This window comes from Dasypus novemcinctus, chromosome 28 (genome assembly GCF_030445035.2).
Source record: "Dasypus novemcinctus isolate mDasNov1 chromosome 28, mDasNov1.1.hap2, whole genome shotgun sequence".
NCBI lineage: Eukaryota > Metazoa > Chordata > Mammalia > Cingulata > Dasypodidae > Dasypus > Dasypus novemcinctus.
The window spans coordinates 25,671,223-25,743,311 of record NC_080700.1 but is presented as its reverse complement, the minus strand read 5'-3'; positions in this window follow the sequence as shown (position 1 = coordinate 25,743,311).

Sequence of the window (72,089 nt, the reverse complement as noted above, 5' to 3'; positions counted from 1 at the left end):
GTAGCTGACCTGTTTTCCAGGGAGTTGAACTGGTACTGGGGTAACAAAATTTATCTTCCCAAGAGAAGTACATTCTACCTTCCAAGTTGTGGCTTCAAGAAAATCCTCTTAACTGATTATGCCACTAAGCAAAGCTAAACCACAAGATTAGCATCATATCAAAGATTTGAAATGAAATGGCACTAGAGCTTAGCAATGAAAAGTACCAAGCAAGAACACCTAGGAACTTTTTTTTTTCAAGAATACACATTTCATCACAGGAGGTCCCATATTTCTCTACTATGAAGAGACCGATTGTATGATTTCTATTATTTTGACAAACCTCTAAAATTACCTTGGAAAATGAGATGGCATGTGCCTTTAAAAGTGGATGAAGAAAGTCCCTAAAAATAGTTTACCAAGCAACAGAGTCAAATTGTTGGGGAATTGCTCTTTAATGCATTAGAGAGTCTATTCCTATGGCACTTAAACTAGCCAAAGTAATAAATATAAAATGGTAATTTTTCTCCATGAGCTGTTCTGCTGCTCCCACATGATTTCATTCCCACCCAGGAGTAATACAACACTGTTGAGAGCAGGCTCCTGAATTCATGGAATAAGGCAATGTGCCTCTGCTACTTTGTTAAATGTCCTCAAAAGAAGTTAGCAATTACAATTAATCCCTCTGTTGCCTCGCCACTGCCTGTCTCTATTTCTAGAGTGTGAGTGTCAATGGGGTGTTTCAAGTGCAAGGAAATTTTAGACTCTGACAATAGAGCAGTTGAATACCCTTTTATAATCTCCCTTTTCTTCCCCCACAGTCCAATTGTGGCAGGGAAAATGCTGACCAAATAAGAATTTCTGCGTCAGGCCTGCTAATTTAAATGACAAAATCACTGGTAAGAAAAATAAATTTCCGAAATTGAGTCAAACATGGGAAAGAGCTTAACTAAGATAAGATGAATTCAAATGAAGGAAACTATTAGAGGAGGTTTAAAAATTTTTTTTTAAAGATATGTGGGACATTACAAATTGATGCAATTGCTACATCTTTGCTGTTTGGTCATTTCCTAAAAACTCTCAGAAGCTGTTATTTAATGAAAACATGTACTTTTGACTGCTGTGTTTTTATAATATTGAAATGTGGAAAGAAGGCAAGGACAGTTTTGTATAACTGAAATTACAATAGGTCTAGAGTTTGAAACTAATTTTTTTTCTAGCCATTTTAGGTTGTCCTTCTATGTTCATGTTGCTAAATTAGGTGGTGAGGAAATAGAAATGGATTCTGATAGTCTAGAAACAGTGAAAAGATAATCCAGCTATCTACTAATTTAACTATAACTAATATATAAATAAATGTAAATCTGTTTTTGTCCCCCATTCTTTTTCCTAGGAACTATTTAATTTTTTAAAAAATCTGCTCAGGCTAAGATTAATAAAATTGGAAAGAGTGTTCGTCTAGTAAGAATGCCAGAAAAACTACATAAACATAACTTTTCTTGAACCCAGCAATGAGCTATAGTCACAGGGTTAAAAAGAACATGCAGAAAAAGATCCCTCTGAGATAATGGGAGGGCAGAGCATGGGATTAACTGATGCCAGGCATCACACAAGGGGGTAAGGAGAAATCAGTTAAACATTTTAGAGTTGCTAAAGGCTGAGAGTTCTAGGGTAAGGACTGAGAAATCCTGAGAGCTGCAGACAAAAAGGGAGTGCTCACGTACTCTCAGCATGCCTTCCACAGTCCTGTCTTCCAGCCGCTCACTAGAAGGCTGAGGGGCTTGGTGGCAGGCTGGACAGATTCTCCCTTGGTTATCTATCGCTCTGCGAGAGTGGCTGGGCTGAGCTGCAGGAAAAGCACAACACCCCGCCAAGACACTTCTCTCCTCAGGATCAAAATCTTTAAGTTCTGGACAAAGGACAGCAAATTCTGCCATTCCCAGGCACAGAGTTTGGCTGCTTTGACGAATAGGGGCAAAATCTCTGAGAAAGCTTGATGTCCCCCCTGCTCCCTGCTTTTTTTTAACTAATATTTTTTATTTTTAAAGCAACTTTAGATTACATAAATGTTATATAAAAATATATAAGGGATTCCCACAAGCCCCAATCCTTCCCCTCCAACACTTTCCTATATTAACAACATCCTTCATTAGTGTGATACATTTGTTTGAATTGATGAACACATATTGAAGCATTGCTAGTAACCACGGACTACAGTTTACATTATAGTTTACACTCTGTCCCACACTATTTTGTAGGTTATGACAAAAGAGACAATGGCCTATATCCATCACGGCAATGTCATGCAGGACAAATCCAATGTTCCAAAAATGTCCATATGTTACACCTATTCTTCCTCCGCCCATCCCTCAGAACCTCTGGTGGCCACGGCCTTTGCATCAATGATAAGAGTTCTTTCATTGCCAGAATAATAATAAGACTATAGTAGAATAATAAGTCTACTTTAGTCCATTGTTCATTCTCCAGTCTTGAGTGTTTGAGGATGGTGATGTCCATTCTGCTTCTAGTTGAGAGGGGGGCTTAGATCCCATGAGGCAGATTGTTGGTGCTATCTTGCTTTTCTTAACATCTAAGGAGAGTTTTTTTTTTTTAAGTTAGATTATTAGAGTAAACTTTAAATACAGTAAACTATATCCTTTGAAGTATTGGCAAACATATATAGTCAGGTAACCACCGACAGAGTCAAGATAAAGATCATTTTCCCTCACTTGAAAAGTTCCATTGAGCCACTTTGCCACTTTGGTTTTTTTTTCTCCAAATTCTACTCAATTTATTCATTTTTTAAAAAGATATTACATTAAAATAATATGAGGTCCCCATTCGCCCCCACCGCCCCCACCCCACCACTCCCCCCACAATAACACTCTCCCCCATCATCATGTCACATCCATTGCGTCTGGTGAGTACATCTCCGGGCATTGCTGCACCCCATGTCCCGTGTTCCACACCATAGCCCACACTTTCCCACGTTCCATCCAGTGGGCCATGGGAGGACATACAACATCCGGCAATTGTCCCTGGGGCACCACCCAGGACAATTCCAAGTCCCGAGAACGCCTCCACATCTCTTCTCTTCCTCCCCTTCCCCGCACCCAGCAGCCACCATGGCCACTTTTTCTACATTTGTAGTCAACAGTTTCCCCCATCCACAGTCTTGGGTAATCATTCAGTTGTTTTCTGATGTCTATACCTAAAATTTTGCCTTTTGCAGATTTTCCTGTAAATAGAATCACACAGTTTGCAACATTTCAAGTCTGGCTTCTTTCACATTTGATATTCAGCTGTGTTGTATTTATCAGTAGTTGGCTGTTGTTGTTGTTAAATGGTGTTCTCTTGTGTAGGTTCAGAGATCAGGGATAGTAGTCCATGCCTAAGGGTTAAAGGAAAGCTGTCTGGTAGCCTTTGAAGTTGCCCTGGCGGGGTACAGAGGATTTGCACAGTTGGCAATGAAAGAGGGGAATTGGGTAGCCAAGCCAAGGAACCAGTCTGCCCAAAGGCACCTAGTCAAGAAGTTGCATAGCAATGTACGGATTGTTATGGACTAATCAATATTTGAAATGTATGGCATATTATGTGAAATCAGAAGACTTGTGCTAAAATCTCAACTCTCCAGTTAACTAGTTGTATAATCTTCAGAAATTCGTTTAGTTTCTGAGTCTGTAATTTCCTCATATAAAATGGGTCTAATAATAGTGCCTTTACAATGCTATTAGAATTCTTGAGATAGTATCTGTAGGGCCTGGAACTGAGTAAATGCTATAAAATGTTATCTAATATTAGAAATGGGATGAGTAAGATGGGGTTAGTTATTGAGAGTGAAGCTTGAGAACATGGAGTTTAGCCAGGTCATGTAAGACTTGACTATATCCCATTGGAATTTACATTGTGTTCAAAGAGCAGGGGAGAGTTGTGGAAGACCCATCAGTTATGAGAGTGATATGGTTAGAGACGTACCTTAGGAAATTAGTTATATTGCTGGGTTATAGGGAAGGGAACCTGGCAGCTGGGAAACAAGTCTGAGGCTCTTCCTGGATTCTCGGTGAGAAACAGCCATAAATTCATCTTGGGAGGAGAAGAGAGGTTATTGAGGGAGAGATGACAAAACTCAGCATTTGAATGTTCATTGCAAAGGAAAAGGAAGAATTGGAAATGGTGGTGAGTTTTCAGGATGGCTTGATGGGGATTTGGATGGAGTATGAGTCAGCCAAAGAGGTGCTGATGTAAAGTACCAGCAATCTATTTGCTTTTATAAAGGGTATTTATTTGGGGGTAAAAGCTTGCAGTGACAAGGCCCTAAAGAGTCCAACTCAAGGCTGCTTTCTCACCAAAGTCAGTTGCTCCATGTTAAAGCAAGATGGGTGCTGATCTCTGTGAGGGTGCAGCCTTCCTCTCTCAGCTACAGGCTGGCATATGGCTCTTTTTCCGCTGGGTCTACTCAGTTCCTCAGCTGCTCTGTTCTCTTCGGCTGCAAACTATCAGGCAAACGGCTCATCTCTCTCTCTTCCTGGAGCTGTTTGAGGGTCTCCTTTCTGTCACATAGCGGGACCAAGATGAGCAAGGTCTCTCCTCTTCCATGTGTCTTCTTGAACGAGTGTCCATTTATAGCAGCCCACCGAGGGGGCAGGGGCTAAGCCAGAGGCATGCCCTTATGACGTGGCTGAATCAAAGCCCTAATCTGAACATAATTTAATCAAAGACTTCTTGGCTGGATCTAATACAATCAAAGGCTATCACACCCAGAGGAATGGATTAGTTTACAAACATAATCGCTATTTTGGGAATTTGCAAATAATCTCAAATTGCCACAGATGGAAATAATGGCCTCTGAAAAAAATGTCATTTCCTGAGAAGGATAAGGCTGGGGTGGTAGGGAAGATGATGTTCTGACAGTGGGATGCAGATTTTTACGTGTTTTTATTAGTCAAATGGAAATAATAACACCTTGCCTGCCTATGCCACAGGTTTATTTTGAGAATCACACTGAATTATGTGTGAAACTTCTTTTTGGAAAGGATTATATAAACATCATTAAGATCACAAATACTGAAATTACTTAAGGAAGAACTTTCATGTTTTAGAAGCCACAGAAGTACTAAAGTGAAAGAGTCATTTCATAATTCTTGGAACCTCTCCATATTACTCTCCTAACAGTAATAAATTAAGTACACCTATAGATGATACATTCGTGGACTCAATGCCCAAAATAGAAACAACATCTCAGTTACCATGACCCGGGCTTTGATGAGGAACACACTTCAGCTACTCTACACTTTCAAATACGTACAACTATTTGTGACAAGCTGAAGGAAGAAGATGCTTCAGCTTTCTTCAGCCTGGACTCCGGGACAGCAAGCGAAGCAGCGACGTGTGTGAAGGAGGCTGGCAACGAGGACACCCACCTCTGTGCTCATCACTGCTTGGCTAATCGGTTTTCCTGTTGGAGGCAGGCAGTGAGGTTGCTCCTTGGCAGGAAGAGGGATGGAGAACTTGGCCGGAGGTACCAGGAGAAGTGGGCGGGCTGCTTCTGCGAAGGGATGAGTCCTCAGTCCTGCTAAAGAGCAGCTGCTCCTCGCAGTCCTGGGAGCCTCTTCTGCAGTCAGCATTTGAGGAGAAGAACAAAATGAGAACGGCAGATGTCACTGTCATTCTGGTAGAAGCGATGTTTTAATGGGCTCCCAGGGCCCAGCTGTCCTTTCCGTCTCCTGGTGATAGGTTTCTGACGTGTTGTTTCTATTCCTGCTGCATCTTGGGCTGGAGTGTCCTCCTGGTGTGCCGAGAATAGTAAAAGGAGCCAACGCTGGGGGCATGGTAGCAGGTGCAGCATGCTGGAGAGTAATCTTAACTTCCTTCTCCCATAGTGCATGGTCATCCTGGAGAAGGAGCGTGGCTACCACGGATGAGGGGAATTCTAGCTGTTGTATCAACCCAGAACATCATTTTCATTACCATCTTATTTATAGGGACTTTTCACAAAATGAAAACTATAATAATTATACTTTTTTCTCTTTTCCCTGGAGGGGTGATGCTATCAGAGGGAGAGACTGGATGCAGGTTCCCAGAAGAAAATCAAGGAGCCTCAACGGATTAAAGGCTCGATAATGAATCAGACCCTTAATGACAGAGAATTGCCTGCTATTTGGTTTCTTTAACATAACCCGGGGCATTTGAATCAGAGTGCACTCTTATCTAAAACATTTGTGTTTCCAGATTGGTTTGGAATGAATTCACCCTCCTTTGGCATGCTGTTAGCTATCTTTCTTGCCTTGGCACAGAAGATAGAGAGAGAGAGAGAGAGAGAGAACACTGCTTCCAATTACTCATTTTTTTAAATCATCCTGCTTTATTATATTCTCTAGGACTGTAGAATTGATTTGACTAATCCATTTTGCCCTGTTTTACATGCGATGGGTTAGGAAAGAGCATCGGGAGTATGGTAAGGCTTGATAATTTAGCATTTTTAAAATACTATTATGTAAAGAAACGGCAATAAAATAAAATCTGCTGACTATTCCCCGTGGGATAAACTGCACTCGTCTCTGCTTCTCTTCCTGCCCTCCATTTCCCTGCTTAGTGAAAAGGGACAGTGTGCCGTACGCTTCCCACTGCCACTATGGGATTTATTCAACAATCTCTCTACACTGGCACTCTCTGTCTTCAATGGTCAAATTTCCACCATTACCAGAGCAGACAGGTTTATGTCCAAGAGACTTAAATCTCTGGGTTTCCATGTGCCAGCCACTACCATTTTAGCCATCATAGGTTCATCCCTAGTCAATTTAAATTTGCGATTCTAATCCTACAAATATTACGGGCTTAAACTTTTTCTTATTCCTCACTTCAGTCTTAAATCTGTTTCAATCAACAGTTTGTCACCTCATCTTAACATGGGGATAAGAGCACCTGCTGAGTATACCTGGAAACTGAGAAGAGATGAACAACTAAATGTGCCTGATATTAAATATTATTACTATTATCATCATTATCACTAAATGTTTTAAATACCTCTAATTCACCCAGCCACTTTGGCCTCAGTAGAAACTTTTACAAGTCTCTTAAACTCCTAAATTTTCATTTAGTGGCACTCATTCATCTCATAGCCCAACATGTGTTACTTTGAAAAATGAGAAAAAATAGATTTTTTATGGGCAACTACCAGTCTCTGTCTCATCAAAAATCTAGGAAGTGGTAGAGCAGCAAATAAAAGGGCTATGTGAGCCCAAAGGTCACGTTCTTTTACACTTCTCCACTGTCTTAAAAGAAACAAAGCAGTCCTCCCCTTCACCAAGATAGGAGAGTGCTATCCCCACATTACTAAAAATGTTTCCTCCGTTGGTTGTCTTTTTTTATTATGCCAGATAAGTGATTAAAATACATGAAGCAATTTAGAGAGGCAGATGTGGGTAATATTTTTGGATAAGACCGTCTCACATTTTTTGAAAAATATGTTTCTTAATTTTTAACTGAAAATATTGATAAAACAAAAAGCCATTTAAAATAACAGATTTTGGAAGAAAATATGTGCAGCCTAACAATATAAATAAATGCAGCTTATGAATAATTAAAATGTGCTTTTCCTTTTTGACTTTCAGAAATCTGAATTTCTGTTCTCTAAAATAGTAATATGATTAACATCATTAACCTTAAAGAGGTTATAAAAAAAAAGTGTCTTTGGATTTCATTTACAATTCAAGTAAGTTTCTATCTTCACTGGTTAGGGAAAAAAATACTAGGAAAAATTACCCCAAATTCCCAAATGTGATTGGTTTGTATATTTTAAGAAATCAAAGTAAAATAACCTTATTCACCAGTGAAAGGATTTTTTTGTTATTTAAATTTACTGTGTATTGTATGCCCACAGTGTCTCTACTAGGGAAGTGTTTGTGGAGTTATCCTAAACTGTATAATTAATATTATATTTATTAAATATTATATTATATTTTCATCAAATCAAAAGAAAATAACATCTACCTTCAATTTCACCAGTTTTTTTTTTTCTCATTTGAAGTCTATTTTACCTATTTACCCGGTATCCTATATATCAACTTGCCCCTAAAGGTAAAGATGGAATTCATATGTATCCATATTTCATGTTCTATAGAAAAATCAATGTTATGTCTACAATACATTCATATTCCTAGTTGCTTCTACTTACCTAGTCACTTCTAGCACCAAGTTCTACTTCCCATAGTACAGTGGTGAATTTTCTCACATCCTATGGTCTTTGACACTGTCCTGTTGAAACAGTTCCAAATTGCTACTTTCCTTAAGTTCTACATAAAATAAACACATACCAACAAAAGTACTCCTGCAAGTGAGCCTAGCGGATTTATTTGAGTATTTGGGCATTGAGGTCAGAGGAATTTACAACACAGTCAAGTCAACTTAAAATGGACTATAAAACTTTTTTGTTCTTACGACTATTCTTTGGCATTTTTTGTTAACTCACTCTGTTAGTCAGGGTTCTTCAGGGAAACAGGGTATATCGGTAAATAGTATGAGATTTTATAAAATTGTCTCACGTGACCATGGGGATGCACAATTTCAAATTTCACAGGGCAGGCTGCAAGCTGGGGACTTGATGAAAGTTCTCATTGATTCCCCAGGAGACGCTGACTATCTGAACTAGAGATGGGTGTTCTCTCCCTGAATGCTGAAATCACTTCTCCTTTTAAGGCCTTCAAATGATACGATGAGATGTTGCTCATTGCTGATGGGAATTTCCTCAGTTGATTATAGATGTAACTCGCCATCTCTTGCAATCAACTCAATGATGATTAAAGCCCTTGAAATGCCCTTGTATTACAATTAACCCAGTGCTTGCTTGGACAGACAACTGGGCATCATCACCAGGCCAACACATTAGCCTAGCCATCATGCACTTTCCAATACTTCATTAAGTTTCTTGGCCTTCATCTCTTCCCCTTGGCCTCACCCCTCTTCTCTTTTCTGCACCCCACCATCAAATCCTTAGTCACTGTTAAGGCAGAAGGTTTTTAATTCATTTTTTAAACTCCCCACCCTCCCTTCTTTCCAAATTTGCAGTTTGTTGGGGAGTGGAGGTAGCTCACATGGTTGAGCACTGGCTTCTCATGTACAAGGTCCCAGGTTCAATCCCTGGTACTTCCTAAAAACAAAACAAGCAAATGAGAAAAACAGTTCTTACAAGGGAGTAGATGTAGCAATGTGACTGAGCACCTGCTTCCCATATACAGGGTCCTGATTTCAATCCCTGGTACTTCCTAAAAAAAAAATTTGCAGATTTCGACTCTTAAAGAGTGAATCCATTAATTAGACAAAAATGACAAATGGTTTCTCCTTTTCCTAAACAACCATCTAAAGTGGAAAATATGGTAAATATGGTAAATCTCTTTCTTTCCCCTAACTGTGTAGGGAGATGTGAGGATGATGCAACACAGTGAATTTAAATATGTACTCACTGTCATTCATTTGTGACAGAACTGAAGAAAGGAATGAGGAAAGTTCATTTGAAAAATACTGAAGGATTGGTCTGCTAGGCCCTTTCCCAGGGTATGGACATCTGGCAGGAGTGGGGGGGTTGGGGAAAGTTTTCAGAAAGACAGAACAGCAAGTGAAAGTCCTAAGGCAGGAGAGTGCAAGATTAAATCCTGAGGCCCACAGATGGGTGGATGGAGTTGAGGGAGGGAAGAAGGAAATGCAGGAATTATATCAGAGTTATAGTGGTGGAATCCTATCTTGCAGGACCTAAAAAGCTATTTACAGTCTCTGACATTTAATCCTAGGGAGATGGGAAGCCATCGGAGGGTCCGGAGCACAGGAGAAACTCCATCTGAAGGTCATCACCCTGGAATAGTCTGTTTTTTTTTAATGTGGAGAATAGTCTGTGTGTGAAACCAAAGGAGTTTTGCCCCAAGGCCTTCAAAGTGGAGGTGTTTAGAACTAATTCATTTCTTGAAATAACTCAAAGATACCGCTGAGATTTGCTGATGGATTGGAAATGGGCTGTGAGAGAGAGCAGTCAAGAAAAGTGCCAAGTTTGGGGCCTGAGCAACTCGGAGATGGAAATATCCATTTACTGATGTGGGTAATCCTACAGGAGCTGCAGGTCTGGAGGGCATAGCAATTCAGTTGTTCACTTTTGCACACACTGAGTTGGTGTTGTCTATAATATATCGAAGAGGAAATGTAGTATCGGTAATTGGTCACACACATCTGGAGTGCAGGGAAGATATCGAGAAAGAAGACTTAGAGTTGGGAGGTATTTCCCTTCGATAAATGCTGCCCAAGCAATATACCAAAAATGTGCTGGCTTTTATTATGGGAATTTATTTGATTAAAAGCTTACAGCTCTGAGGCCCTGAAAGTGACCAAATCAAGAGATGATGCCTCACCAAGTTGCAACCGGGGCCCTCAGGCACATGGTGGTGTCATCTAAGATGCCTGCTCTTGTAGCTAGGGCTGTGGGCAATCTAGCACAGGGCAGGGCACACTGCTGGGCTACCCCCCTCTCACATCTCCCTGGGACCTCCTCTCTTCAACCTCGAGCTGCTCCATGCGCCTGTCCTCTTGGGGGCCTCTTTCCATGCCTATGTGCTCTGCTGATTCCATCTCTGCTCCTTCTTAATTGTGTGCCTCTGTCATCAGCTCTCCATTTCTAATGGACTCCAGCAGGAAGGCCAGGACTCTTCTGGGCACACCTCATCAAAGTCACCCAATCAAAGTCCCCCCACCTGAGTCCAATCCAATCAAAGGAATGGATTAGCGCTGAGAATGCAATCCTTTCTGGGCTCCACAAAAAGCCCTAACCTATCATAGGAGGTACCAGCCTATAGATGATATTTGGAACCATGAGATGAGATGAGATTGCCCAGGGTATGAGGACATTATGCTGAATTCTGAAGCGCTTTGGCCACAAGAGTTCAGTCTGTAAATTCGTGATGCCCATCTCACGGGACATGTTTCAGTGGAGCACTGGCGGGGGGAAAGGTCTGCAGCCCCAAGAAAGCCGTGGCCTCTCTTTGAGCAGGAGCACTGCTGCAGAGGAAAGTGGGAAAATGAGGCAACAGGTGCAAGGGTATATGGGCTCAAGGAAGAGGTTGTTTTTGTTTACTTATTAGGCTGATAAGATGGGCAGTGTTGCAGCAAATTTGATGGTACAGGAAAGAGAACGAGCATTACCAGGCTGGGGGTATACTTAATTTTCCTTCATCTGAAATTAAAATTATTTCTATTATTATCATAAACATAACAATTTTTTTTTTGTAATTCTGTCTTTTATTCTTTATAGCTGCCAGATAACAGCAATCTAGTTTTGATTTAGAACACTTTCTTAAAAGTTGGGTGATATCATGATTTGTATTTAAAGTGAATGCTTATTTAAGTTGACCACTTTTATTTCACTCGGCTTTCTTTGCATACCTTTCCTTACGATCATCTCTTCCTTCAGGATACGATTCCCTTCCTCATGAACTGAGTTCGTTAGTAGTTGAGTCAATGAAGAACCTGAACAGCAAACCCAGTTTTTGTCTGAGGGCACCTTTATTTCTCCTCACTCTTGAATGATAACACATCTCAGTATAATGAGGTTAATAGTTATGTCTTATAGTCCTTTGAATATTTTATTATAGAGTCTGCTGTCCTCTACTTTTGCTGAGGAGATGCCTCCTTTTAAGCTCATCAACTTGCTTAGAAAATATTTTGTATTTCTGCATCTATTGTTCTTAAATCTTCTCATTATGTTTGACAATCTGCATATGATGAACATATGTAAACCCACCACATGATTTAAGAAAAAAATATTTTCAGAAATATTGGCATATTGCCCATCAGAATTCTTCCATCCCAAACTGAAGTTGATTCTATTTTGAACTATGTGATTATCATTCTCGTTTTCCTTCATTGCATTTTGCATATGTGTATATGCTCATAATGTATTTATGCATGCATATAGGTATACATAAATCTTACATGTAATATTTTGAATGTTTCTGGAAACTTTATATAAATAGAATAATACTGTATATTCTGCTGCCACTTGTGTTTTTTCTCTCAAAATATATTTGTGAGATTTATCCATATTGATGCATGCAAATTTATTAGTTTATTTAGTAATCCACTTTATTAATATAATACATTCTACTCCTGGAGGGTCCCTAGTTGATTCTCAGCTTTGCAATGGCAAACTGTGTTGCCGGGAACTTTATTATACTCATCTCCAAATACACATGTGCAAGCAGTGCACTAAGTTGTAATGCTGGGAAACAGGTTATGTGAAATTTTTACTTTACCAGTTAATACCTAATTGTCTTCCAAAGTGTTTATCTCAATGCCCCTTGAAATATATCCTCACCAACATTGTGAATTGCCTTTTAATTTCTGTACATTGTGAGGGTAGCACATGATGAGTAAGCAAATTCATGCATATGAAATTTGCCAGTAATATGAAATTTTGCACACATACACATATATAACATTCCAAACTGGAAGCTTTAAAGTGATAGGGGAATTTATTAATAATCGTGCCAGAAAAAAACATACTTATCCCCATCTGTCCCTGGCAAACCAGGGTATATAATTATCATACATAAATACTGGGTTGGATCTATACTCTCTAGTCTATCCTATTGCTTTATTTGTTTATTCTCAGGTCAATGTCTCACTAAATGCTAGAGCTTCAAGTTGAAATATCTAAATATATTTACAGTAAGACCTCTATTTTTTTTCTTCTTCAGAAGTATTTTGACTATTTTTTCAGAATTTTTTATATGTTTCAATAATGTTTTAAAATGTTCTCCATATTTTAATAATTATCTTGTTAGATTTATTTAACTATGTTTTATTTTTTAATGTTTGCATTATAAAAAGTAAATTAAATATTTCTCCTGTTTATTGTAACTTAATATAGTTATACAAAAACAAATTATTTTTTAAATTGTTATTATATCCAGAAAGTCTTATTTTAGCTTCATTTCACAAGATTTTTAAAATTAGCATTTTATTATAATTCATTTTTAAGTATTTAAAAATTTTTGTTATGAAATGCAATTTTTATAAAACAACAGAAATTTATTGTCTCACAATTGGGTTTTAAAGAAATTTTAAATGATATTGAAAACTGCTCATGATTCAACATCAAATAATAAAAAGAGGTTAAGAAAAAAAATAACCTTTTTAATTCTCACTTTTGTCTCCTTCTAGAAGTCCATCTGACATATGTTGGAATTTCACATTCTATCAATTTTGTTTCTTAAATTCTGAAATTTGAACACTTTATCCTTTTCAGATGCATACTGAGTAAACTGTAAGATGTATTTTCCCAATAACCATTTATTTTAGCTGTGACTAGTCTGATGTTTAAGACGTCCAATGAAAATATTTTTTCCAATGAAATTTTAATTGTAAAAATTTTTCTCTTTTTAAATGTTTTTATTAATGTCTACATGCTGGTCCTTTTTCAAAACTGCATGGTAATTTTTATGGATTCTTAGGCCTAAATCATAGTTAGAATTCCTAATCTTGTATTTTGAGCATACTTTTTAAACTATTAATTTTTTGAATAATTCCAATATATGAAGTTTTTGTGGATATGATCTGGCAAATTTTGTTCTGCTGATTTCTTTGTTTGTTGGTGGTTTGCTTATGCTCACTGGGAATTTAGCTGTGGGAATTCTAAAAGCATTTGGAAAAGAGTTCTTCCCATCAAAGAACATATTTGTTAATTTATGACTAGAGAATAGAACACCACTTACCTGGGACAAGTTTCCAGTAAGTTCCCTCCTCAGATTTTTGGGGCCACATGGTTTTGTGAATTTTAATATTAAAACCTTAAGTGGACCAGTTTGAAATTATTAATTTTCAGGGCTTTGTCTTCCTCCTTACCTGGAAGCTAAGGTTAAGAGAGAAAATTTTCTCATCTAATTTTGTTGTGAAGAGAATCTTTTAAAAATTGGGTCTCTTTTTTACTGGCCATGTAAGTATTTGGGTTCCTGACTTTATATATGAGTTTCTCTTCTAAGGCACTCCTTTTCAACCTTATGCAGATGAAACCCTGAGTCTCCCATCTATTGTCAGATATTTAATACAGAAAGTATTCAATTAATGATATCATTATATATCACAACTGGATATAGCACAACTGGAAAATGTAATTGTTGCTTGTTTTTATGGGTACTTCTACTTACTTGGGGCATATGAGAATTTCCTAGATTCTTTTACAGCTATATACATATATTTCTTACAAATTTTACATATTTTTTCTTGAAAAAATATATATGCACACATATATATGCACATATATGCATATATATACAATTTTTACTGGAATATATATATTATGTCAGTGTATTTTTTAGTATGTGAGCTTTCAAAGTATTTAGTTTACAGTCATCACAGAAATTGAAGCTTTCATTGAATTTTTAAATTCCTATTTGCTTCAAATATATCTATTACTTTTAATTTTTCCATTCCAAACTCTCCTTTTTGTGACATTCTGGACACTCTTCATAGTATCTTATGTCTCCTGGTGTTTCTAATTTATCATTTACTTTATAATCAATGAAGACTTAAGATAATCTGGAAATACTGTCAAATCTAAGTTAAGGACATGCTCCTTTCCCAGTAATATTGCCTTTGATCTCTGGATGATTCCTCAGTTGCACCAGGAACATTTCAAACACTCACTGTTTACCTGTACCTATTGGCTGCCATATTGGACACGTAGGTTATAGAACAATTCCACCACTGCATAAAGTTCTACCAGACAGAACTATTCTAGAATCTCACATTTTTCCAGGTCAAGGATCAGTTACTATGTAGTTCTTTCTTATATTGGTTTTCCAATAAAATTTCATAGGTTAAATTTGGATCCCCCCTTTTGATATGGCATAGTTTAGAGATTTTGATGTTATCAGAATTTTTTTTCCCACGGAATCATTGAAAATGGGAAAATTCCTTACTTCTCTTCTGGGCCACTGACCAATGATAGTATATCTAGGTATCTTTTCAGGCCAGTGGAAGCCTCTCAAGGAACCTAACTTTCAAAAAGATTCTCATTTCATTTCCCTATCTTGTGAACCAATCATTGCCAGGTTGCATTCTGGTTCGAATGCTCTTAATTTTTGACATATAGAGGATTATATTTATGTATAGAGATAGAAAGTTACATAGAGAGAGATAGAAAATCTTTAATTCAGTTCAAATTCACAAACATAACTAGCTAGAGGCTACCATATTAGATAACTCAGATACATGCACACTCACTCACCCCTATAAGATATTTATGTACTATCCCTTGAATTTTTCTGAGTTTGGTGTGGTGGAGGTTGGGGATGTGATTCCACAATCATTAAGTTTACCATGTTGCTGGAAATATCAATAACATGCTTAATAACCGGAAGATAAAAGCACATTCCAAAACTCGATAAACCGTATTTATCTGAACTCAACCACCCTCATCATACATAATAGTAGCTTTACTGTTAAAGTAAGTAAGATAAAAATGATAAATTTTCCTGGTATCACCAATATTAGCATTATCACTGTTCTTTGTCAATTTCCTTTAACTTTTTTAGTGCAATTATTAATTCACTTAGTATGTTTTATTTAAACAAGTCCCTAAAGGTGACAGGCAGAAATCCTCTGTTGGTAAGTGCTCTACTCTTTCCCAAATCCTAGCTGTCAATTTTCTTTAGCTTGTTGAAGCATGTGTGACAAACGACAATAAGAAGTGCATGGGGTCAGGATAGAGTAGCTGTTTTACTCTTATTTTGAAAGAAAAAAAGTGATGATTTAAATATCTGAACCAGATATTTATGTCCAAGTTCCCCGAGCTCGCAGCCTGTGGAAGCATTTCCTCGTGTGTGAGTACAGGGTTAATTTATAAAGATCCTAAAACCTTCTCAGTCAAATAACACATACAGGTATGCAAAAAGTCCAGGTTTCCTCCTCACACAGCCCTGCATGGAGGGAATGTGGCCTGACGTTAGAAGACCTGAGCCTCATTTCTGCCTCTGCCATGCAGAACCAGCAGCGCCTTAGGAAACCTCACCCGGGAAATCCATATCCCACACATCGTTCCTTCTGGTGGATCTGAATTTCCATTTACAGTGATGCCAGGAACTCAAAGAAAGGTCCAAGGGTTAACCTACTAAATTAAGGACATCATAGAGGAAAGAAGAGAAAAGCCTGTGCTCTAGAAATTATAACTGAGCCTTGGTGCAATCCTGAAATGACTGACCTCAGGGCTTCTTATTACAAGGAATAATGAATAACCTTATAAATAATGAAGAACCACTCTTAGTTAGGTATTCTGGCATTTGATACCTGAGGTATTCTGATAAATTCCTCAGTCTATGTCCTGATAATGACCAAATTTACCTCACTGATGTTTGGATTTGTAATTTTTAGTTGCTAGGAGAGCACATCTTTTAAAATATTTTTTGAGCATTTGCCTTCTTTTATAAAATAGAGGGAAGCAGACTTGGCCCAGTGGTTAGGGCATGTGTCTACCACATGGGAGGTCCGCGGTTCAAACCCTGGGCCTCCTTGACCCTGTGTAGCTGGCCCACGCACAGTGCTGATGTGCATAAGGAGTGCCATGCCACGCAGGGGTGTCCCCATGTAGGAGAGCCCCATGCGCAAGGATTGTACCCCGTAAGGAGAGCCACCCAGCATGAAAGAAAGTGCAGCCTGCCCAGGAACGGCACCGCACACATGGAGATTTGACACAGCAAGATGACGCAACAAAAAAAAGAAACACAGATTCCCATGCTGCTGACAACAACAGAAGCGGACAAAGAACACACAGAACAGACAACTGGGGGGGGGGGAAGGGGAGAGAAATTTAAAAAAATATAGACATTTCCCTATTATTTGTTTATGATCCTCATGAGTTTTTTAGTATAGTCAAATATGTCAGTCATTAGCTCTGGAAGATTTAGGAAATCCTGCTCTACCAAAAGATAATTACATAATTAATCAAATGTATTATTTTAAATATATTACCAAATAATAAATATATTTTATACCAAAATTTTCTTATATATTTACTTTTTTTTTTCTTTATTTACAGACTTCTATTTTACATTTACATTATTGGTTCACAAGGAATTCAATTTGGTAACAAAACAACAAAAAGGATAGTTCTAGTGCTATGTCTCCAAATAGCTTGCCAATTGCCTCAAAACCACTTATCAAATATAATCTATTATTTCCACACTCATTTAAAATTTCTTCCTTATCTTTTTGCAAGATTCCTATATATTAATATAGGAAGTACATAGTAGTATATATACTAGTAATATATACTACTAATAATTAGTGTATTAGCATGATAATGTTAAAGAAAAAACAGCATTCACTGGGGCATGGAGACTGACATGATTACAGGCAGGAAATTTATTGGGAAGCTCTCCCAATGGAGGGGGTCTGAAGAATAGACTTCAGCCTACTTCTGGCAGAGGTGCTCATGAATTTATATAGCAGAGCTATAGGCAGGAACATGCTTAGTTAGTGGGTGTGGGCTGGGGCTTGGGTAAGACCCAGTGGCCAACAGGGATGGCTAGGGGGCATTGGGGTAGGGGTAGTGAATTCTAGGGAGGTGGGAGGGGTTGATGGCATCATGTGACTTCTTTTCTATTCTTGTGAGGAAATGAACTGTATCTGGACACATAGGCTCTGAATGGGGGCTATTCTATGTCATGGGAATGCAAGTCACTGTTTGTTAACCATTGTAAACTTTATGATCAGTTAATCATTATCACCTTGTAAGGGAGAAACCTCTAACAATAATACAAATAATATACTATTAATAATATATAGTATATATTATTTAGTATAATATAATATTATATATACTAATATATATATTAGGATATATTAGAATATTAGTTTCTATGTTTCCAATCTGATTTATGGATCTCTCTATTCAAGTGCCTATATACAATTTTAATTATTGTATTTAAAAATATAAGTTTGGTTAAAATGGAAGAATGGAAATTTTCATGAAGGGATAGTATATATATTATTTTTACGATTATTTTAAATAAGCATGTGTATACACTTAATATAAATATTAATACATACACAAATCATATGTATTATTCTTATTTTCTTTAATCCTTAGAAGTAATCTTCCAAAAGGGAGTGGGCAAGGAAAAAAATAAACTCATGATGAAAATGGAAAATAAGAAAGGATCATCTTGTACAGTGAACTGTGGTACTTCCCAATGATATCAGGTCTTAATTCTGAAAACTGTCAGTTACTTGATATGAGAAAGGTTTGGCAGATGTTCTTGAATTAAGGATTTTGAGATGAGGCGATCACCCTGGATTATCCAGATTGGCCCTAAATGCTGCTACAAGTGTCCTTATAAGAGAGAGGCAGAGGGAGGTTAGACAGAAACACAGAAGAGGAGGAGATAATGGGTCCACAGAGGAGAGACAAGAGTGATGCGACCACAAGTCAAGGAAAGCCAGCAGCCGCCAGAACCTGGAAGAGGCAGGAATGGATTCTCCCCTAGAACTTCCGGAGACAGAACAGCCCAGCCAACATCTTTATTTCACTTCAGTGAAACTGATTTTCAACTTATGGCCTCCTCAACTGAAAGAATAAAGTCCTGCTATTTTAAGCAACCAAAGTTGTGGCACAACCGTCCTAGGAAACTTTGATGTTTGGAAGTTGTGTGCACCCCAGAAAAGTATGCTCTTAAAGGGAATCCATTCCCTGGGTGGGTGTGGACCCATTTTAAGTAGGATCTTTCATTGAGGAGGATCTTAAGATGAGGCCCATCTCATTCTGGGTGGGTCTTGATCCTCTTACTGAAGTCCTTTATAAAAGGATGAAATTCAAAAAAAGAGAGAGAAAACCACTGGAGCAAGAAGCTGAAAACAATGAAATCCAGAAAAGAAGGGAAAGACCAGCAGAAGTCACCATGTGTCTTGCCATGTGACAGGAGTCCAGAATCACTGGCAATTAGCCTTCAGGAAGAAAGCATCTCCTTGATGATGCCTTTGATTTGGGCATTTTCATGGCCTCAAAACTGTAAGCTTGTAAGCTAATAAATCCCAATTGTTAAAAGCCAACCCATGGTATGGTATCTGCTTTTGGCAGCAAAACAAACTAAAACAGAACATAAGACATCAGGAACTTTGAGAAATCTCCGTAATAATGAAGCTTAAGTGTAGGAACTGTTATTATAGAAAAACAGTGGAGTCCAAAACACAGAATGAACCGTTCTGGGGGTTGTTTTGAGTTTAGAGAACCACAGAAGAGCAGGAAGCCAGGACAGAACTTGTAGGATAATCGACTGAGAAACTGAGATAGTTTCTGCCCTTTCCCCTAATCTCTTCACCCAGTTGAGCAACAGAAACAAAAACAAGAAAGCTTCAGGTCCTAGGTTGATCATCGATTGGGGGCAGTTTTGCCAGAAAGACTACAAAAGATGAGACATACACTTGATGGTTGACAAAACAATAGCAGCCCCATATCCAGGAAATTAGCCACTAGTAAAGCCCTCGGGCAGTCCTTTCGAGTCCAGGTTATCTCCACTGGAGGTAGGCTACATAGGCTCCAGAAATAGCTTCTTGTCAAGAGGGGAGGGAACAGAGATGAGGACAGAGCTGGAATCTAGAAATAATTGAGGAAAAGAAACATCTAAAAGAAAAAGTCCTAATTTAGCCGACAAAAAATAATAAAACATTTTAAAAAATTACAGAAAACTTTAAAAATACAATTAATAGCCTTCGGCATAAAGAAATGTAGGGGCAGTCCAGGCCAATGTTAACTAAAACAAAGCTGCTATACCATTAAAATACATGTCAATAGTTATAAAGAAGATACTTTCTCTTTGGTCATCTTTTTCTTGGTTACTCTTTTACTTTTAAAAATACACTTCAAAATTACTTGTCAAATTACCAAAATATCCCGTTGAAATTACATTGCCCATTGTTTTGGTTTTTTTTTTTTCCTTAAATCACTTTAAAGTTGTGGGAGCCCAAGGCCCAGACTTCTTCTTAAATCAGCACAGCCCAAATCACTTAGCTGCCTGCATGACCTCGACACTAGTTTAAAAGATAACAGGTCTCCCTGGAGGAAAGGAATGTACAGATGGTACCCTAAACTCCAAACTTCTCAAGGCTGTATACTCCCTTCCTGGTATAATATCACCAGATAACCCACTTTGTGAGCTTCTAGCGAAACTCTCTTCTCATACCCTGTGGCATGTCTTTGTTCTGAAACCCCTTATATTATCCCTCCTTTTCTTGCTTCTTTGAGCAGTGCTACCTTCATTCTGTGAACTGCCACCACCAGAGAGACTTTCTCCTGTCCATAAGTCTCAATAAATCTCATGTTGAATTCAGTGCCGAATGCATTCTTTGGTTCTGGAGCTGCCCCAACTCATGCCATTCAGGAGTTGGGTTGGAACACGAGTTATCATTTTTTAATTGCAATTTGAACATGCTTTTCAAATCTTCCATATTACTCTTTTTTTCTGGTTTGATTTGATTCTTTGCATTTCTTCTTCCCAAACCTGCCTCCAAATAGAATCTATCTATTTGCACTAGTATAATTCAAAATTTCTTGGTAACACTATACAAATTGATAGAGAAATAGGTGATCAAAACTATAGAAATTTACTGCCAGTAATTCAACATTATTACTCTGAAAATATGTGTAGCAAAAAGAATGTCATAAATATCATTGACAAATGACAGTTCATTGCATTTACTTTACAAAATGAAAATATTTCAAGCTTGAATTGATATACACAAATTCAGCTTTATGATTAAATGCAGAAAATACACATTGAAATAAAAGAGTTTCGTATTAAAATAAAAATATTCTTGTGGTATAATCTATTATATTTTTGCACTTAGAGTGGGAAAATGGAGAAATTATTGAACTGTAGAAATTTTAAGTATGTAATTTATTTGGCTGAACACATTCTAAACCTTTTATTTTAAAATTTTTACAAGATTAATCTGTCCATTTACTTTTAATTAATTCTTTTTTTTTTTTTTAACTTCTTCTTTAGCGTCTGCTCCATTGGCAACAGTAGAATCTGGGTTTGATTTAGAAGAGGAAAAAGAGGAGGAGGGAGAAGAAGGAGGGTATAGAGAGAGGGAGTAGGAAGATATCATTGAGGAGGGAGGTATGCATGCAAACACTGACGTGGGGAAAAATCAGATTGATTACAAGTGGTCACTATAGAACAGAGTGGCAGAAACTACAATTGATAAAATTTAATATTTAACATACATGTCTACTGCTTTCTGACCTTGGAAAAGTTCCTAAACCAATCCTGCTAGCTCTAATCACTGTTGCGTTCTCAGTAAGAGTAAGCTGTAGTTACCTGTTAGAGAAAGACATCCTTTTTTTTTCATAATACACTCTTTGCTTTTATTTTTTCCTGACCGTGTGTACCAACACTGTATTTAAGGACTCCCATATCTACATCGCCAAAGTCATTTCTTCATTTTTCTTCATAGTCACATGTCTATCTTCTTACCACTTGTATTAGTCAGCTAAGAAGTGTGCTGATGCAAAGTACTTGAGATCTGCTGGCTTTTAAAGGGCATTTATCCAGGGTAAAAGCTTATGGTTACAAGGTCCTAAAGAGTCTAATTCAGGGTTGATTTCTCACCCAAAGTCTGTTGCCATGTTGAAGCAAGATGGTTACCGATCTCTGCAAGGGTTCAGCTTTCCCTCTTCCTCTTAAGATTCCATGGGCCCAGCTACTTCCCATCTCAGCTTTAGGCCAAACGGCTCGTTTCTTTCAGGGCCTTCTCAGCTGCTCAGGGCTCAGGTCTCTTCAGATGCAAACTCTCGGGTGAATGGCTCAGCTCTTCCAGGGACTTTAGCTTGTTGAGGCTTCTCCTTTCTGTCACATGGCAGGACCGAAATGACCAAGTCCTCTTCTCTTTGATATATTCTGTGTGTCTTCTTGAGTGAGTGTCTGTTTCTATCAGCCCAGCAAGGGAATGAGGACTCAAGCCCCAATCGTGATTTCATCAAATAAATGTAAAACATTTGAATTTAATACAATCAAAGGGTATCACACCCAAAGGATTAGACCAGTTTGCAAACATAATCTCTCTTTCTGGAATTCATAAATAATCTCAAACTGCCACAGTAACCATATCCATTTTCATATCACAGAGGCGCTTTAAACCCAACATGTTTAAAATTAAAATAATTGTCATCTCCAGTGATTCTGTCTCTTCTCCAGGGCTTTATATCCCAGTGAATGGCATCACCATCTACTCCACTGCACAAGCCAGAAAGCCTTAAATTTTTTATTTTTAATATATCAAATTTATACGACAGTTGCAAAAATAATACAAGCTCCATACAGAGAATTCCACCATGCCCCTAGACCCCAGTTACCTAGATCCACATTTTAATATTTTGCCACCTTTGGCATATCATTCTTTTTATCTATCCATCCATCCATCTATCTATCTATCCATCTATCTATCTATGTATCTATCTATCTATCTATCATCTAAACATCTGAGAGCATGATACATGCATCATCCTCTTTGAACACATAATTTTTCCATGTGTATTTCCTACAATTAAATATATTCACTTACATACTCATGTTAGGCACAGTTAATAAGTCCAAGAAATTTAAAACTGCTATGTCTTACATTCTATATTTCTGTTTTTCCTTATGTCTTAATAATGTCCTTTGAGTCTTTTCTCCTCCATTCTTAGGTACCATCCAATAATATCTATTGCATTCAACTGTCATTATCTCTTTAGTTTCTTTCTTTCTTTTCTTTAAATTGTGGAATCATACATAAAACATAACTCTTCCTATCCCAACCCCTACCAAGCATAACATTCAATAGGATTAATCACAATCACAATGTTGCAGTACCCTCACCACTCTCTGTTACTAGAACTTCGCTTCACCCCAAACAGAAATCCTGCACTCATTTTGTGCTAAGCCCTAATGCCCCTGATTTCCAAACCTAGTTACCTATAATCTACTTTCTGTCTCTATAAATTTGCATAGTCTCCAATATTTTCTTTATGGTAAGCATGGGACTTAAATTTAACATTCTCATCCCATTTGCTTTGATAACAGCTCAACAACTTTAATACCATACATAAACTGTGTTCCTGTACTCCTCAGTCCTCCCACCTTCATGTAGGTTGTGTCAAATTTACATATTTAGACATTTGAGCTCCAAATCATTGACTTATCATTGCATTTTATGCATTTGCCTTTCAGATCCTGTAGGAAGTAAAAGATGGAGTTACAAATCAAAACTACAATGCTACTGATATTTATATTTACCCATGTCATTATTTTTACCCAAGATCTTTATTTCATCATGTGGCTTTGATCTATTGTCTAGTGGCCTTTCCTTTGAACCTACAGAACTCCCATTAGCATTTCCTATAGGGCTGGTCTACTGGTAACAAAGTCCCTCAGCTTTTGATTATCTAGGCACTTCTTATTGTTTATCTTTTTGTTTATCTAGGCACTCCTTTATTTTTGAAAGACTTTTGTCAGATACAGAATTCTTGGTTGGCAATTTTTTTGTTGTTTTCATCACTTTAAATATGTCATCTCACTGGCTTCTTGCCTCCATGTTTTCTGATGAAATATCAAAACAATATTATTGAGATTCTCTTGGTATGTGACAAATTGCTTCTCCTTCAGCTTTCAGAATTCTCTATCTCTGGCAGAAGACAGTTTAATTATAATGTGGCATGTTGTGGGTCTATTTGGGGTTAATCTGTTTGGAGTTCAGTGAACCGCTTGGATGTGTATATTTGTGTCTTTCATTATTTGGGAAGTTTTCAAACATTATTTCTTTAGATACTTTCTCTGTCCTATCTCTCTTTCTTTCCTTCTGGGACTCCCACAATGCATATATTGGTGTACCTGATGGTGTCCCACAGTTTTTCAGGCTCTGTTCACTTTTCTTCATTCTTTCTCCTTTCTGACTTGATGATTTCAATTCTCTTATCTTCAAGTTCACTAAATCTTTATTCTACCAGCCCCAAATTTGTTGTTGAATCTCTCTAAGAAATTTTTCACTTCTGTTACTGTTGTCTTCAACCCTGTTCCTTTTCACAATTTCCATCTCTCTACTGACTTTGTGCTGACCTTTAGTTTTCCTGATTTCCTTTTGTTCTTTGTCCATGTGTTTCCTTAGCTATGTGAGCATATTTGGACCATTTTTAAGGCTATGGAATGTCCTTGGTCTGGTCCTCTTTCTTGATGCTTTCTAATGCTTTCATTTTCTCCTTTACCTAGGTCATTACTTCCTTTTCTTTATTTATATGCTTTGCATTCTTTTGCTGAAACCTGGACAATTTGATATATTAAGGTGTTATCATTGAAATTTAGACTATGAAACAATTGTTCCTTAAGTTCATATCCAGATAGTGATATGACAGAACTTTCCTTGAATGCCAGGAAACAACAACCAAAAACAAAAAGAAGGAAAAAAATGACTATACTTTTCCCAGTCTTTACAGGATGACATGTGCAAATATTCTCCTTCAGGACTCATCCATACAGTGAATTTTAGGAATAGCTCCAAACCAAAGCATAGGGATCTCCCTGGTCCTTTCTGCACATATGTCTTGTCTTGGGCATGTGCACTGGCCCTAAGAATTCCATTTACACAGAGACAAATTTCCCCTAGCAAAGTTACCTTAAGATTCCAGGAACTGCATTGTATGCCACAGCCAGCAATCCCTTTTCCCTGGCAAACTGACTGACTGCTCTCCCATAGTATTCTGTCAGAGAACACAAGCCACCTCTACATGCAGGACAAGTTCTGAGATAGCCAGTCAGTCCTTCAGGCCACTATCAGACAGAGTGGGCGAGACATACATGCTCCCAGTATGTGAACAAGGATTACTCTGCTCCCTTTGGAACTGGGACCAGGGATCAACACTGAGAGCATGGCTGGCTCTATGCCGAGGGATGGGGAAGGGCCAGCCAGGGCTCCAGGAGATTCTACCGCTTTTACATAGACTTTCCTTGATTTGGTGCGCACCTCATAACTGCAGTTCTTTAACTGTTTTCTGGAGCTTTGAGAAAAGTGTGTCTGCCAGTTCTTGCTGTTTGTTCAAAGCTTTTGTGGGGGGACAGAGCCCTGATGCATCGCACTCTGCCATCTTGGTTGGGGTGGAACTAGGAACTCCATCCTTAACTTTTTTCTGCCCTTCAGCCTTTACAAACAATAAATCAAGTTCTTATTGATTCTACATCTTAAATGCCTTCAATTCCATCCTCTTTTATCACCTTTAAAAGTTGAGGCCTGGTCTAATTGTTATAGATAGTGATGGAGAATTACTCAGGCTCTTGGTGATTTACCCAACCTCCGGTAGTGAGCTAGAAATTCTACCTTGGAGGGAATCATTCTCTAACTATTCCTAATGCTTAGACACTACAGGCTCAAATTCCTGGCTAGCTAAGAGTAGAATAGTTTTAAGTAGTTTGAATGTTCTGCATCTATCCACAGAATATGAAATAGTCATCCCATTGCCTAACCAGTTGTAATAATTTCTCATGCATCATGGTCTCCTAGGGTTTCACTAGCTTTGATTTCTGTAAATAACACTATTTATTTTGATAGTATTTCATTTAAAATCAATTTCTTCATCATCAGCCCAGGCCAAGCTTCTGTCTTTCTTGCCCAACTTTGTTTCTGATGTTGTTTAGCAAGAAATATGCTTTATGCCTTGTTAGAGGTAGCTCTGCCTTAGAACACACTGATATCACCTTCAGATTAGTAAAGAGCCTGCTATATTGTTAGTTCCTTCTATCCGCTGAGCCTTGGAGGGCACTAATCAATTTTCCAAGACTCCTACTGCTTGGACTTCTTGGGGATATGTATCATGCTTCTTGTGTTTCTGAATCTTATCTGACAGCTCCCACTGCCCAGTGACCCAGAAGGGAGCCGTACCAGGAGGAGGTGCTGAACCAAGCTATTCCCGAGGCTTTGCATATGGTACAGCTGCTGTTACAGTGAGACAGCAGTTTGGCTGTACTTTTAGTCTCCTGTACCCTTGCCGCTGAGCACCCCATGGATTTACATAATTAGACTGATTAGCTCTGAAACCAAGCATCTTCTCTTGTCCCAAACTGACATCTGCAGTTTCTGTGATAACAAAAAACTGGGCTTAATGGCATGAATTCGGAAAAGAAAACACTACACTGCCCATCTCAGACAATCAAACTCTATCTACATCACTCCCAGGTACTGCTATCGAGCGTGTTTCCAGATCAGAGAATAACCTGAAATGACCTCCTATAAATTCTTCTGCCTGCACATTCATCTTAATGCTCTCCCTCCCCGACTGCTGCAGCTGGCCTTCATTTGCATCCAAAATTCACCTACCTTCTCTTTCATGAATCTAGCCCTGCTGCTCTTTAAGGACTTGGTTGTGAAAAATTGAAATTGCCAGACATGTCGTATTTTAAGTTTACACCAGAGCTCCTTAAGAAAATGCTTTTTGCATGCCTAAGCACTGGGAGGGCACAGTCTTCCCAAGGCGCCTTTGTTCAGACATTCTCCTTTGCTCCTGAGTTTTATGACAAGATCCCTGGTTTCTCTGTGGGCTGTGAAAATTCTAGTATAAATGCCATCACCCAGGAGAATGCCTTTCTCGGGTATAAATCAGTCAAATGGAGAAAGAAACCCGCCATGGCCAGTGATGTGGCTGGATGATTGATGGCTCATCAGCCTTCCCCTTTTGACTTTCCATTCCAGGACTCTGTGCACTAATAAAAGGAGTTAAGGAGATGAGTCGTGGGCCTTACCTGGCTTATTCCCAAGAACACTGATCCTCCCGTGGAAGGCATCTGAGAGTGGGGCACAGCAAGGGTTCGGGGTGGGGTGGGCACTGCTGGAGGGCAAGTCATTCTGGGTATTCAATGAAGAGATTATATTTCCTCAGCATGGCCTCTTCTACTGTGCTACTTTATAATAGGTATTTCATTAATGACTCACAAAACCCAAAGCAACACTAAAGCACAATAAAAATGCATTCTCTTTGTACATGTGGCAGAAAACCAAACAGTTGGGCCCTTGAGCCTTTCAAGGAGAAGCAGTTCTCATTTAAAACCACCTCATTATTTACTGTTTGCATTGACCTCTCTCTCTTCTACTGACATTCATCTGAGTTAGTTCCATGTATGTGTCATTGGCACGTTTAGGGTCCCAGGCAGATGCATGTGGTCTGTAGAATATTTACAAAGAAGCTTGAACATTCCTAACCAGAGGTTGCTTTTCCCAATGAGCACAGAGTATTTAAAGCAGACTATCAACTTGTCGCAGTTTATAAATCAGTGAAATTTGTGCCGGAGTTCATTTAATCCATATGAAAACCGCAGCATCCGTAACTGACATGCACATGTTCTATAAGGAGTAATAGGAAATTATTTGTGTGACCAACTGGTATGTCATAGCTTGATTCCAGCAACAATTCACTGTGTAAAGACCACCCAATTTTACCTGAGTGCTTTAACCAGAGAATCAATGCCTTCATTGGAATTTAAATTAGAATTTAACCAGATGCGCAGCTGCAGGTACCTAAATTTATCAACTCTAGTACAATGAGATAAAATCAACTTGTGTATGTTAGACATTAGATACAGCTTCTTATTTGCTGTTTTATTCAAAAGTTTGTTGATATTTTTTGTGACTGCACTATTTTTTCTCTTTCTCACTTATGTCTGGTTTGATCAGTATTTATAGCAAATGAGAGGAGCCCTATATTCTTAAAATCCAAGTTAAATACTTAGGCTCTTGAAAAGACAGTATCTGGAGTAATGATGCAAGAAATCTTAGAAGGAAGCTGTCAACAGAGAGGAATCATGGATGTTGAATTTGGTTGCGTATAACTGACTAAGCCACAGAAGCATCTATGGCCTGTATACTTTTATATGTGGAACTGATTTGAGCCTGAAAAATTATGTCTGTAAATTTTACATTGCATATCTCATTTTTCTTCAGACTCACATTATAAAAAGAAAAGAGTTTTTCCAGAAATTATTTTGTCTTCATAAAAGGGGAAAACGCCTAAAAATAAGCCGTTCCTCAAAAAGCATCTATTTAAAGGAAGTGGTTTTTGATAAAAAACATCGCACTGACAATTAAAAGTTATCATGCAATGGAAATACGGAGGTGATCACTGTATAAAGAAACAATAGCAAAACAGGAACCAATGTCTTCTCGTTTTAGGTATAGTTTCCCATGGAGATGCAGATATGAGAAATTCTGTTTTGATTCTTCTGCTGTTTTCAAGTGCTTTGATGGTTCTCTCTCTCCCTTTCTCCTTCCTTTTTATGACACATTCTTACTTATAGCCTAACTTGTTTGGGTAAAACTTTAAATGGGCTCTTAGTTCATCATTGTCCATATGCTTTCTTATTGGTAACTCAATTATATAGTACTTTGTATAATTTTAAATCAATGGATTATTAAAATCCAGAAAATGAATCCACTTCTTAATTCTGCTAACTACTCAGCATTCTTTCTCCTATCATCCACCCATCACCTCAGGCATGATCCATATATAAAAATCTTTGCTGAATCTTCCTGTGGTATAGCATCCCAAAAACTGACAAGGGTTTTGTGAAAATATGCCATAGTACTTTAGAACTAGTTTCTCCATATTTGAATGGTCTTTCCTAAAACTGTACTTAGCCTATGGCAAATTGGGGAAGCTGGGGGATTCTATAGTTTAAGATTAGGCAGTAGAAAATGCACAATGACCTAGAGACAATGTCAACTTAGCATTTTCTTGACAAAACCTCAACCCTATATAAATGCAACTGTCTTCCCATGCTTGTGTATGTGCAGATAACTAACCCAAAGAGAGCTCACAGTCCTGTTAACTGATTTCACTTTAAATCAGTGCACAATGAACTTGGATGGATCCTTAAACCAGGCTAGCATTCACATTATATTTCCTTAGTTCATTTATACCCTCATTCTGCAAGATCAGTATTTCATAACGTCCTCAAATCCCCAACCTCCTCACCACTTTCTCATTCTCAACTAATGACATCATGTCCTAATTCACTGAAAAAAAACTGAAATAAGAAGAGGACTTCTGAAACATCTCACTATCAGATTGACCCATCTTTCCCCATATATCCTGTCTTCTCTACTTTTAAACTGACTATAGTTGAACTGCCTGTGCTCCCAAATGCAGCTAAATCTGCAACTTGTGCACTCACTTACTCGAAGACAGCTATTATGCATACCCTCTCCTGTATAATCAATTTTCCCAGGTTCACTGGATCTCTTCTATTGGCAAAACATTATTTCTTTCAGTGTAAAATAAATTTTAAAAACTTTACTAGACCTCTATTATCTTGCTTACCATTACATTTCTTTCTTTCTCTTTAAACTCTTCAAAAGAGTTGTGCACACATGCTACCTCTGATTTTACTCCTCTCATTGTCACTGAACACACCAATCCAGCTTTGCCATCAGAATTACTCCATCATAATTCTTTTAGTCACTACATTTGTTGTCTTGCACATTTGTAAATCTAATGCCCGATCTTCATCTCTCTTAGCCTTTTTCTGTATTTGGTTTTTATTTCACTACATTCTTCTGGTTTCTCTCATCTCATTGGCCATTCCTTTTAAACTACTTTGCCATTCCTCCTTGGCAAACTTAATTGATCAATTAACTTAATTAGTGACTTAATTGATTAATTGGAGTGCCCCAGGGCTCCCTTAGTGCAGCAACCTTTTCTCTACCAAAACCTGATGATTTTAGCTAATCTCTAGACTCTAAATCCTACCTAGGCTTCTGTTTCCAACCCGAGTCTCTCTACTAAAATTGAATCCAAGCTTGTAGATCCAACTGCATTTTGTATACTTGCATTTGTTTTACTATTAGGCTTTTCACTTAGTGTATCAATATCTGACATCTTGATAGACCCTGTATCAAAAACATACCCTCCTTCATATCCTGCTAGTTTTCAGGCCAAGCACTTTAGTAATCTTTGACTTATCTCTTTCTCTTACCACAACCAATGTTAGCACAATGGTTTAGCATACCATTGTTTCTTGGGTGGATAATTGAAATAATCTCCTAGTTGGTCACCTGGCTTCTATACTCACTTCTCGACAGTTTATTCTCAAAACATGATTCAGATTACCTTTTAAAACCTAAGTTTGGACATATCAGTCAATTGCTTAAAGTCTTCTATAGGTGTCCCATTTCACTTTATTTTAATTAAAATCAAAATCTTTACAAGGGTCTACAATACCTTATACCATATGACTCTTGTAAGCTGTCTGGCCATGTCTCCCATCATTATCCCTTTTATTCACTCTGTAACAGCCACAATTGCTTCCTTGCTTTTAAAATTCAGACATATTCCTGTTTCAGAATCATTTATGATTCCCTTGGTCCAGGGTATACTTCTCCAGATGCCCTTCATGATATTCTCTCTTACACTTCCTTTCTATGCATTCCTCCACCCCACTCCAAAGATACCGGTGTCCTAATCCCAGCCAGTGAGTATGTGACCTTACATGGCAAAAGGGACTTTGAAAATGTGATTAAATTGAGGATCTTGAGATGGCAATATAATCCTTGATTATCTAGGTTCTCTGCTTTTCTGGGTTCCCTTGGTTTTAGCTTTTTCTCTCCTGAATTTCACTCTGCTTATAGAGGAGTCCAGGAGTAGGATTAACACCCACCTTCTTAACTGAAATAGTCTCACCCAAAAGCCCTACCTACATTGGGTTCACATGCACAAGAATTGCTTTAAGTTAAGAATATGTTTTTCTGGGGTACATACAGCTTTGAACCACCACACAAGGTATTTGGTGAAAAGTCATACTTTCCGTAGGATCTTTGGTTACTACTCTATCTAAAATTACCAGTGCTTTTTCCTAGCTTTTTGCCTTATTTCCATGTTTTACTTTTATCTTTAGCATTTTATCATCATCTGACATTTTGTTTATTCTCTTTCTCCTCCATCCCATTAGAATTGAAGTTCCAGGAGAGCAGAAATACTACTGTTTGCTGCCATTTTGGCAGAACCTAGAACAATTCCAAGTACATACATGATGCTTGCTCGGAATGCTTTTTCTGTATGAATAAAAACATACAGTGGAGGAGAGGAAAGTGTGAACTATTGTTTTGGCAAGTGGAGAGACATTGCTTTGCCTTCATCCACACTACTCCCTTAATTTACCACCACTGGTGCCCTTTGGAGATGTGCTGTCTTTGTAATCTCTATTATGGCAATTGGCACATTTTATCATTTTATTTATTTATTTATTTATATTAATGTCTTCACATTTAGTCCTGAAGATTGGAGATACGCTCACTTTTGTACTTGAGTCCAAACACAGTACCAAGAACATAGTAAGGCTCTTTAAATACAGCTGGCTGGTGCAAAAGTCAATATCTATATGACTCAAACAATAAATGCTATGTGGGGGAATGGAAAGATTCCCTCAACTTAGAAATCTAGTCCAGGCTTTATTCATTACAAGCCATAAAATCTGGGACCAATCACTAAATCTTTCTGGGCCTAAGGTTCGAGTGAATTAATATATGTGCTAGTTCTCTGAATTGTAAGTGAAAAATTACAGGCTTATAATATAATATCCCAGAATTAAGTAGGAAAAAAATTCAGATCTAATAATGGTTGACTCCTTTTCGTAAAAGCATTTCAATCTTCTCTCTCAATCAAAGTCATTACCATGGCTTTAACTCCCATCTACATACTGACAACAATCTAACCTAGATCTCTAGCCATGAATTTTCTGTTAAGTTTAGAGATAGACATACTTATATCACTAAATGGAGTTATAGAAGTTGACATGATGGAAATGCAATCCAGTAACTTTTATTAGTTCAAGAGATGATTGAACAAATTTTTATGGTGAGACCACAAGGTACCAGTGATTTGGCTCTAAGCAATGGAGTGTCCTAGTTATGGAGCTTCCAAGTCATTTTTGCTTCAGAGGGATCACACTAATGGCACTGTAGAAGTTGGACTTAAAATCCCAAGTCAAAGGGAAGAAGATCAGTAGGGTGGCTTTCATTGTAATCCAAGAAAGCGTCTTGGTCCAGGTTATTATGCATATTAGTGATTTGGATTTAGATGAGTTAACTTGAGAAACACAGAGAAAATAAAATGGACAGATTTATTGCTTAATTATGTAGGTGAGGATAAAGGAAGAATTAAAAATTATTCACAAAGGGTAGTATATGGGAACTCTGTACTATCTACCTAATTTTTCTGTAACCATAGACCTGCTCTAATTAAAAATACACAAGATTCTAGCATGGGTTATTAGATGGTTATTGGTTCTATCTATGATAGTAAATGCTGGAGAATGAATTGGCTTGGGGAAAGATCATTAATCTAATATGTGCCATCAAGCTATTTTGGCATGATATCTTGAGGTATCTCAGGAGCAAGTAGAATAATCCAATACTGCAAGGGCTTTTTCTAAAGAAAATTAAAGCAGTACAGTTGGGATAACTTGTATTATAAAATTCTTAGTTTTGAGGAGAGGAATAGACATCTCCCTTAAGTCATCACATAATACAGCCAAGTGTTAGAGTATAAAATTTGAAAAGTGACCTTATCCTCTTGAGTGATTTGTTAAAATATGTTTAGTGCCCATTGGCAGATTTTCATCTTTCTAGTTAGTAAAGAAACTTCATCATTAACATTCCCAAAGGGCCTTTTCAAAAACTTTGATAAGCACTAAAATAACTGTCCTCCACGAAACATTGCAAATAGAACCATCACAACACATCATAATGAAAAAGTGTGTCACATATTGATTTTTTGGCTACCACTGGATCTTCATTAACACATATTGTAGATTTTCTGAAATTCCATGCCATTTTCTTAAGCTAAATGTATTTTAGAGAGGAGATATGACAGATCTGATGTGACAAGCACTGTTTTACAATTACTGTGTGTCTCTGACACTGACATTCTCTAATTCATACTCACGACACTCTTGTGCATGTAGAATTATTCTCACTTATTTTTTAGATGAGAAAACTGAATCAGTGAGTGAGGTGACAATCAAATTGTCACTGGCTGTGGAGCCAAGAAACTTTAGTTCAAATCCAAGCTTTAGCAAGTTATGTAAACTCTTTGAGCCTCAACTTACTTCATCAATAAAGTAAGACTATCTACATACCAGAACTATTTTCAAAGTTGAGTTTGTTCATTAGAACTTAGTGTCTAGTATATAACAAATTTTCATTATCCTTGTTTAACATTACTTACACTATGCTGGCTAATTTACCGTCATAACAACAACTAAAAGCACAAATAAATTAAACAGGGGATTCCCACTTCTGACAATAACAGAGCAGTGCAAAGAAAACTGATACAACTACTTGGAATGACAAAGAAATTAAAATCTATCAATTAGATAAATGAACAATAGGTAGGCAGAAAGATGGATAAGTAAATAACTATATATACATAGAGAGAGACGGAAAGAGGTAGGGAGAGATAGTAGATAGGAGATGATAGAAAACAAATAGATGATAGATAGATAGATAGATAGATAGATAGATAGATAGATAGATAGATAGATGGATAGATAGATTTTTTTTCTCAGCAGAGAAGATATGAAGAGCCAGAATCCTGGAGAAAAAAGGCAAGTTAGTTGAATTCAACTGAATTCTGTAGGTCACCTTCCCCTCAGGGTGTTGTTAATCCTTAAACTTTATGGAATGAACAGATGAACAGGTAAGGTTAAGGATAAGACAGGGTGGAAATCAGAGAAGCTGCTAGAGCTTCCAACAGTTTTAAGGGGATATAACAACAAAAACTGGATTTCTGGCTATTGGAAAAGCTATGATCCAAGGGATAAATGATAATGGAGGACTAGAGAAGTAATCCAGACATTCTTTATTCTCCTTGTAAAAAATTGTTGACCCCTTAAGTATACAGAGAAAGAGGATGCAAGACAAGCAAAGACTACCTAAAGCAAATTGAGCAGGCATTACGGCATTCTTAAAATGGTTCAAAGACAAATTGGAGACCAGGAGCTGCCAAGAAAGAGAGCATTCATAATCATATCAGACTCACACTTTACCCTGAACTCCAGAAATCATCCTTGAGTCAGCTCTATACCTGAATTCGTTGATTAAAATGTGCAATATATAATCAAAATTATGAAGTATTACAAGAAATAGTACAAATATTTTAAAAATAGACAATAGAAACAGACCCACATGTTTTCCATATATTGGAGTTAGAACAGGCCTTAAGACACTGAATGATGAGATGGAGAATTTCATAAGAGAAGAGGAATATAGTAAACACCATCAAGTGGAAATTATAGCACTGAGAAATTACATTTGGAATTATGATTGGAATAAGGGTCTGAATAGATGGAGGTAAAAAAGATACAAGAAAGATAAACAGATGATTTGTGAGCTGGATGTTATATTAAAAGAAAATGTTCCAGATTGAAGTATGAAGAGAAAAAAAATGGGAAGAAAAATGCATAAAAGAGAAGACAGGCATAGGGAACATTATTAACAGGCATAAAAAAGAAGTCATTAAAAACAAAATGAAATGAAAAAAAGAGATTGAGACAGAAACAATATTTGAAGGATTAAAGGCCATGATTCTAAAATGGATGAAGGATAACAACCCATATAATCACGTGACAATATGAACCATGAGCAAAAAAATATATAAACACATGCAGATTGTAATAAAATTTATCAAAACAAAATAAGGAGAAAATCTTAATAAAAACCAGATAATAAAAGACTCATTACCTTCAAAGAGCACTAATAAGAACAACAGTTATTTTCTCAATGGAAATCATGACAGCTAGACTGCAAGTGTAGCAAGAACTTATCTGTTACCCTAAAATTCTATGCCCAGAATATCATTTTAAAATGTAACAAAAATAAACATTTCCAGAGAAACCAAAAAGAAATGATCACCAGCATACCATCTTGAAATAAATATAACATCAAATTCATCAGACAGAAGAAGAATAATCCTAGATGGAAATTCAGAAATTTAGGAAAGAATATAAACCAATAGAAAGAAAGAAATTCTGTATAAATTTAAGTAAAAAGACATTGTAAAAATCAAAACTAATTATGCCTCTAATTAAAATGTTGAATACAGTACCTCAAAAGTCAGGATCAAGTTCAATGATTCTAATGCCTTTCCTTGTCTAAGAGGTGGTTAATACATTAATTTGCATTAAGTTCTAATGAATTTTAATGCTGTAATCTGTAGGATAACCAAAGATAGTGTTTGTATTATGAAAATGAGGAATCATGAAATGATAATAATATTTGAGAGGTCTTAAATTAAGCAAAAAGTATTAGAGTGTTATAGTACTACAGTAAAAATGATGCTAACAGTGATTGATTAATAATTTGTTAGATATAAACCCAAGTGTATTGATCTTTACATTTAATTAATGAACTAAATATAATACTCAAAAGGCAAAAAATTTCTGACTCCATTTAAGAAAATACTATATACTGCTTACAAAGGATATTCAGGATTATAATGATGCAGGGAAGTTAAAAGTAAAGATATGGAAGAAATACATCTCATGAAAACTCAAACCCAAAGAAAACTTTTAAAATAAACATATGCAAACAAAGTTAACATAAAGGCAAGAAACAATACTAAAAGAAAATATGCATGTCATCAAAATAATAATAGCCAAAACACCAAAGGGTTATAAAAACTCTGAATGTAAACACCAAATAAATTAGTCTCTTATTATTAATATAAAGCAAAAATTGATAGCACTAAAATGTGAAATAGAGAAAACCACAGTCACCATTGGAAACTTTAATAGACATCTTCTGTGACTAATTGAGCAAGCAGAGAAGAAAAGTTTAAGATTATGGAATAGTTAGAAAACAAAAAAAATTGACATAATTGACAATGATCAAGCAATAAGTTAACACAATTATATGAAATGCACAAGGAAAATTTATCAAAATTGAATATAAGCCTGATTTAAAAGTAAGATTCAATAAGTTTCAAATTGCTGAAATTATTCATAGTTTGTGCTCTGATCACAATGTAATTATTCTAGAAATCAGTAACAAAATATGAGAAAAAAACACAATTGCTTGTAAAGTTTTCAATATCTCTAAATTATCCATGTCTTAATGGAGACATTCCAATGGCAATTATAAAATATTTTTGACTGAAAGTTAATGAAAACACAATAAACAAAACTTGTGAAATACAGCTAAAAAATACTCAGAGGTAAATGATATTGTACAATACAAGAATGCAAATAAATTTAAGAGTAGGCTTTAACAGAACTGAGCAACATAAAAGGTGTAAGACTTAATGAACACTATTTTAAATGCAAAATGAAAGAAGAAAGTTCTGTATTAGCAGTAGTGACTTTAAATGTAAATGGGTTAAATTCTCCAAACAAAAGGAAGAGACTGGCAGAATAGATAAAAAAGCAGGACCAAACTAAATGTTATCTGCAAAAGACTCAAAGAAAATAGTAGGTTGAGGCTGAAAGGATAGGAAAAAACATACCATGCATGTAGTAATGAAAAGAGAGTCTGGGTGGCTTTACTAATATCAGATAAAATGACTTCATTTTTATTTATTTTTTAGATTTCTCTCCCCTTCCCCCTGAGTCTGTTCTCTGTGTCCTTTCACTGTGTGTTCTGTGTCTGCTTGCACCCTCAGTGGCACCGGGAAACTGCATCTCTTTTTTGTTGCATCATCTTGCTGCATCAGCTCTCCATGTGTGTGGTGCCACTCTTGGGCAGGCTGCCCTTTTTTTGCACAGGGTGGCTCTCTTGCAGGGCACACTTCTTGTGTGTGGGACACCCCCATGTGGGGGCACCCCTGTGTGGCACAGCACTCCTTGCACATGGCAGCTGTGCACATGGACTAGCTCACCACATGGGTCAGGAGGCCCTGGGTCTCAAACCCTTGACCCTTCATATGGTAGGCAGATGCTCTACCAGTTGAGCCACATTCACTTCCCTGATAAAATAGACTTTAATTCAGAAAGAGTTACAACACACAAAACTAGTCATTCCATACTGATAAAAGGAGCAATTAAACAGAACAATGTAAAAATTGTAAATATATATGCACCTAACAGTAGAGCTCTAAAATAAATAAAGCAAATAATGACAGATTTAAAGGGAGAAATTGATGGTCCTACATTAATAGTAGGAGACTTTAACACGTCCCTCTCAATAATAGATAAAGAATCTAGCCAAAGGGTCAGTAAGGAAGTACATGACTTGAATGATACACTAGACCTAACAGATATATAGAGAACATAATATCCAAAAATAAATAAATAAATAAACATTCTTCTCATGTGTACATGGATCATTCTCCAAGATACACCAAATGTTGGGTCACAAAACAAGTCTTGGTAAATTTTAAAAAGATAAGTAAATAATACAATTTGTTATTCTCCAATCACAAAGGAATGAGGCTAGAAATCAGTATCAGAGGGAGAAAGGGAAAATTCACAAATATGTGGAAATAAAATGACATATCCTTAATCAGCCAGTGGGTTAAAGAGGAAATCAGAAGCAAATTTAGGAAATATTTGAGGCAAATGAAAATGAAACTATGGCATACCAAAACTTTTAGGATGCAGTGAAGGCAATGCTAAGAGGGAATATATATAGCTCTAAATGTCTACATTATAAAAGAAGAAAGATTTCAAATTAGAGACTTAATCTCAAAACTGAAAGAACTAGAAAAAGAAGAGCAAACCCAAAGCTAACCGAAGGAAGGAAATAAAGATTAGAGTAGAGAAAAATGAAATAGAAAAACAAACAAACAAAAACACAATAGAATAAAAAAATTGGTTCATTGAGAAGATCAATAAAATTGATAAAACTTTAGCTAGACTGACAAAATAAAAAAAGAGTACATGCAAATAACAAGAATCAGAAATGAAAAGGTGGGCATTACTACCAACCCAGCTGAAACAAAAATGACTATAAGTGGATAGTATGAACAACTGTAAGCCAATAAACTATATAAACTAGATGAAACGGACATATTCTTAGAAACACAGAAACTACCTGTATTGACTCAAGAAGAAATTAAAGATCTCAAATACCAATTGGTAGTAAAGAGATTTAATCAATAATCAAAAACTTCTCAACAAAATACAAGCTGAAGACCAGATGGATTTACAGGGGAATTCTAACAAACATTCCAAGAAGACAACTCCAATCCTGCTTAAATTCTTCAGAAAAATTGAAGATAAGGGAACATTCCCTGTATTATTCAGGGTTCTTTTGGGAAACAGAACCAAAAGGAGATAATGATAAATAGTATGAGATTTATAAGATTCTCTCATGTGACCTTGGGAATGCACAAGTCCAGGTTCCACAGGGAGGCTGCAAACCAAGGGCTCTGATAAAAGTCCAATGGATTTCCAGGAGATATGGGCTGTCCAAAGATGAGCTAGGAAATTCTCTCTGAATGCTGAAATCACTTTCCCTTTTAAGGCATTCAACTGACTAAACATCACTCATTGCTGATGGCATTCTCCCTTGTTGATAACAGATATAATCAGCCATCTATGCAGTAAACTCTCTGATGACTAAAGCCCATAAATGTCCTTATATTACAATTAGCCGAGTGCTTGCATGACCAAAAACTAGGCGCAATTACCTGGTCCAGTTGACACAATAGCCTAACCATCACACTCCCTAATTTATTCTATGAGATAAATATCACCCTCACAACAAAGCAGATAAAGATAGCACAAGAAAAGAAGAAACAAATATGTCTTAGAAATATAGATGCAAAATAATCAATATAATATTAGCAAAACAAATATGGCAGCATATTAAAAGAATTGTGTGGCATGGGGAGTGAGTGGATGTAGCTCAAATGGTTGAATGCCTGCTTCCCATATATGAATGCGGTCCCAGGTTTGATCCCCAGTACCTCCTAAACACGAACAAACAAGCATGAAAAAAACCAACTGTCATTTGGGGAGCAGATGTAGCTCAGTGGTTAAGTACCTGCTTCCCATGTACAAGGTCCTGGGTTCAATCTCTGGTACCTCCTTAAAAATATATATCATGTGCCATGATCAAGTGGAATTTATGTTTGTATGCAAGATTGGTTCAACTTAAGAAATTCAATTAATGTAATACACCACATTAACAGAATGAGGTAAAGAAAGCAAAACAAAAACAACATGATCATCTCAATGCAAAAAAACACATTTGACAAAATACAGTACCCTTTCATGATAAAAACACTTAGAACACTAGGAATAGAAGGAAACACCCTCAACATGATAAAAGAAATATATGGAAAGCCTACCACTAACATCCTACATACTGGGGAAAGACTGAAAGCATCCCTCTAAGGTCAGGAACAAGACAAGGAGGATCACTGTCACTACTATAAGTCAATATGGTACTGCAAGTTCTTGCCAGAGCAATTAGGCAAGAAAAAGAAATAAATGACATTCAATTGAAAAGTGAGAAGGAAAACTTTCCCTATTTGCAGATGATTTGATTCTATATTCAGAAAACACTGAAAACTTCACAGCAAAGTTCCTGGAGTGAATAAATGAATCCAGCAAAGTTCTGGGGTACAAGATCAACACCCCAAAATCAGTAGTGCTTCAATACACAAGCAATAGATATTCACAAAAGCAACTAAAAGAATCAACTAACTATGAATAATTCTAACCAAGGACTTCTACACAGAAAATTATAAAACACTGCTAAAAGACATTAAAGAAGACCTAAATAGATGGACAGATACTCTGCGTTCATGGATTGCAAGACTAAATATCATTGTGATTTCAATTCTACCCAAGGCAATTTATAGATTTAATACAATCCCATTCAAAATTCCAGCAACCTTCTTTGAAGAAATGGAAAAGTCAATCATCAAATTTATATTGAAGGGTAAGGGGTCATGAATGGTTCTTGAAAAAGAAGAATGAAGTTGGAGGACTCACACTTCTGATCTGAAAACATCTTACATTAACAACTTCCAAAGCCACAGCAATCAAAACAGCATTTTACTGGCACAAGGACAAACATACAGACAGATTGATAGAGTAGAACTGAGAACCAAAAAGCCTTCACTTGTTATGGTCTACTGATTTTTGACAAGGTGGCAAAGACCACTCAATGGGGAATGAATAGTCTCTTCAACAATGGTGCAGGGAAAACTGGATCTTAATTAAAAAAAAAAAAAAAGGAGGACCTCTACCTCATTCCATATACAAAAATCAACTCAAAATGGATTAGAGCTCTAAATATGAGTGCTAGAACTATCAAACCTGTAGGAGAAAGCTTAGGTTAGTATCTCAGGACCTTGTGTTAGGCAATGGTTTCTTAGTCTTTATACCCAAAACACAAGCAACGAAAGAAAGCATAAAGAAATGGCACCTTACCAAAATTAAAAATTTAAAAAAAAACACTTTTGTTCCCCAAAAGACTTTATCATGAAAGAAAAAGACAAGCAACACAATAGGAGCAAATATTTGGGAACTTCATACTCAATAAAGGGTTAATATTCAGTATATATAAAGAAATCCTTCTGCTTTAACAACAAAAAGTCAAACTACCTAATTTAAAAAATGGGCAAAGGACTTGAAGAGACATCTCTCCAAAGAAGATTTACAAAAGGCCAGAAAGCACATTAAAAGATGTTCAACATCATTAGCCTCCATGGAAACGCAAATGAAACCTGCAATTCGATATCATTTCACAACCACTAGATTGGCTGCTATAAAAAAAAACAAAAAAACAATCCAAACAAAAAATAACAAGTGTTGGAGAGGATACAGAGAAATAGGAGCACTCATTCATTCCCAGTGTCAATGTAATATGGTGTAGTCACTATGGAAGACAGTTTGATGGTTCCTCAGAAAGCTCAGGATAGAAGTACCATTTGACCCAACAATTCCACTACTAGGTATATACCCAAAAGAAATGAATCCAGGGATTCAAATAGATATTTGTACATTGAGGTTCATAGTGGTATCATTCACAATTGCCAAAAGTTGGAAGCAACCAAATTTCCATCAACTGACAAACATACAATGGAATATTATGCAGCCATAAAGGGAATAAAGTTCTGATACATGGATGGACCTTGAAAATATTATTTTGAGTAAAATAAGCCAGACGTAAAAGGACAAATATTGTATGATATCACTGATTTGAAACAATTAGAATGAGCAAATTCATAGAGTCAAATCTACAATACAGATTATGATGGGATGGGGTGAGGATAGGGACTTAAGATGTACAAGATTCCTCTTTGGAATGATGGAAATATTTTGGTAATGGATGGTGGTAATGATAGCACAACATTATGAATGCAATTAACAGTACTAACATACGAATCTGAATAAGATTTAAAGGGAAAATGTTAGATATTATATATGGTAACAGAATAAAAATTTTGCACATTCAATGGGACTACATTATAAAAGCAGTGAACACTAAGTAAAATCATCAACTTTAATGACTAGTGCAATGATAAATATATGCTACAATCAATGTAAAACCTGTTCCACACCATTGCAAAGTTTTGGTGGTGGGGTGGTATATGCAAAGTTTTGGTGGTGGGGTGGTATATGGAAATCCAATTTTACCCATGGTTGTTCTTTAGACAATATGCATAAATATGCTAATAGAAAAATATATCATCTTCAGAAAATAAATACTGCATTATTAGCTGATTTTTCAGCAGTCATAAATGAAACATAAGAAGCTCGAATGGCATCTATAATGCTCAGATAAAAAATGTGAATTTTCTAGAAAAATATATTTCCAGAAAAAAATATTCTGTAAAATTCAAGGAAAATAAAGACATTATCAGACAAAAAAAAGTGTAGACATGTTATTGACAAAAGAATTACACTGCAATAAATACTAAAGGAAGGTATTTATTTAGAAGAACAAAACTGATCATACATGGAAGTATAAATCTATAGGGAACATATTAAAATGGCTAATTTTATATGTATGTATGTCTGTGTGTGTGTATGTGTGTGGGTGTGTGTATATATATATATATAATATATATTAAAGAAGTTGTCATCTCACAAAACAATCATGTATAACATGCAGAATTCACATACAACTCCCCTCCACCAACACCTTACATTACTGTGGAACATTTGTTACAGATTATGAAAGAGCATCATTAGATTATTGCCACTAACTATGGTCTGTAGCATATATATTTGGTATATTTTTTCCCTACCTCCCTGTGGCAGTCTGAAATTATTTTATGAATCCCCAAAAGAGTGAGATTATGCTTGTTGGCTGGTCCACATCTGTGAGAATGAGACCTTTTTTCAATTGTACTACCTCAGTGAGGTGTGACTCAGGTTGAGTCCCTGCCCTCTTAGTGGGGGGTCCAATAAAAAAATGGAGACACACTGGGAAAGAGAGCTCTGCCATATTTGATGCTGCCAAGTGACAGAAAGGAGAGGCCCCAGAGAAAGATGAGCCATTTGCCTGATAGCTTGCAGCTGAAATAGGGAAGAAAGTAGTACAGCTGAGCTTGGGAAAACAAGCCCATTTCTCCACATCCTCTCCAACATATATTGTTTTCTTTTTTAAAAAATAATGACCACTTTATGAGGTGTGAAATGATACCTCATTGTATTTTGATTTGTGTTTCCCTAATAGCTAATGATAATGAACATTGAAGGGTAATTTTGATGACTTTCTAACAACATAAGGAAAGGCATTTTTATACTCAACACCAACCACAATAAATTATTTAAACCATTATCTTCTTTCTCATACAAAATAACCACCCTCAACCAAAATTTACACAGATTACAAAAAGGTAAGAAAATCAGAGTCAAAAAGAAAAAATCAATTATCAGAAGCATACTCAGTAATGACACAAATGTTGGAATTATCAGACAAGTATTTGTAAATTAACTAAGATTGCTCTGATAAGACTCTAATGCTAAAAGTAGACAACTTTTCTGATACCAGGATAGCAATTTGAGCAGAGAGATTGAAACTAAAGATAGAATCAAATGGAGATACCAGAAACCAAACACAGAGGAAAAGAGGTAAAGAATGCCTTCAAATGGTTCTTTGGTAGACTCAACACAAATGAGAAAAGAATGCCTGACTATGATAACAGGTCAATAGAAATTACCCAAAGTGAAATTCAAAGAGAAAAAATAATTTTAAAAAATTAGAATATTCCAGAGCTGTGGGGAGAGGATGCTGCTGCTGGAGGTGGTGGCCTTACATTCATATAATATTAATCCCAGAAGGAGAAGACAAACAAATTAGAGTAGAAGAAATATTTGAAGATATAATGGCCAGAATTTTCTGAAGTTATTGACAAACAATAAACTTTAGGTTTAAGAAGTTCAGAAAATACAAAGAGGTTAAGCAGCAAGATACATCTAGGCATATCATATGCAAATAGGAAAATCAAAGACAAAGAGGAAAATTTCAAGGTAGTCATAGAGAATGAGGAGAGTGTGTGCACATTGTCCACCAAGAAACAACAATAATGATTATAGCAGACTTATTGTCAGAAACTATGCAAGCCAGAAGACAGTGGAGTGACATTTTTAAGAGTTAACAGAAAATTGAACTGTTAATCTATAATTCAATACCTGGAAGAGATATACTTGAGAGTGGAAAAATAAAGAAATAAAACCTCTCTCTAATAAACAGAAATTGAAGAAATTCATTGCAGACAGATCTATCATAAGACATATTAAAAGAAGCTCTTCAAGCACAAGGAATATATCTCAGAAATTTGGATCTATGCAAAGAAAAGCATTAAAGAACAACTAAATGAAGGTAAAATAAAATAACTTTTTACTTATAATTGCTTTAAAATATAATAAGAAAAACTGCCAAATATATAGAAATCATCGAGCAAGAGTTTTCCTTTGATGAATTTGCCTTTCATGAAGTAAGAGTGCTGAGGAAAAATACACTTATTGGTCTGTATTGGTTGCTCAGAATGGGTGATATTCCAAAAGAGAGAGAAAGGATGGCAAGCAGCCTAGAAAGATAAAAATACTTTTTAAGCTAGAACAAACCAAAGAGATATATAGAATATATTTTAGGTGACAAAGAGCATGAACATTGATCCAAGAGGGGGATAAGGTACGTTTCTCCAGAAAAAAGGAGGAGTAACTCAATGAAATGGTCTGGGATCTTGGGAGTGTAGGGTTGGCAGAATTCTTTAGATACATCCCCTACCCTCCCAATATTCCTGTCCCCTGTCTGTTGAAATAAACATTAATCTAAAAGGATTTTGTAGATATAGTAAAAATGTCAAATCAGTTTTGACATGAAATCACGGAGAATATCCATTTGGTCCTGATCTAATCACAAGAGCCAGAAGAATGCAAAGGTAGAAGGCATTCTTCCTCCTTGCATGGAGGAAGAAAGCAAATAGTTATGCTGTGAGCTGTTGACAGAGAGCCTCTAGAAGATAACAATGACCACATCATATAGTCAACAAGAAAACAGGAACCTCAGTCCTACAACTTGTGGAAATGTATTCCGACCATAACCAGTGTGTTTGTAAGAGGACCTGGGGCCTCAGATTTCAACCAGTGAGTCCTGAGCAGAGGAACGAGCTAACCCATACCCAGCCTTCTGACCCATGGAAAATGTGTGATAATAATGTGTCTTGTGTTAAGCTAAAGGGTTTGTAGTAATTTGTCATTCGGCAATAGAAAACTAATACACAGTTGAAGCACAAGAAATTAACTTATAGTATAACTAATCTAAAGGAATTTTCAAATGGAGAATGTAAAGTGCATCATTGCCCTTTAACTGCCAAGGACTGTACATAAAGAAAAATTAAATTCCCAAAATATTATAATCAGTCGTAATTGAAAACCTATTAAATATCACTATGGTTTTCCTTATAGGGAGTAGATGAATATTATTTAAAGATAAGGTCCATTGGGAACCTGCATCAATATGACTTTGCAATATGAAACAGGGCGAGCAGCTATATTGACCAGACTTGTAATCCAAAATTACCTGAGACTGGGACTTTGATTTATACATTAATCCATGGCATCATGTGGTTTATACTTCAATCCATGGTAATATGTGGTAAATGGACAAGGACCAATTTTGTTGGAAAGATAAAAAACAAATACTCCCATAATTCTCACTGATTTGTTTCATCATGATCTTAGACTAACAAATACTATAATCACTATTTGATATAGCACTTGCGTATCAGAAAAAATAATCTTCTCGATTATAACAAAACCTGCATCAATGATCAAATCTATGGGAGACTGAATTAAGCCCCCTACAAGTTGGTCTTCTGTTGGAAGCTGATTGGCAAGAGAAAGAACTAGATTTAGTTAATAATTAATCATCATGTTGAATTAATCTGCTTTTACCTTTAATAGAGTTCAGATTTCAATGGTGAAAGGAGTTAAAGAAAAGTTTATGCATGATTAGAAACAAATTTGTGCTGGAATATTTGATAAACCAAAATGTTTCTTTAAAGAAATACCTGTACTTTATTGATGTTGCAAATTGTTAGTAATTTGGAATGGTTCCTCTATTTTTCTCTTCTTCCATAAAGTTTTTAAGAAGAGTCTGATAGAATGAAGATGAATGAATTGTACTTGAGGAAGACTGACCATGGGTCAGGGGAGTGGACTGTGTAAGGACCTGGTCAAGTTGTAGCTCTGTGCTTATCTTTCAGGGATCCTGAAAATATGTTATTCAACCTCAGCCAAAATAGGGAATAAATGTTCCAGCCAATGATTTATAATGTGCTGTTTGAAATATGAAACTTTCCTATAGGTACCCTTTATCATCTTGCCTCTATTGTTTATTTAAACTGTATAGATTTATGGATTACACCTGATTTAACTATTTACACAACCTTGTTATAGCTATATGACCAACGGGGTACAAAAGACTCCTCAATAACATCAGGTCTTGGCTCTCCTGAGACCAGGTACCTGGTATTTTGGTGGTTCAAAATTTTAAGGCAAAGCACATTGTATATGTAGCAGTTTGATATGGTTGTGAATTCCAAAAATAGATATTGGATCATGTTTGTAATCTGAACTGTACCTGGGCATGATTGAGTTATGATTAGGGCATTGAGTTCCCACCGCTTAGTGGGTGGGAAAGAACAGAGTTAAGGGCTTTTATGTTGGAGTTTTGCTCTTGGACTTTGATGCTGAAGGGTTATGCTGGAGCCCTGGGAAGTAAGCTCACAGAGGAAAGAGAAGCAAGCCTCAGGAAGAAGTGAGCCCTGGAAAGAAAGGAACCTTGAATCCAGAGAGAAGCAAGACCCTGGAAGGGAAGAACCCAGGAGGCCTGAACCCTAGTAGCTGCCGGCAGCAATCTTGCTCCAACACGTGGAAATAGACTTCGTATGGGAAGTAACTTGTGCTTTATGGCCTGGTATCTGTAAGTTCCTACCCCAGATAAATACCCTTTATAAAAATCAACCCATTTCTGGTATTTTGTATCAGTACCCCTTTGGCAGACTAATACAGTGTGCAACTGAGAAAGGACACTAAGAGCTGTACTTTGAAGATTTGATCTTCTCTGATTGTTCCATGCACCATCTTTCTCCTGATATACTCTATCACTTATCTTTATTAAAGCTTTCCATGAACGGGCCCTCAGTAGTTCTGTAGTTTTTTTCAATTATCTAATCCTATGTAATTTATAAGCTCAAGGCAGCAAGGTATTGTTGTAAAGACAGACATTCCAAAAAATGGAATAGAATTTAGAAATAGATCCACATATATTAGGCACTTGACTTATAACAACAATGTCATTGTAATTACAGGGAAATGGTATTATTTTCAATAAATGATACATGGAAAATTGGTTATTCATATGGAAAAAAATGATATTGACCCATTCTTCACACTATAAACAAATATAAAATTGAGATTAATCCAAGGGTAAAAGTTAAAACAGAAAATCCTGCTAGGATTACCTCGTATGATGTTAGATAAGCAAAGATTTTAATTAGAACAGAAAAGCAGATACCTTAGAGTAAAAGGTTAATAACTGGGCTATGATAAATTAAGAACTTCCATTCATCAAATGACATCATTATCAAAATGAAAAAGCAGGGCAAAAAGTGATAGATATTTGTAATACAACAAAAGAATGACATCCATGATAGAGATTAATTTATATACATCAATAAATAAAATATAACTCAATAGAAAAATGGATCAAAATAATTGAATAAACACTTTTCAAAATTGAATATGCAAATGGCCAATGCACATACCTCACTAATTGTCAGGGAAAAACAAATGCAATCTAATATATAATACTGCCACACATGGTTAAAATTAAAAACAACAGTCAATAATGTCAAATGTTAGAAAGGATTTTGAGGTAGAATTATGTTATACTACTTGTATAACAAGTATAAATAGGTATAATCACTTTGAAAAACTGACTGATGGAAAGTTTCTTATACCATAGTACCATACAATATAACAGCACAGCTATTTCATATATAACAATATGATAGCAAGTGTAGGAGTGACAATGAGGACTGCACACAACAGTGTGAATGAACAAAATTGCATAATACACAGCCACATAGATGACTCCCACTGCTAGAATAATGAACACAAGAAATGCAATGCCAAAAAAAATGCATATCAGGTAATTCTTTTTATATTACGACCACAAGAAGGCAAAGCTAATCAATGGCAGCACATCTTGGAAAATGGTTCCTTCTAGAGAGGAGGAAAGAATGACAACTAAGTGATATAGTAGTGACTTCTGGAGTGCTGATAATGAATGTTTTCTTTATTGATTTTGCTGGTGTGTTAAGGTTTTGAAAATGTATTGACTTGTACATGTGTGATTTACTTACTTTTGTTATGTATATTATACATCAACAAAAAATTAATTTAAAATGCACAGAAACCATGCCATGCAAATTATAACTCTTATCTGTTTCTGGGGTGACTCTTCATGTTTACTTCATTACCTGGAGTCATTTCTCGTCCTCATCCTCACGGACTAAGCAGTTGTATAGCATGATTAGAGCAACAACATTTCTCTGACTCCAAGTATGATCCTTGGGACCTGCCACAATACTATCTTTTCCCAAATTAAAATGAAAGAATGATAGAACATCAAGGTTTGAAAAACTCCTAAGTTTATTTTAAATTCTTCTAATTTGGGCTATTATAGAACATTTTATACCACAATTAAATCACAGTTCACCTGAAAATTTAATTAGGTATGTTTTTCTCCTCTTTAGAGTGTGAGCTGATAAAAGATGAAATATTATGTAATTATCTTCACATCACCAAGGCATAGCACAACACACAGGGCAATAATAGTAAATCAAAAAATGCCAGTTAATTACTTATTCAATTGAGGGATAAGATGATGAATGCAAAGATCTTCTGTGTAACAACCATGATAGATAGTTATTTGACATTTGCTGAAACACTTTAAGTGAAAGGGAACTCACAACTACCATCAAAAAGTCACCCAATTTCTTTTGTATATCTGCAGTGAAAAGAAAAAATTCCCTTTAGTTGGACTGAAATTTTCTCCTCAAAATTTCTACTCTTTGATTTTACTTCTGCCCTGATGAGCAACATAATACCAGATCATTACAACTTCTACAAAATTCCCTTTCACATTTACAAGAGAGCTATTCTTCCCTCCTACAAATAATTTCTTCTTAAGCTTAGTAATTCTTTCATTCTTTCACCTCCTAGAGTGTGATTCCCTGACTCTCTTTCACCCTGATTTCCTTTGCTAGCATACATCCCAAATAACCAGAGACCTTAAAATATAGCTCCCAAGAAACTACTTCTTTTTGCACAGACACTCTCTCCTTATTAGCATAACCTTCAATTGATCTTCTACACCTCCATTTATAAGATTATAGTTGGCATTGAGCTTTTATAATATTTATTAGATTTTCTGAACAAAAATTCTCATGCTTTATCATTGTAGAAAATCTTGGGTATAAAAGAATAAATGAATAAAGTGGAAAATAAAACTACTAGTTGGAATCTGATAAAATTTTGGACTTCTGTAGTTACTAATGTGCCAGTTACCAAAATGAAAGCAAAATATGAGAATGCAGGAGATAGGGAGGGGTACTTTGGGGCAGAAAACTTTAGAGCAGATGGAAACTGCAGAGCGCCAGAGCAAGGAAATGGGTTCTCTGGTGGGGTGGTTGAGTTTGGGGAGGACATGAGGGCACTGAGCACAGACCAAATAATCTCAACAGAAAGGGATGGAAGGGGTAAGGCAGAGAAAATATTCACTTTACAAATTTTCCTAGAACTGGGTTCAACTTCATATCTCCTTTGGTTTCCTAGGCTGCTTAAAACAGATACCATGAAATGGTTTGACTTAAACAATGGGAATTTATTAGCTTATAGTGTGAGACTGAGAAAATGTCCAAATTAAGTCATCACCAAGACAATGCTTTCTTCCTGCAGACTGGTTGCTGGTGATCTTTGGCTCCTTTACCATGTGCACATGGCACACGGAGGCTTCTGCTGGTTTCGCCCTTCTCTTCCATGTTTCCTTGCTCCCACCTTCTTGCTTCTTTTCTCTTTGTCTGAATTTCATTCTCTTATAAAGGACTCCAGTAATAGGATTAATATCCATCCTGAATGAGGTGGGTCACCTTGACTGCAGTAACCTCATCAGGTCCTACTGACAATGGGTTCACACCCAGAGGAATGGATTTGATTTTTCTTCAGGGGCATGTTAGCTCCAAACCACCATAGTATCTTTCCAAGCATCGCCACCTAGTGATCAGTAATGACTTCCACAGAATGTAGCATATTGGTTATGAGCACAGATTTGGAGCCAGGCTTTGGTTTGAATCTTGATTTCCTGTCTTACCAATAATAAGGCTTTGGGCAAATTCCCTGATTTCCCTGTGCCTCCATTTTCTCATGTGTAAATGAGAACAACATAATCTACTTCATAGTTATTGAGATAAACTAATCTATGTAAAGCACTTAGAGCAGTGCCTGACATAGTAGGAACTTAATAAGTGACAACTAAATAATTATTGTAAAATAATGTTAAGAAAGTAACTAAATTAACACAAACTATAAGTGTGGTTTAGCTGTTCATAGCACAATGTGCTCTGTAAATCACAATCAATCTTTCACCCATTTCTTGAGAGCGGTGGTAGTTGCACTTTCAACAAAAGCAAACATTTGCAGAAGAGAAAATGGCTTTTTTTTTCCTAATTCTTAAAACAAATAGACCACCTCCAGGAATCTGTTTGATTTCTTGTCATCAATATATCCTAAGAGTGCACGTGTGTGTCGTATTTAATAGTCAGTGTCCAGGGAAATGGATGTGACTCAAACAACTGGGCTCCCGTCTACCATATAGGAGGCCCAGGGTTCGATGCCCAGGGCCTCCAGGTGAGGGCAGGCTGGCCCACGCAGAGTGTCAGTCCATACGGGAATGTCACCTCATATAGGAGTGCCACCCTGTCTGGGAATGCCGCCCAGCAAGAGAAAGCTGCCCCGCACAGGACTGCTGGCCGACGCAGAGAGCTGGTGCAGAAAGACGATGCAACAAGAGACACAAAGGAGAGAAAATAAGAAGATGTAGCAGAACTAGGAGTTGAGGTGACACAAGAGAGTAATCGCCTCTCTCCCATTCTGGAAGTTCCCAGGATCAGTTCCTGAAGCCACATAATGAGCAGACACAGAAGACCACGCAGCAAATGGACATGGAGAACAGATAACAGGGGGAACAGGGTGGCAGGGGAGAAATAAATAAAAAAATTAATCTTAAAAAAAAACAATCAGTGTCCAGCAGGTTCAGCTTTATCAGCAGACAGGCACATCACATTCATTCATTCATTCATTCAGCATGGGCTGCATATAGCACAAGACACTGTGAGAAGGCCCATGGAAACAAGTGCTGGGATATGAAAATGTTGACATTCCTTTCAGGGAATCACAGAAAACATTCTATAATTTTAAAGAAAAGGAAAACAATTATTATTGAAAAGAAAATACTTCTACAGATGATCTTATGGTTCTTTATAACAGTATTTTAAAAAATTCATATTGAATTAAAATAGATCTTTGTAGTAGCCTGGGAGATTGTCTTCTCTAATAAATTAACCCATGGCTCATGGGTAGGATATGCCCCACATGGTTTACTGTGTTCTTGTGTTGGCATATTAATAAACATCACATAATCATGAATTGCTGTCAACACTTTAGCATTTTAGCTCTCTCACGCTCCAGTTTCACAAGATTTTCTTTTGAAAAAGAAAAATGTTTTAAAATGCTCCCGTTGAAATGTCTTCATATTGTATTTGCAATATTCAGAGTTGATGTGGCCATTAAACGTTTAAATTTAAAAATAAAATGAAAACCATTACTTCTGTAAAAAGTAAAACTGCATAAGAACAAAAAAAAATCAGTATATTCAAGGCATAGATTCCTATGGTTTTGGTCTGCCATCTGCCTCCAGCCTTTTTGTTTATATTGTAATCCTCCTTTGTCCTATGGCTCTCTGCTTACAGTATGTATAATAGAATTTCATTTCAGAATTAAAGACTTTGCTAGAGATCCCTGTGAAACACATAAATGAATAAAATTAAGAATTAAAAAAGAAGAGAACTAGGCTTTACCTGTGCAAAGCATCAGGATATTTCCAGGTTTGGGTATTTATACATGAAATACAGAAGAGGGTAATCCAGTTAAATGAATCTTCAGCAGAAACTTAGAAGTGGTTAATGACAGAAAATATTCTCAAAATATCCCATCAGGGAAGGATTACATTAATTCCCACTACTATGAATTTTCTCTACCTTTTCTTGTTCTCCCTTAATCCAGTTAAGTTGTAAGTTTGGAAGAAAATATTTTGTTCACTTTGGGAATACCTTCTCAAGTTTCAAAATTGAGAAAGTCTTCTCTTGGGGACAGAAAAAAGCAAAGAAAGCATCCATGTGTAGGAGTGACCATGACGACTGCAGGCTTGTGTGCAAACAGATCAGCCCTCTTCCCCTTGCCTTTGGGCATAAGACATTTCTATATATCCCAGCTAATTAGGACCCTGTCAATTCTAGATTATTTAAAGGGTGAAGTCTACATAAATAATGTGCATTAGGATTCATTTAGCAGAAAGGCTCAGAATTTCAAATTTGTATGATTCATTTGAGTTAAAACTCTGTTCTTAGTGAAGATGATTACATAAATGAGACCCATACTTTCTATAAAATCTTCATCTAAACAGATGTTTGAAAATCTTAGGTTCAAATGACAAACTATGCGTATATGGGTATATGTTTATATAGAGATAGAGACATGTAGAGATAAAGCTACATAGATGATAGATAGATGATAGATAGATAGATAGATATCATTTCACACGTGGGAAAATGTATTACAATATGATTATGACTCTCAAGCTTAGGCATTGAAATGAGTGGGTGAGAATCCTCCTGGCCATCTGGTCCAGGGGTGGTGGGCTTGCCATCTAAACTTCCTATGTTCCTAAGCATTGGAAAAGTCCAACTAGGCAATTCTTCTTCCCAGCAATCTGCCTGATTCATTGTTATTTTAGTGTTTTAAGCAAAAATGTTGGACAAACTCTGTTCTCTAATGATTGTTTAAAAGTCAAAAAAGAAATGAGTCTTTGTTACCTTCACAAACCCAGTCGAGTAGCATCTGAGTGACAATTCAATAGTGTCGATGACCACTTGGGTGAAGACCTGATGTGGGCATGGACCACATATAAATACATTTATTATTGCTGGCTGCTTCACTCCCACTTCACCCTTGGAGGGAGCTGAAGATATGTATAGTGATGGGGTGAGAAAGGATGTGCAGATGAACTACAAGAAATCTACTGGTAAGGGACATAATATTGAGCAAGAAAATCCCAGCAATCCTGGGCTACATGGTAAACGCTCTGCATGGGATGAGTTGCTGAGAGGGAAAGGGGTAAATCTCAGTGGCGTTCACCAATATCCTGCTCTCTTCATTAATGAGAAAGTAGGAGGCAAGAGGTCCAATAATAACTCGTACCAAGAAGAGTGAGTGGAGGCAATGCTTGCCAATTCTTGACTGAGGCAAGAAAAGGCTCTACGTGATTCTCACGCCTCCCTCTTTCTCTGCCAGGGTGGATGGTGATGTGCTGGTTGTTCTGGGTGTCCATTAGCCTGGATCCTGAGGGACACCGTGGTGAAGGGCTCTTGCTGACTCCTCCCGCCTGCCCTCTTCCACTGCCAGTCTAGACTGTATGGTCAGAAATAAAGTTTTATGGGTACAGGTACCGAGATCTGGGGCTGTCCATTACCATAGCATAAGCATATCCTCTCCTAACACAAGTGACTAGAGAGAAGTCCTGGTGCTGACGAGCATATACAGACCTAAACTCTGGGGAGTCCTGGCTCTTTGTCCTGGGGCACAACTGACCGTTTCTACCAATGTGTGATCACTTAAAATCACCAAGTTCATTCTGAGTGAAGTTAATATTAGTTTTACAACCTGCAAAAGTATGGTCCAGAAAGGTGAATGTTGGCTACACATTTCATGGAAGTAGCAGCCACCTCAGAGTTAAATATGAGCACCGTATGGAGATTCTGTTTACTCAATTTTACTCTTGAGGTGCTAAGAGATTGGGAGTGAAACAAATGAGAATGGACAGGCAGAGAGGGAGTTCTAAAGTGTGACATAGTTTCCAAGGGTTGTTGAGGTATCAAAGAGACGGCTTTGAAAAGCAGGAGGGAAAATAACTTGTATTGACCAAACACAAATTAATCCAAGTTGGCCGCTGTTTGCTGCGAAGAGCCAACTTGTAGCTGCTAAAGAGAGAACAAGGAGCCATGAAAAGGAAGGAGAGACTCACTGAAGACAGACTCCAAAGACATGCACCTTTACTAACTGTATTTTAAAGGGGTCTACTTGCTTAGCTGTTTCATCGACAGCAGTATCAGGTTCTTGCGGACATGAGAGTATGTGTAGGGAAACACTCCTGAACAGCTACTATTTCAGACTTGGAATCCATGACAATTGTGCCTTGCATTTTCTTGGCATTTCAATTTTACAAAGTGCCATGTATGGATACTACCTTACTTGATGCTTATAGAAAACTTTTCCAATGATGCCACTGAGACTGCAATGTTAATTTTTATATTCATGCACTGCACTGGAATTTAAGTTTAGGTCTTATAACATCTAAGTCCACATCTCCACTCAATATTTCATGCCAACTTTTCCTAATTAAAGATATGTTTGACATTGGAAAAATTACTTCCATATAAATGACTGAGCAAATTAGATTCTAAATCCCATTAAATTTTATTTACTGACAAATGGAAATAGTGTTTAAGATGAAAATATTAAACTGTTTTCCTTGAAGTAAGTATTATGTTGCCTGGATTGCCTATGAACAATTTAAAAGCATTTTATAGATGATATAGAATCTTGGTATAAAATGCTGATTAAAACAGAGCACAGAAAATTATGCATGCATTGCTTATCTCTATAACATATGATGAAGAACATTTTGTATTAATTTATTATAGAAAGAGTTGTGACAATTAATCATATATTATTAAGTGACTTTCCTTAATCTACAGTATGATACCATTTTATTTTAGGAAGCATTACTCATGCAAATGGTATAAATAGCTTTAGAGAGTTAAACAACAGCCATAGAACATAATGATAAATAATAGGAAAGAAAAAATTAATGAGTAGAAGAAAGTGAGAAAAGATATATAATCAAATGAGCTTGGAGAAGGGATTACAAGTGTAATTTAAAGTCTTGCGGAAATGGATTGGTTGTTTCCAGGAAGAACATTTACATTATGCGCCTAGAACACTTCCCAGCCTACACATTCTGAATAATATTTCACTTTCATAAGAATAACAGAGGTGCAGCACATATTGCAGCTATTTTAAATGAGACATGAAAAAATTCCAACTCTAGTGAAAAAAAAGGAACCTCAAATTATTTTCACATGGGGAAAACTGAGGTTCCAGAGTTCCCTAGCTCATAATAAAAAATAAGAAGTCCCTTTTTACAATATTAGCTAAAAGCTGAGGATGATTTTTCCTAAAATAAAAGGGCAGGTATTAATTTTCTTGAAAGGTATTGTTCAGAAAATGTTGGACTTAACAATGAAATGCTAAGGACATAGTGATTCCTGGAAAAAGGAATCACAAGTGCAATCTATTTGTACTCTTGGATAAATATTGGGCAGGCCATTCACTAGAGGGAGAAGCGTGTCATAAAAGTAAACAGGACAAGTGAGGAAAGAAATCCTTCCATATAAAAGTCACTCCATCAAGACAGGGGGCTTTTAGTTTACCAGAGAGAGGGATAAGAGCCTTCTCCTTCTCAAATGGTAGATGAAGCTAATGCTCTGAGTGATCACTAGAAGGCTTGGCTCTAAAATTTGAGATAGGTTTTTGCATGTGATATTTGGACAATGGTCTTATTAATCTATATTCAGACTCAGCCCAGATGTGAGCACTTAGAAATTCATGGATATTCCTACAAATTTAAAGGAAAATTCTATTGAATCCATATTTTTTTCATAATTTATTATCCATTCATATAAGTGGACTGAGAACCAATGAAGGGCCTATAGAAATGTAAAAGCAACCCTCACCAACCAAAAATAACAAAATAAAAGCAAAAGGAGGCAAATGTTTTGGGGGAGAGGGGATGAGAAAATGGTTGTTGGAGATACTCTATTAGTCCAATAATCTCAAGAGAAATTCTATAAATAGTTGGCCAGAGAACATGTGAATTTTTCTCTTATTTAGTGTGAGTTTTAGAATTAACTGAGGTAATAGAAGTTCTGTTAGTGGGAATTTATTGGCCAAACCATGAGCTTTTCAAGAACATTTTCTGTTTCTTGATCTTCCTGCTGGCCATCCCATTTCCCACAGGAAATAAAAAGTAATGTGGAACTCACTGAGGAGCAAGAAGTGAGCTTCCCGGGAGCAGAAGTAATGAACTAAAATCAGAAACTTTGATGACACTGGGGAGATGATGTGGCAGAATATCAGTCTGCAGAGATCACATCTAAGGCAAGTTTTGGATAAATGGAATTAGCAAGTCGTATGGAAAACCACCAATGTCAGTTAAAAGCACTGAGGCGAGTTACCATTCTGCTATAAGCCTGCACAATGTTTTCTGCAAGTAAAGATGCTGTCAGGTTACACGGCTACTTATCAATGTGCAAAATGTACTGGTAAAAGTGAAGAAGGTAAATCGAGTAATCTGTGAATTGGAAGGGTGAATATGAATTTGCAATCGTACACATTGAATGACAGCTTTAGTGTGGAAACCAACCAAAAGAATTAAGTCAGTAACATTGGTTACTTATTCACAGCACAGTACACAGAAGCATCAGAAAGATTCCCGCTTGGTAATGCAAACTCTTGTCACCAAGCAGAGGTTTCCATTTCATTCACCAAATAACTTAACCTATGGCTTCACAGGCAGTGCAGCAAAGAATGAACTGCTTATTTTCTACCTACCTAATCAAACCAATATTCAATCACATATTTTCTATTACTTTGCATTGTACACTTGGTCACGTAAACCCATTTTTCGTTTGTTTTGATTTTTGCTTTTGTTTTCATGTACCTCCCTTCCTGCCCCTATGCCTCAGGAAAAGCTGACCAGACCCAGCTCCAGGAAAGGATTGGATTGAGGATAATCCTCTGCTTATTAGCAACTGCTTCGGGAAATTACATATATGACAGGATTCTGGACAGCAATACCAGAGAAGAATTCTCCTAGGGAATTCTTGGAAAAGAGTCTTCACACTTAACAGAGGCTTAGAAGAAAAAAAACATTTTATTTTCTCTGCACATTATTGCAAAATTTGATGCAGTCCTCTTGCTAATAGCCTGAAGATGAAACCAACTCTGAGGATGGCTCAATGAAGGAGCAGGAAGAACTTGAGCACTTGATGACACAATCGGTCCTCCACCGTCTATGAACTTGGGTCGAGGCATAAAAAATTGTCTACTACTTAAACCACTTGGATGGTACTCCTGTTTCTTTCAGCCAAACACATATTATTGAAAGTTCAGGAGGAAAAAGTTGGATGATGGAATAAACACACTTCACTCTGTTCGAAGTGTTTCTTTCCACCTTCCCAATAATTCATTACAGGGGGAAAAATCAATGAGTAAAAACTAGCATTTTCACATGCAAAATAAAACATGAAAATGTGTATTAACTTTATATGTATCTTCTGTTTTGAAGATTAAAAACATGGAATAATATATGAACTAATATAAATTATACAAAGGTGCATTGAGGTCCCACTATGCAGTGTAAGGGGCCATACTTGGTACAGTATTACAGAGGGAAATGAAACACATCTATGTATGTATCTGTGGAACTTAAAAAGTTCATCCATTTTTTAGAGTGTCTGCTTACAAGTACAACCCTTTCCCTCATCCCAGCTAAACAAACTACACTAAACTCTGATAGCTTGCAACTGACCTAACTACCTCTTCACTGGAAAGTTTGTGAAGTCAGGAATATGTGTAATTTCTTCAATTTAGCATATTTGGCCTCTTGGCAAGGGTATACCACAAAACAAGTGCTCAATATTGTTTGCAGAACAAAATAAATAATTGTCACATTCATTGGTTAAATTTATCTCAATGCCTGGTCTTTGGGTCCCATCCCAGGTTTCCATAATAGCAGATAACAAACAGATACATAGACTCATGTGGGTAGTCAATGGCCAGGTATGAACACAGGCCCTATAATAAAGCACTAACTGGGAGGCAGATTTGGCTCAACTGACAGAGTGTCTGCCTACCATATGGGTAGACCAGGGTTCAAACCCAAGGCCTCCTGACCCATGTGGTGAGCTGGCCCATGTGCAGTGCTGATGCCCACGAAGAATGCCGTGCCACGCAGGGGTATCCCCCACATAGGGTAGCCCCACACCCAGAGAGTATGCCCCGCAAGGAGAGCTGGCCCATGTGAAAAAAGTGCAGACTGTCCAGGAGTGGTACCGTACATATGGAGAGCTATTGCAGCAAGATGACGCAACAAAAAGAGACTCAGATTCCTGGTGCCGCTGACAAGAATGCAAGCAGACACAGAAGGACACACAGTGAATGGGCACAGAGAGCAGATGGGGGGAGAAGGGGAGAGAAATAAATTAAAAAATAAATCTTAAAAAAAAAATATAGCCCTAACTCATGGAGAAGACCAAAGTTCATATTTTTGGAAACAGCCTCTCAATAATGACCTGCTGCCTAATATTTCAGCCAGCAATACATTGTTCAGGCATGCCAGAATAACTCTCCATAAGTTATCATTGTAAATAATTTAGCTGATTCTTTTTTTAAACAGCACATTAACACATTGTGAGAACTAAATTTGCCATCACATACTCTAAGGTCGTACAAAGATGATGGTCGGGTTTTCAAAATGCCAGCCAACAAAATCTGAATTAATGCTCTACCTTCCTCTCCTCATGCAATTCGCAGCTCATCTTTTACATTCCCTATGGTATCCAACTATTCTAAGCCAACTGAGTCCAGAAATTCCTTGTCCTGGAGGTAGAAATGTGTAAGATAATGTCTGTTTCAAGTAAGTCCATTTGTATTGGGATTTATACCAATAGTGCATCTTTTCATTTGATAAGTAACTTGATCAGTTAATGATGGTAAAACTATTTCATGCTATGACACAGCACCAGCCTTTCCAGAAAAACAGACACTGGATATCAGCATAAAATAAGTGATGACAGATGAAATACAAGGCACAAGCTATGTTCAGTTTTCCCTTTTCAACTTATGGCCATATTAGTGTAGAGGTTTATAGGCATTGTCACACAGTGATGTGGGATGTGAGTTTAGATGACCCCTGGGACCTGAATTTTAGTTCTCCTTCCTAGTATGTGACCTCGGACAAGTTATTTCATTTCTCTAAGTTTCAGATTTTTCACCTGTAAAATGGGGATAATGGTAATATTTCCATCACTGAGAAAAGTAAGTGGCACATGAGAAGCACAATGTTAAAGACTGCCTGCTGTGAAGAGCTGAAGCTTTAGAACCACAGAGCTGGATTTGAGGACTAGAATTGACATCTGCCATGCATGCAATCTGCACCAAGTTACTTAATCTACTTGTTTCGGTTTTCTTCTCATTGAAAGTTGGTAATTGCACCTATTCCATGAGATTGTTTTGAGGCCTAATTTAAATAACATACACAAAATACTCAGCGCATGTTATATGTTCAATAAATGAGAGCTTCTAGTTTTTTTAGCTCTCTGTGTGATTTTTTTATATACACCATGTGTTAATTCCATCTGCCTATTTTTCATTATATTATCTCCCTATGTTGTGTGCTTCATATCCCTGGGATTTTTCCCTATTGGAACTAATGAAATTATGTTTATCTTTAAGCAATTTATGGACTGAATTTTCGTATACAGAAAGGAAAAAAGCAAAGGAACAATGATTCTATGTTTCAGAAACCTGGTCATCCTCCAGGGACCTGCCTTCTAGAAATGAACTTACCCCTGGCGGGAAATCTTTGGTGCAAAGATGAGCTGAGAGTCGCTGTTAACAGCAACAGCCTCATTGTCAGCAAATCACTTCTTTGACCTTTCGTTTCCCCTGCTGTAAAGGGTGGATAAGCGGCTGGCGAAGATTTTACTTTCCAAACTGCTGCAGAGGCATGCACTTTGCAGAATGTGCAGAAGGCTGTTGGATGCACAGAAAGGAAAAATGCACACATGTATAAGCCTTCTCTTGTTTACGTCAAAATTATCTACCTAAATGAAAGCAACTAGACTGATTTTCTTAAACTAGGTAAATTAGGTGAACTTCCAATCTTCTGGAAAATTGTACTTCAGGTACAGAGAATTGGATAAATCATAATCCTTGATTCCTAGTACATTCTCATGGTCCATCTGTGAGTTAATTTCTAAATTTATTTGAAAATTTACCAAATACATATGAAAGCACCACTCAAAACAGCTTTTAAAACAGTTGCCAACAATTACTAAGGGAAGGCTTAAAAACATGCAATACTGGCACAAAATAGGAGTGTCTTTCGGAAGGATTTCTGACAATACAGAGAGCATCAAGTGATTTTAACAAAGGTTAATATGCTAAGCATCAAGGTGTTATTAAATGAAATGCGTGGAAATGATCATAAAACACATACGGGCTAGTTTTTGAGGAAGATTAAATGGCAAAACTGAAAAGAAAATGTCTTAGATAAAATTAAACTATTGTTCTGAAAACCTGTGATTAACAGACCACTTATATTAGAAATAGCTAAAATACATATTAAAACTGTAAATATCTGCCCCAGGTTCTAACTTTAAAAATTGGAATCTTTGGATGTAAAACAAGTAAAATAGCATTTGTTTTTATTTGTTTTGTTTTGTTTTTACTGGGCATCCCTGTGATTTCTGGGTATTTCCTGGGGCGAGGGCCACTGTTGTTGACTCAATGATAATTTACATTGATTGCTGGGTAAAGTGTGACCACACCAGGGTTTAAAATTAGTTGTATTTTTAAGAATGTGACCATCAGGTGATAGTGGATGTTTATTAAAAAAATCAGAGCAATATTTAATACAGAGAAAGATAGTCAATACTGAGGAATAGTAATAAGATATTCTTACATCTCTAAGTGTGGACATTTGTTGGTTGACAAAGAAATAAATATCCATAGAAAATAGTGTGTATGTGTTCTCAAACGATGTTTTATTTTAGAGTATGGAGAGATTAATGAGTTCTCAAATAATAACTGCTTGACCTGCTTCATCTGCTAAATAATCTTTATATATGTCACCTGAGTTTTAGTACTTTATCATAAAAGGGCAATTTCTAGGAATTTCAGAGAGAGACAAACATTTTCTGGCAATTTCCAAGGCTTTTTCATAGTAAAAATGAACTCAACTTGAAGAATTACCAACATACTTTTCTTTCTTCCTTAGAGGAAATATTAAAGTTACATATGAATTATAAAAACTAGCAAATATGTCACAAAAACATATAGAGATGAAGCAACAGAATTATTTCGCATTTAAATCATAACCAGAGAAGACTTTTGAGGGTGACATGAATACTCCAAGGACAGTGTATCTTCTATTTTTCAGAAATATTAAACTTCTATCAGTGAACAGGTCCAAGAAATCTTTTTTTTCCATTGAAAGTATTTATATTTCTTTATTTGGTTGTTATAACATGCATTCCTTCTTTGTTTTTTAAAAAGATTTATTTATTTATTTATTTATCTTCCCTTCCCCCCTCACCCTCGTTGTCTGCTCTCTGCCTCCATTCTCTGTGTGTTCTTCTGTGATCGCTTCTGTCCTTAGCAGCAGCACCAGGAATCTGTGTCTCTTTTTGTTGCATCATCTTGTTGTGCCAGCTCTGCGTGTGTGCAATGCCATTCCTGGGCAAGCTGAACTTTCTTTTGTACTGGGTGGGTCTCCTTACGGGGCGCACTCCTTGTGTGTGGGGCTCCCCTACATGGGGGACACCCCTACGTGGCAGGGCACTCCTTGCGCACATCAGCACTGCACATGGGCCAGCTCCACACGGGTCAAGGAGGCCCGGGGTTTGAACCGTGGACCTCCATGTGGTAGACAGACGCCCTAACCGCTGGGCCAAGTCCGCTTCCCATGTATTCCTTCTTGATGTGTTTAACTTTTCATTTCATATTTATATTTATAATTATTTGGAACTTTGCTTTAATTTAGGATAAAAAAGGGAAGCAGTTTCAAATTCTTGATATAAATAGCCATATAAAAAAAATTGTGTGCAAGAACTGATCCTTTTAAGGTGACATGACATGAAAAGCTTAACTTACAAATATCTTGCAATTAAATCCACATAATTATCCTTCAGAATAATTAATCAAATTACTATAATCTTATATGCTACTTTATCATTTTAATTTAATGTTTGAGAACTATGGGAATATTTTCATTTACAAAATGATGTCATTCCTAAACTTTTCAAGGGCATAGATACTAAGGGAAGCCCAGTACAATTGTACATGAAACAGTTTGGTTTTAAAATTGTTATAATGCTGTTTAACATGTAAATAATATTAGTGTGTTTACAGAATCTCTATCAAAGAAGACACTTACCTATTACTATTCCATTAAAACAGCAAGTCAGCTAGTTTGATCAGCTTCCATACTCAGAAAGTTTTCATATGTAGCAATAAGGCAATTACACAAATATTTAATTCTTTTCCACATGCTGATTAAATTCCCTGTATATAAAGAACACAGCCATAGGAGTCATGTAGACATATTATCATTAGGTCTTGAGGAAATACTCACTTGACAAATATTAATCAAGCCCCTACTATGTACCAATATTTGGGCTGCACTTTGAAAAAGCAATGGTGCTGTGAGATATAAATAATAAAAGAAATGAACATGAAGTATATATGTAATTTATATTTAAGACTATTTTCTAAATACCTTACATGCATTAACTTATGTAACTCCATACTAACATTATAAGATGGACAATATCATTTTCCATTTTACAAAAAATGAAAAACTATCTTTTTTTGGTTAATATTTCTAATAGAACTTTGTGTTAAGACCATCTGAAGAAAGCCCCACACGCCCCCTTTTCTTTTCCTGGGATCTACGATTACTAAATAATACTTAATAAATATATGAAAAAGTAACAGGCCAGTGCACTTAGAGAGAATCTGCAGAAATGCACAGTAAGGTCAAGTGCAAATAATAAGGAATTTTCATGTGTCAGATGAGACTGGAAAAGAGATGTGAAGTAGAGGAGAAGAAAGGAAAGCGATCATTGCTTTAAATTAAGACCAAAAGACTAAGAAGAAGAGTGAATTTGTTTAGCAGAAACAGACCGATGTTTGGAATAGTTGGAATGGAGAAAGAGAAGAGACCAGTTGACTGAAGCAAAGCAGACAATTGTTTTGGGGCCTTATGTAAGAGGTTTCAACTTACTGTAGGAGGCTACTGTGTAAGCCCTCAAGGGCTCTTATGAAAGCAGTGATGATTAATCCTGAGTAGAAGATAACTCTGATGTGAGTACGGAATAGATCAAAAGGATGAACTGGAGGCAGCCAGAAGTAATACATGGGCGGTGTGATGAAGGCACTGACTATTTCACAGTTCACTCCCTTTCAATTCAACTGGAAACAATTTATAATCAAAGAATATCCATAGATTTCATAGGTTCCTAAGTTCTGAGATGCAGTACATAAATAAATAATGATGCAGAGTAAAGAATGAGCAAATATCTCAAGATATCAAAAATATGTTTGAAATACTAAATGAGCAACTTAACACCAACTTTTGCTATGTTTATGTGTATAATAGCTAGTTAAGCAGCTCCAAATATGGGTGTGAGACACTTAAGTGACATTATTCAAATGAGTAATTCAAAACTCGTGATCCAAACATAACAAAGTTCCATGATTAAATTTACAGTTAACGTCAAAGTAATGTTCACCTTCCAGGGGAAAAAAGAACTAGGAAACGAAGGTGTGCCTTTTGTATTATAATCTAGTCAGAAGTTATCTTCAGTTTCTTAAGAAAAACCTCTGTGGTGAATTATGACATTAAAAATTCTGAGAACACCTGTGTTTCCTAGTCAGTAATACTTCAACAAATGCTGACTGAAAAGATTATTTTTCTGATTGTAGTGAGGACCAGACTTCCAGAAGTTTGTAGGCACCTGGCTAATAGTCACTAGAATAATCTACACTCTTGTTTGTTTTTGATTCTTCAAGATAAAGGACTTAATATTCAGGAGAAAGGGATTTAACTCCTGCCTTTGGAAATGTTAAGTAGTCCAGCAACTCATGCAGTTCCTGGGTGTTTTTTTTTTTTAAGTATTATTACATCCATATATCTAGCCCAAGCTTCCACTCAAGAAGTTTTTAAAAAAGTATTTTGACCCCTTCCCATGCCCAACAAGTAGAGATATCTGCAATATTGGCTAGACTTTGGAGCATTTCATTCACTATCTTTTGGATGTTTCTTTGACGAAGACTTCATATGCTTTCTACTAACAAGTTTATAATAGGGTTTCCTTTATTTTCTCATCTGTAAAATTAATTACACAATCCTAGTTTTACCTAGAAAACAGAATTTGTCACATTTGGACTGGAAACCAAGTGCTTAGATGAAAGATAAAATGAATCGCCAGCCTAGCTTGTCATTAGCATGCTATACTTAGAATATACTTGTATTTGCATGCAGTTTCTTTATCGCCATTGCTGAGATTTATGAAAGTTAAAGCATTATCTAAATGAGCAGATGGAAAAATAAAATGAAAGTCTCTTACATGACCTACTGTAAAATATCATAAAACAAATAAATTAATTCAATTGCATTCTCCAAATGACATTCCCAGAGCACTGCTTTTGGTTAATGTCTTTTTGAAAGAAGGATTGCTTGGCTCTGTAAAAGGGAGTGCATTTTGAAAACCATTTCTTGATAATTGTCACTGATATGTTTCCAATTTACAAAACGCCCTGCCTAGAAATGAATAGTGCCCTTTGCTGTCCTGTGGGTTGCAGAAAATGTTTTATTTGGGCTATAAACTCTGAAATGGTGAAAGTTTATCTGAATCATTTCTAATTGCAGGGAAAGGAGAATGTGTGAAATAGGGAGGAAATCTACATGGATAATTCCACGGATATTCACGTTTCTGATCTCAAAGAATAATCTAACATTTCAGATCAGCAGCAGATGAATGAGCAGTGTTTCGCTCCAGCTACAAGATAAGAGGAACACAATATCAGAGCAGATACGCTCTCCAGGGAGGTGAACTTCACAATTGAGAAATTTTATTAGAAAGCTCTTTTTACATGCTTTTTACGGTGGCGTGGTTAAAGAGAATGGTGAGGGGGAAAGAAATGTTTAAGTCAAGAGGCCTGACATGGTAATTGCCTGGGTCCTGTTTTTGTGGGTGCAAATATCTGCCTTCTGAGAAAGAATCCAGATTTGAGGAAGGCACAAGCTGGTGCACTGTTTCCTGGGGAAGAGCACGATTATTGCTGTTTTCTGTGAACTCGACAAATAGATCCTGCAGAAACCAAAGGCACGGTTCTCCCCGATTTTGACCTCGTGTAGCCTGGGCACTGGAACCACATTTTTGCAATGTTGCGACCACTAACAGGCAGGAGTGCATTAGCTGTTTTGTTTTCTCTCAAATCTTCCAGGATGGCCTACCCACTTAAATCATTAGCAGAATGTCAAAATGAAGAAAAGTGTCTCCAAGTCGTAACTCATTATTTCAATACACGTTTCCCAAGCATCTCTTATATGCCTGGCACTGTTCTTGATATAAGAGTAAACAAAGCAAAGTGCCTGCTCCTCTGGGAATCATATTTGAATGGCAAAGAAGGATAATGAGTAAGAAACACTAATGAACATTTTAAAATGTCAGATGGCAAGAATTGTTGTCAAGATTTTTTTCTCTTAAGTTTGTGACGATGTGACCAGAGAGTGGGGGAATCAGAGCCATTCTACATAGGTGATTTGGGGAAGGCTTGGCTGAGCAGGGGAAGTTTCAGCTCAGGCCTGAAAGATGAGAGGAGCCAGCCAAGCACGGAGGAAAGGAAACGCATGCTGTGCCAAGAGGACAGCCAGTGTAAAGGTTCTGAGGCAGAAATGAGCTTGACCTACTCAAGAAACAGGAAGCACAATAGGACTGGAGGGTAGCAAGTTAGGGGTGAGCTGCGAACAGGGGTAATCTTGGTCCGCCTGTGCTGGATTGGGCAGCTTTTATCAAGATAAAGTCAAGAGCTTGCATTATTTTCTAAGGACAACCAGGAAAACTGGAGGGTTTAAAGGGGGCAGGGAATAATCTGATTATGGTATTGAAAAGGACTCTCTGGCTGCCGGGTGGGAAAATGGATTTTAACGTGGAAAGAATGAAAGCTGGGAGAACAGTAGAAGAAGTATTAGTTTCTTACTGCTGCTGTAACAAATTACCAAAAATTTAGGTATTTAAAACAATAAAATTTATTATTTTTACAGTCCTGAAAATAAAAACAAATTTGTTGTTATATTGTAGTTTTTATCATGTGTTAATGGATTACATTGTAATATTGATATAAAAATAAAATTAAACAAAAAATCAGTCTCAGTGAGCTATTCAAGGAACCATCAGGCCTGGCTCCTTCTGAGGGTTTTATGGAAAAAAGTGTTTCCTTGCCTCTTCAGATAGATGCTATCTTCACCCCTAGGCTTATAGCCCCGCAGTACACATCATTTTTATTTAAAAAAAATTTTTTTAGGAAGCACTGGGAATTGAACCTGGGACCTTGTACAGGGGAAGCAAGGGTTCAACCAACTGAGCTACACCCATTCCCCAACACATATTCTTTTTAACCTTCTGCTTCCATCTCTTTGTTAATCCAATCTCCTTCTTCTCACTTTGATTTCCTGCCGAGTTCTTATAAGGACACTTGTGATTATATTGTGCCCAGATAATCCAAAATAATCTCTGCTTCTCAAAATCTTTCATTTAATCACATAGCAAAGTCTCTTTTACCATATATGGTAGTATTTGCTGACTGTCGGAATTACGTTGTGGACATCCTTGGGGGGTCATTAATTTTCCTGCCACAGAAAGCAAGGATAAGTCTTTGTGTAAGGGATCTTCTTGATATGATTAGGGTATGAGCAACAGAAATTGAGCTAATTAGAGAGATTTGAGATATATGTTTTGATGCGGACAGGAATTACTGGTAGATTGAATATGAAAAGGAGAAGGAAAATGAGAAATAAGATAAATCACATCAGTGGTTCTCAAAATGGGTTCTGGGCCTGGTAACCAGCAAATTCAGATTTTCATTATAATACTATGGAATTATTTGCTTGTTTCATTTTCATTTTCTGGTGGGGTTGCAATGGAATTTTCCAGAGATTGTGTACATTGGAAGGACATCTCCTGATGGCTGAAGGAATGTGCACTTGAATATTTCTTGTCCTTTAAAATGTCCTCAGTTTTAATTTGTAATATGGTTAACAGGTATAGACTTAATCCATATCAACAAAAGCTCGGTGAAGCCCTCATTATTTTGTAACAATGTCAAAAGATCCTGAGACCAGAAAGTCCAACGACCACTGGTTTATCTCCTGAGTGAATGAGAGTTACATTTTTGAGCTAGAAAAGAGGAGGTGAAAAGGAAGGTTGGGAGAGAAATCAAGAGCTCTGATAAATATCACTAAACAAATAAATTACTTAATTACGCGTTCCAAATGAACCCTCAACAAAGTGCTTCCTCGTCCTCATTCATGTAGGTAATGGAAACTCATCCACCTCTCCTGAAGCAAAAACTGCCTGGGACAAGTATGTATTAGGTTCCAGCTAAAATATAGGTACCCTAAACGTGTACCAAATATATGCTGGTTTCTAGAGACAAATTAATTACGCAATAAGACCATCACAGTCCATGCCAAGAAAGATTACAGTCTTGGAGGAGGGATACAAATAAACAGGAACTACAATGCATGTGATAACGTTAAGGTAGGGTAATAGAGGGTCAAACTGGGGTGAGAGGCACTAGCTCTGCACAGCTTTCTAAGCCGTTATCTGAAGGAAGCAGGTGGGATCAGGGCCCTTTCCAAGAACCTAAAGCTCTACAGGCTGTCTGGGGAGATGGAGTGACGACAGGGGAAGAGATAAGTACCATACGAAAAAGACCTTGTTAAATGCTGTAAGGAATTTATTCTTCATTCTGAGATATGGGAAAGCTACTGGGAAGTCCTAAATTCCCTGTAGTTGGTTACTGTGGAATGAGTGAATGAAGAAATTTGCCTCCCGTGGTTCACTTTAGAACCTGAGAAGGATTAGGAAAGGATCTCATTCATGTTTTAATCAACAATAACACAATATTGGAACACAATATCTGCTCAAAGTGTGGGTGCTCGTGCTTGTTTAAACTGAAACATGGTGGATTTCAAAATATCGGAAGGGCTTAGTTTTGTTATTGTCTAGTTATCAAATTATTGCTTTTTCACCAAAGAACAATTAATAAAATTAATTCTAACCTTACCCCGAGTTGACCCTCATCCAAACCCGAGATACAGATTTTATATTTAGCAATAGCTCTTTCTTTTTCGTGAATATAATAACAAATCTGATCTTTAGCTAGAACAGACCTATAAGTAAAGATTTGTAGATACCTGCAATAAATCAATGCTTTCATTAAGTTTCTGGCTTTCCTTTTATTTTTAGAAACCAATTTTACATGAGAGAAATAGCCCTTTGCAAGAGTGACTCTGGTGAAAGCAATCCTCATTTACACGACGCGGAGGCTGTAATGTTCTAAAGGAAAATGAGGACGGATGCCTTATGTATAATTACAGTATTTATACAAGGTAAGGTTCTTCTTGGAGTTATGCTAGTAAAATGCTGTAACTTTCCCTTCTTTTCATATAAAGATCAATCACTGCCTGTCTCTTGTTTTAGCTAAAACATCTGACCTAAGTATGTGCCTGGAATTCTGAGTTAAACCCAGAAGGTACCTGAAAATCACACTCATATTCATGCTGCTTTTCAAATCTAAGCAATGCAAATCTGTAATCAGTGTGATTCTTAGTAAAGATTATCTTTGGTTGAAATATCAAGTCACCGTAGGGAGGTATGAAAATAAATGAAGTTCCTGATTTAAATTTCTTTGGATAGCTCCGAAGGACAACTGCCACTGAATTTAGAGGTGAATTATTTCAAGCAGGAATGCACTCCTTCAACAAATATTTACCAAGATTCTACTATCCTAGGCACGAGGAATTGGTGATAATCAAGACAGATAAGGTATCTGCCCTTAAGGACAAGAGGAGATATAAATCACTAATTGTTCAATGAAGTCTTTATAAATGTGATAAATGCTTCAAAATAAGAAATAAAGGATGTCAAACTGTGGAATCTGTGATCTAGTTCATGAGAAGAAATCCTCCCAGAAAGAGGCTATACTGAAATGGTAGGATAACTGGGAATAAACTAAGAAAAACTAGCAAAGGGGAGAAACATATAAACTGAAATAAACAACCTAGAGGTAAGATTAACCATAGAATTCCTTCCCTCCCTCCCTTCGCCTCCTTCCTTCTTTTCCTCCTTCCTTGCTATCCCTGAGTTGTATGATGTGTCATACTTGGCAAGGAGTAAATAAAATACATATGTGCATTTTAATGGGAAATTAAATAAAACATATCCATGTAACCCTCAACTAGAATAAGGAAAGACACTGACAGTGCACCAGAAATCCCCGCCTGCCCCCTTTGAATCACATCTCATTTCATCTTCCTAGAATCAGCTGACCTGACATTTTTGGAAATTATATCTTTTCCTTATAAGTTTCAAGCATGTATCCCTGAGACAATATTGTTTTAAACTTTGTTAAGAAATGAAACATAATGTTCGGATTATTTTGAAACTTATTTGCTTGAACGTTATGACTGTGAAATGCACCCTTTTTTCTGCACATAGTTTTAGTTTGCACCTTCTTATCGCTATATAGTTAAGTGTTATTTGGCTATCCCACATTTTATTTCTTGTTACTCTCCTGGGGAAGAGTAGGGCTGTTACCTGCTTTCGGTTGTCACAAAAAATGCTCTTAGGAGCATTTGTTAACATGCCTCCCGGTGAATTTGAGCAAAGTTTCTCCAGGGTCTACATTTGGGAGTTCAATTGCCATCCCGTGAATATATGTACCTTCAACTTTATTAGCTAATGCCAAACTGTCTTCCAAAATGGAACGCTATACTCCCATAAGTGGCGCATGGCAGTGGCATTTGTTCTGCTCCCTTGCCAATATTAGGATTGTCAGATTTTTTAAAAAACGTGGTCTTTTGGGGGATGTGTAAAGGCATCTCATCACGGTTTTGATATGCAACTCTCTATTTACCAAAGATGGTGAGAATCACTCTAGTCATAGATGATATTTGTGTTTTCTTTTTTTTGACATTCTGAACAAGTTTTTTCTTATTTTCTATTGGCTTACAAGGCATGTCTGTCTTTACCTTACTGATGCTTGGGATTTCTTAATGTATTCTGGGTTCCAGTACTTTATTTCTGAAATCATCTTATCCCACTACGTGGACTGTCTTTTCATCTACTTTATGATATCTCTAGATGACTAACCAGAAGCACTTTATTTGATTTTAGTCAAATTTATAAATCTTCTCCCTTAGTTACTGTTGTATATAGTCTTCAACAAAGCTTGACTCCAAAGTTATTAATACATTATTCATCAGTTTCTAAAGAAATAAAGTTTTACTTTTTCCTTTTAGATCTTTAATCCAACTGGAACTGATGTTTGGTTGGTATGTGATTCCCCAAGTTCATTTTTTCCCATATGGTCACTCAGTTGTTCCTGACTCATTTTTTCATTCCTTCAGTGAACTGCTGTGCTAGCTCTACCATTTAACAAGTATCCAAACGTACTTGTGCTCTTTATTCTTCCATTGGTTGACTTGTCTATACTCGCATTATTATGTTCACAATCTTCAAGGTGAAATTGTTTCTTCTTTGAAACGCCTTTGAAATACTTTTTTTCTTTGACTTTCTAATAGAATTTGCTTGCAAAGTCATCATTTGGGACTCAAGGGCTTTTTTTTAAAGAATTATTAATCTTTAAAAAATGTGATCTAACAATTTAAGTTTTTATTTATTCTTCTGTTAACTTATATTTTGCTAGGAATTTTTCCATTTTATCTAAATTTCCAAATTTATGGGTATTGTGTTACTCATAGCATCTTTTATTTACTGAATATTTTAACATTATCATTATGCACCATTTTTCTTCATGACATGGATTATGAAGAGAAAATTGATAATTTTATAAATTTTTAAATTTATACTCCTAATTTGGCTCTGTTCATCTATTTTATGGTTATTTTCATTTCAATAATTTTGATTTTTTGTTATTTTATTTTTTCTATGCAGGCAGGGTTACTTTTTCTAAATTCTTGAATAGATTCTTAACTAATAAATTTTCAAACATTATTCTTCATTTTCACCTCTTAATACATGTATATAAGGCCATAAATATCCTTCTAATACTGCTAGAGTCATGTAAGCGTGATATGTATTTTCAATACTTAATATTTCTAATCCATATTATTACTCCTTCTGTCACTGTAGGCTATTTTGAAATATGTTTTTAATTTCCAAACAGATGGTGGATTTCTAGATATTTTCGTTATTGAGTCCTCATATCATAATTTCAGTCAGAGAACTGAGAGAACATAGTTTGCATGCTTTTAATCCTTTGAACTTAACATACTTGCCTTATGGTGTGGTATCAGCTTTTGTAAATATTCCATATGAGCATTAAAAATGCATATTTTACAGTTGCTGGTCATAATTTAGATATAAATATATACCAATATGTGTATACACATACATGTACAAATATACATGCACAGTGTTCTTGACTTCTTTGCATATATTTACAGATTTCTGAAAAGTAATTACTGATATATTTGAATTTCAACTACACACTTAATTTTTGCATTTTATGTGCTTGGCTATTAAGTTTTCCTTCCTTCCTTTTTATAATTTTTTTTTCTAGTCAATTCTTACCAGCCCTCCTGTGCTAGTCATTCTCTGTTTCTGTTATTGTAGTCATCACCATAGAAGTTAAAACATAAAATCTTAAATGTATTAATTGAAATAAATTAATGCAGTTTTCTCTTCATGGACAGCACTATAATCTTATACAATTATCCTTCCAAAGTTACTGTTATTTTTAATTTTCTATTTTAAAATTTCACATGTTATTCAAATTGTTTTATATTAGAATTAGAATTCCCCTTATAATTGTCCCTTTTTTAACTTCTTAAAAAGTTCCTCAGCCACTTCATTTAGGAAAACTGCTTATACAAACTTTAGTATCTCCTTTAATGAGGATTTGTAAAACACTGCCAGACCTCTGGGTTTGTTTGCTTTGTTTTGTTTTTGGCAGAAAACATCTGTAATTTGCTCTCATTCCTTGAGCACATTTTCACTAAGTACACTGTTCAAAGATGATAGAAATTTTCTAATAGAACTCTGAAATTATCAATTTAATGTTTCTGACCTTTCATTGTTTCTGCTGAGAATTACGTCCTCAGGGTCAGAG